General features: G+C 40.0%; 1 protein-coding gene across 1 annotated transcript; it reads right to left on the bottom strand.

Annotated features, from left to right (window-relative positions):
• Positions 1-48,799: 48,799 nt before the first annotated feature.
• Positions 48,800-61,776, bottom strand: PABPC1 (poly(A) binding protein cytoplasmic 1). Its single transcript, XM_077748238.1, has 14 exons — positions 61,557-61,776; positions 61,235-61,350; positions 58,794-58,933; positions 57,142-57,236; positions 56,682-56,819; positions 56,388-56,483; positions 53,099-53,371; positions 52,791-52,881; positions 52,067-52,177; positions 51,828-51,982; positions 51,247-51,331; positions 50,664-50,794; positions 50,065-50,158; positions 48,800-49,248 (listed from the first exon to the last, which is right to left on the bottom strand). The coding sequence occupies exons 1-13, from the start codon at positions 61,764-61,766 to the stop codon at positions 50,066-50,068; spliced, it is 1,734 nt and encodes a 577-aa protein (XP_077604364.1). The 5' UTR covers positions 61,767-61,776; the 3' UTR covers positions 48,800-49,248; position 50,065.
• Positions 61,777-72,089: the final 10,313 nt, after the last annotated feature.

Here is a 72,089-nt window from a genome sequence, read left to right as displayed (position 1 = left end):
GTGACGGTGTCCTGAAGACGGTCACAAGACCGTCTGACCCTCGTGCTGTGCTCACACGGGCCAGCCTGTGCTCACATGTACAAACTCCTTGAGCCCTTGTAACAACTGTATGAGCTCAATGCCATGTCATCCCCGTTTATGGGAGATGAAAGTGAGGTAGATGGAGCTTAATACTTGTCCAGAGTCCCAGAGCTTATATAATGGGAGTCAGGATTCAAACTCTGAGTCTGGATTCTTAATCACTTCCTCAAACAAAAGTAACATTTTGGTTCATTACTGTTAATGGGAGGAACTCTCAAAAATCAAGGGCCCCAGGGCTGGGCACGGACATCTGGCGGAAATGACCCTGTGGAAGTGACATGGCTGGGAATCGGCTGTTAGAGAAGCAACCCCTTCAGGGGGGACATAAATATGCTGCTTGGAGGCTCCCTTCTGTGCAGGCAGTGCATTAGGGCTGGGAATTGAAAGATGGGTGGACTTTCTGCCTACCGGGGCCACGCAGACACAAAAACAGCTAGACACTAGCACTGTGGAGAGTTCTGGGACACTGTGCCAGCCCGCATTGCAACCACAGAACAGAGGGAATTAGCACAGAGCGGGGAAGCCAGCCAGTGTGGAGAGTGGGGTGGGGGGAAGGCAGAGACACTTTCTGCAGAAGATGAACATTGACAGGGATTTTTTAGAGGAGTAGAGGTAAACTGGAAAGAGCATTCCAGGAAGCTAGGCCAATGAAGGCTTACAATGACTTAAAAAAAAAAAAAAATAATTCAAGCAAAACCCAAATGAGTTTGTTAAAGGGAAATAAAAGTGAGGCCCGAAGAAGTACATGCTGGGGCTGCAGAGGGGTGGGGGGCTGAGATTCTGAAGGCTGCAGCCATGGGGCTGCAGGAGCTTGGGGTTCACTGATGTGACAGACCCTGCTCTGTCCTGGGCTGGCAGCGAGGTGTATGGGAAAACATGAACTAGGGCTTAAATTTTGAAGAACTAAAGGAACAAGGGCAAACATTTCAACAGTTGCTTTTCTCCCTAACAAAGCTCATGCAGACAGAAGGATGACCAGTCCCTGCATATCCTACCTTACAACAAATATTCTGTTAAATTGTCCAAAAAATTCTAGGAGGCAAAGTTATGCAGGATTCTGATTAGGCCTGGGAGTGAAGAAAAGAAGGTAAGAGACCCGAGGCTGCCTCAGGGTTTGGGCTGGGAAGTCTTGATGGACAATGGGGCCACCATGTGGGGAAGTAGCACGTAGGGGATGGGGGAAACCCAAATGGAGTTTGGGTGTCCTAAGCTGGATATAGTAGAGAGAGAGATAGCCAGTTGGAGGGTTCAGATACCGGGCTGGGGTGGAAGATGAAACCATGCTCGGAATCCCTGGGATACGGGTGGGGGTCACTGTTACAGGAGCGGATGTAGTTACCTGGCAATGGCACAAGAAGGTAAGAAGTGTGCTCATACTATGGAACTTTAGCAAAAACCTGTCTGGTGTGGTCAAGTTGACTTAAAAGACGTCTCTGGAATGAATGAAAGCAGAGCTGTAACCTAGCCAGTGTTACTGGACACTGACCGTCTGAGAACGGATGTGGAACCCTCACAGACCTCTCTGGGTGGAACACCTGGGAGAGAGCTGTCAAGGAGCCCAGGCTTCTCCTGCCCCTCCTCCGAGCTCTGTCCAGGGAGGAAGTCAAGAATACATCTAGCTCTGGAGATCCTAATCACTAGAGATGTAGGGCAGGGAACGTTCATTTTGCTTTCATACGGCTGGCGTGAGCTCCCACTCGTGACCATCTAATTTCCTCTGCATTGATTTGAGGTTCATCAATAGCCTTCTGATTAGTAATTTGGGTTTTGGGGGATGCCAGTAAGGGAATGGTACTCTAGAGAGCTCAGATGGCGTGTCTTGTCACCAAGAAGTACCCTCCTCCTGGTATTTTAATAACTCAGAGCCTGGCCAGTATCGTGGTGTCCTGTGAGTCTGATTCTTCTGTCCTTTCTGAGCCTGACCACTTCTGGGTACCCTGGCAGGCCCGTGGTGGCCCCAAGAGGTACTTGCTATGATTGTGTGAGGCACAGAAGGGGGAGGTCACAAGTGCAACTTAGGCAACTATCCCTAAGGGCGGCACAACTTTTTTTTTTTTTTTTTTTTTTTTTTTTTTTGAGGAAAGCTAGCTGGTTTTAAGGAGAAGGACAAATGACTTTCTTAGAGAAATGGGATATAAAGTGGAAACACGCTGTTGTAACAGACCTTGAACATCAGAGCTGAAAGAACACCCAAAGTATTACCCAAAAGCTACAATGGGAATTGTACCTTGCCTCTCGAAGGTGATGGGAATATGATCAAGGAAAATTTCCTTCAGATTCTGGAAGAGTCTGAATAATCATGGCTGCCCAGAATGTGGGCAGCGATACGAAGGAGCACAGCTAAGGGTTTTCTTTGTGCCAAGTATTACCTACTTGTTCTAACTCCATCTTCACAGTGACTCTGAAGTAGGTACTATTGTCCGCATTTGACATTTGAAGAATCAGAAGCACGGTGTAGTTAAGGGTCTTCCCCAAGGATGTCCCTGTGGTCTTTTCCTAGTGGCCTCGCTGGGCTGCCTCCAGCCTCTTCAGAAACTCTCCAGAGTCCCCTTCTCTGTGCTTCAAGGTACAGCTTCCCGTCACCCCTTCCACACGAGCGCCGCTGAGAGCCTGAATGCCTCCAGGACAGGGCCACGTCCACGCTGTGGGGCTCAGGTTTGCCTTTGCCCAGCCCTGCCTCTGGACCCCCCCAGGGAGTTCGGAATGCAGACTTGGTACACTCACAAAAAGAACTCTTCCCCTACAACTCTAAATAATGAGACCTAAGCAGTACTACTTGAAGGTCCCTCAAACTAAGTCTTTCAAAAAGGTGAGTAAATACCATGGAACTTTGACATCATAAGGACCCTGTTCCTGGGCTCCAAATCTTGTCAGTTCATTGGCATCTGCTTTTACTTTTTTTAAGTTTTTCTTTTTTGAGAGAGCGAGAGAGTGAGCGCACACAAGCTGGGGAGGAGCAGAGAGGAGAGACCATCTCAAGCAGAATCTACGCCCTCAACACTGACCTCAACACAGGGCTTGAATTCACAAACTGAGACCATGACCTGAGCCAAGATCAAGAGTTGGACGCTTGACCAACTAGGCCACCCTCGTGTCCCCATCTGCTTGTATCTTTAGATGTGACCCTCTGTCACCTGTGATCCATTACTCCTGTGACAGCACATCTCAGCTTTGACTACATATTGGCATCCTCTGGGGAGCTTGTAAAGCCGGACCAGTGCCTGGGTCATCCTCTTCAGAGATCTCAATTTAGTGGGTTTAGGCTTTAGCTTGGGCATGAGGCTTTGACAACTCCCCATGTGTGAAAGCTACTAGAGAGGGAACAACCTGGTCTGAGCCCCTCCCAGCTCTTAGGAGTCTGAAGGCTGACTTTGGCTCCAGCTCGCTCTATGAGTAGAGGAGATCTAGCCTTGGAAAAATGCCTCCCTGGGAAGCTACATTAAGAACTTCATCCAAGAAGCTCGCTGGGATGAAACTGAAGGCTGGGTTTCATTCAAAGTCTTTTTCATCCATTTGTAGAATGAAGAGTCTTTCACGTGCTGCCAGGAACCTACAGAAAGAGTGAGTGGGTGCTCGAAAGCTGCAGAGGTGTCGGCCAATAGAGCCATACTAGGTAACAAGTAGCGAGTACTCCCTGTGTGCCAGCCACAACTCCGGGCACTCTGCAATAGTCCTGTAATCCTGACAAAAGCCCTATAAAATAGGTGCTTCCATGTCCATTTGACCGAAATGGAAACTGAGATGCAGAGAAGTAGTTCATCCAAGGTCACATCGCTGATCGTCCTTAGGGCAGGATTTGCAATCCAAGTGTTTGGGGTCTACATAGAGAAATGTACAAAAGGACACCGCAGACTCCATGAGGGAGACCACAGGACAAGGGTGGCCAGAGTGAACTTTGTGTGAGCACGCTTGAGCTGCCTCTGGGGATCCTATACTCCTGAAAAGGCTTGTGGTGGTGGGTCCAGGTCTTGGTTGACCATGAAGGCCATGAACCAGTGATCATCATCACGTTACCCTTGGTGGGACCTGCTCTAACCTCACTGGTTGGCTGGTAGGCCTGGGGGAATTTAGGGTACAATACACTTAACTTCAAGCCGAGTTCTATAGGCAGAAAACATGTTCGATTCAAGAGCTTAGATTTCCGTATAGACCACAGAGTAAGCTCTAACAATAAAGGACATAAGGAGGCTTGGGAGAACCTCACTGTCCTTTTCATTTGGGTGTCTTCAAGGCACAGCAGGATTTTCCCGAAAGTACCATGTGGCCCAGTTCCCAGGCTCAGGTGTGCGAGCTGGCCAGAACGTGCATAGGCTTGAGGCATTTAAAAATTATTTTTGTTTGTGTATGGCTGATGGCTATCTTTATTGATTAGAGGTAACCAGAATATTTCTTGCCTCTCTGAACAAAGGTAGCAATTCCATACCAGAAATACTTTGTGACTTTTTTTTTCCCCATTTGGTTTTCTTCTCGCCAAAGTGATAGCCACCCATTGCAGAAAACGCAGATAAGAAAGTAGACTCCCCTGACCCCAAGACTGAAAGTAGCTACTGTTCATGTTTTGATTTGTACCTCTTGGCATGCATTTGGTACCATTTTAGTTTGTATCTTTCCAGTCTTTTTCACTCTGGGTTCATAAGTTCCTTTCCATCCTCCCAAAGGAGGTCTCTCAACATTTGCTGTTTCCTGCAAACACCCTGTAGGCTCTTTAGAGTGATGTAAACAATTGTTTTTACACAAGAGATCAAGCCAGGCACAGTTATATCAATCAGCACCAGGCTTCAACTCATCAAAGGGCAGAGGCTCCTTGCTAGAAGGACGAATCTTCAAAGGGCAGCCAACTATCAGTCTGGGACATTCTATACACTGACGGCTGGCTAAGCCTCTCCAAGAGGCCTGGCCAGAGTCCCTCAGACTGTGATATCTCTGAATCCCTCTTCTCCACAGTTCCTTCTCCACAGAACCATAAAAACATGCTGTTCATAAATCCAAATAATATGTGCTAAAGGGCTGCTTTGAAAGGTACATCACATTCTTTTGGCGGACTAAGTCCTGGCAAACGCATGAAGTATTCGAATGAATACAGCATGTATCATCCTCTCACGTTGGCCTAACCCTGTGCAGTGTTTGGAGTTCTCATAAGCATTTCTCCACTCAGCCTTCGCAACAATCCAGAAAGGTGGGTAAATATTATAGTTTCCATATTACTGATGAAAAACGCTGAGGTCCAGTGACTTAGGTCAAAAGATTAGGAAGTCCTGATTCTAGAACTCTTAGGATTCTCTCATAAATGGAAAAGAATTAAAAAGTTCATCTAAACCAGGCATAGCCAATAAGACTAGAAGGGAGTGTTGGCTCTGATCCAGTAGTGACCACCCGGGGCAATGTGTTAACAGGATGGGGTAAGTGGGAAATAGTAATGGCTAATATTTTTCCTTAAACAGCTTTATCAAGACAGAATTGACCTACAACTAATCACATACATTTAAAGTGTACAATTTTGGGGCACTGGGATGGCTCAGTCGGTTGAGTATCCAACTTGTGACTTCTGCTCAGGTCATAATCCCAGAGTTGTGGGATGGGGCCCTGCGTCGAGCTCTACGCTGAGCATGGAGCCTCTGTGAGATCCTCACTCCCTCCACCCCTCCCCTGCTTATGCTCTTTAAAATTAAAAAGAAATTGTACAATTTGACTTCTGGCCTATGACTTTGGACATTTATGAAACCATCACCACAATCCACATAGTGAATGTAACCATCACCCACAACAGTTTCCCCCGACCCATTGTAGTCCTTCCCACCCACCTTTCCCTGCCTTGCCCATTCCCAGGCAACCACTGATCTGCCTTCTGCCACTAGAGATCGGTTTGCATTTTCAAGAGTTGTGTGTAAATGGAATCATATGCTATATATCTTTTTGGTCTACTTTTGCTTGGCATAATAATTTTGAGATCCAACCAGGTTGTTGTGAATGTTCATAGTTTTTTGTTTTACACTTTACATTGTTGAGTAGTATTCCGTTGTGTGTATATGCCATAATTTATCTATTTGCTTGTTGATGGGCACTTGGGTTATGTATGGGTTTTGGCTTCAGAACTTATTATTTCTTGAGTGCTTGCTTTGGGCAACTCTTCTAAGTGCTTTAAATTTATAAAATCATTTAGTCCTTCTGTCAACTCCATGACATGAGATAGGTTCTCTTCTGCTCCCCTTTTATCAATGAGCTAACTGAATCACTGAATGGCTGAGTAACTTGCCCAAGGTCATGCAGCTGTTAAATGGATTCAAATCCAGTGTGATTACAGAGCCTACATTCTTAACTGTCAGGCTAAACTGCCACCATCACTTAGCAATGCTTGTCATCGGTAGGGGTGGGGAGATGGTGGTTGTAACTTGTTTTGTTTTGTTTTAAAGTTTATTTTGAGAGCACTTGTGCATGAGCAGGGGGCCGTGAGCAGAAACAGAGAGGGAGAATCCCAAGCAGCCACCGTGCTGTCGGTGCAGAACCTGACATGGGGCTCAATCTCCTGACCCTGGGATCATGACCTGAGCTGAAATCAAAAGTCAATCACTTAACTGACTGAGCCACCCAAGTGTCCCTATGGTGGTTGTACCTTGTATTTGCAGTATCCAAGCTCTTAATAAGTGCCATCATGCCCCATCTAAACTGTCCCACCACATGCTTAAGTCCCCTTAGAACATCTATCTCAGCTGTTCATCGAATGGAGAACATTTCTAGGTATGAATTTGTTCAACACTAGACCTCTCTGTTCCAACAGTGAAGTATCATAACACTTCATTGGCCCAGATTTTTAAAGAATTTGCTTTTAAAAACAAGTGAAAATCATAAACCTATGATAGTCATGCGGTAGTAGCCTTCTAGTTGAGAGTTAAAGAGAAATAGCTCTTTTCTCGACAGCACAACTGGAAATGACCCAACCAGCCCTTTACTTTGTGCATGGGGCTTTTGCGGAATGCCCTTTCAGAACAGTGGTTTTGTTCTTGCTTTTGATTCTTTCTGGCTCTTCTTCCTCAGTTGCAAGGATACCGTGTGAATTACAGCGATGCCCCACAGCTCTGAAACAGAACGAGGTTCTCTCTGGCATTCGCAACCCTATTGTCTAATGGTTCATATAAAGAAGATTTTGTTCCTTCAACAGAAATGAGAGGCATGGCTCCATGGCTGGTGATAAAGGAAGGCCATTACCGGCCATACCAGGACACCTTGCCTGGGTGTGTCCCCACCTGCCGAGGCTGTCTTCCTATTGAGCTATCAGACTTTGATTTCAATGAAATAAACTTGAACTTGAGGACAACCAGTTTTTCTGCATCTCTACTCAGGGAGTTGTAGGAACAAGGTTGAGCTGGTGGTTCCAGCAGTGAGATGGTCAAGCTAGGCGGACTGGTTTTCAGTCAAAAGAGGAGAGAAGGTTGCGTGGATATTTACTGTGTGTCTGGCCCAGTGCCTGGGCTATGGCTAATTCGGTGAACATAACAGATGTCCCTGTGCTCCTACGGCCTCATGGGAAAGCCAAACATTCAGCAAGAAGAACACAACTAGAATATACTCCAGTGTGATCCAGTCTATAAGCATGCATGGGGCTGGGGGTGCAGCACTGAATCAGAGGCACACAGAAGGCTTATCCGAGACCTGAAATGTGTGTGACTTGGGTTAGTCTGGTGAAGAGCCTGCATAGAGGGTTAGAAAGACGATTGTTTAAGGCAGAAAAACAGCAAATGTGAGAAAACCTCTGGTTTTCTTGGAGAAAAACAAGGCCATTGAGCTGGAGTGGGGGTGGGTGGGGGACACGGGGCCATGGGCCCCCTTTGCTAACCAGGATGATGAGGCTCTGGGGAGCTGAGCTAATGTGTCTGAGGTTTTGTACCTGGAACTGACCATTGGACTCCTCTTCATGAGCATTCAACCGTGGCATCCTGCTTTGTTCCCATAAGCCCTTAAAAACAGGCCCATCTTAGACATAAACTGAAGTTCAGAAAGTGACCCCCCCCCCCAACATGAAGGTCAGAGCCAGGGTTTGAATACAAAAGCCTATGGTTGTTTCTGGTATTGACCTTTGAATAAAGCTGACGAAAACCTATTACCTCCCCACCTCCACTCCAACCCCCCCCGCCAAGGTGGTTCTGTAGGGGATGACCTGCCACCCACCCTCACCAAACCATACAGCTTCCAGGTGATCTGGTTTGAAGTAAGGAGGGAATTTAGAATACCTAAGGGAATAAAGTATTAGCTTAGAATTCTTTAAAGGCAGGTAAAGAAGCACCCTGGGGATATAACCAAAAAGGAGTTTTCTTAAAGATACAGGGATTCTTGAAATACCCAAGGGCAGGATACAATTGGATCTTGGGAAGGGATGGAGCTTGGGACAGAAACTTTTCTGAAATTGTTTTTGCTGTTTCCCTAAGTCACCAGGTAGAATTTTGCTGCCTTCCAGCTTTTCCCACCTTGATGTTTATGTTACCTGTAACTGCTCCAGCAAGGCAGAAGGGAGAGAGATTCAGTCCCCTGAGACCTAGGTTGAAATTCCGGTGAAAGGGAATTGGATAGGTTCATCTCTGAATCAATCAGCATGCCCGAGAGTGTGGTCGCAGCATTCAAATATACCTGCCAGGGCTGTGTGTGTGTGTGTGTGTGTGTGTGTGTGTGTAGATCAGTTCCACAATAAAAGGAAAAGATAGTCATTGGCTCAAGACCTTACTAAATCTGACCTACTGGGCCATAGTACTCTGGAGTTTGCTTGCCTTTTCTATTTATACTCGAAGAAGAAGAAAGTTAATAATGATAAAGTATTGTTGAACAAGCAACAACAACAACAAGATAATTATATCTACAACTGTCTTTCATTTTGAACTGTGTCTTAAACTGAATATTGGGGCAGGGGTGCATGTGTCAGAAACCAAACTTAACGTAATACAAAAAGGAAATGCAATGCTCCTGTAAGCTGGAAAATACACATTTTCTGACTTCAGGCACACCTGGATCCAGGAGTGCAAACAAGATCTTCAGGACTTTTCTCTCTTGCCACCTCTCAGTTCTCTCTTCCTCTTGACATTGGCTTCATTAGTGTGTTCTCCCCGTGGCTGTTTCCAGGAAGCTGGGAGAGGTGACTGCAAGCAGCTCTAGCTTTGAACGTAGGTCAGCACAGCGCCTCTCAATGGAGGGAGTGGGATGGTAGCTGCGCCTCCTAGAGGGTGTCCTGGAAATCTGTGGGAAAGATGTGGATTGTCACAGAGATGGTGAGGCGCTACTGTTTGAATTCAATGCTTAGATACTCTGCAAAGCAAGGGACACTCCTACACAGGAGGAATTACCTCCCGTGCCGCACAAATTTCTAATGTCCCGATGGGCATTCATGTAGGTGCAGACAACTATTTGTAATTGAGCCTAGATTTAACCTTATTTTATACACAAAGTTTTTCTTGCAGGTTTTTTTTTTTCTTACACTAAGATAAAATTTACAGAAAACATTACTAGTTTCAAGGCGCTTGGGTGGCTCAGTAGATTAAGCATCTGACTTCAGCTCAGGTCCATGATCTCATAGTTCTTGAGTTTGAGCCCCCTGTCGGGCTTTCTGCTGTCAGCTAGGAGCCCAGAACCTGCTTTGGATTCTGTGTCTCCTGCTCTCTCTGCCCCTCCCCTGCTTGTATGCACGCTCTCTCTCTTTCTCAAAAATAAACATTAAAAATTTTTTAAAAACTTTACTGTCAGGGGTACAACATAATGATAAATGCTTGCATATACTATGAAATTATCAACCACAATAAGTCTAGTTAACATCCATCACAACACACTTAATATTTTTCTTATGAGTGCTTTTAAGATATACACACTTATTATCTTTCAAATACACAATACAGTATTATTAACTATAGTCACCGTGCTGTATGTTACATCCAAGGACTTATTTATTTTATAACTGGAAGACTGTATGTTTTGAGGACCTTCACCATTTCACCCACCCCTTTCATCCCCTGCCTCTGGCGACCACTCTCCTCTTCCTTATATCTAGGAGTTTAGGTTTTTTAAATTTGTTTAGATATTACATATAAGCGATATCCCATAGTGTTTACTTTTCTCTGACTTATTTCACTTGGCATGATGTACTAAGGTCCATTCATTATTGTTGCCAGAAATGGCAAGATTTCTTTTTTATGGCTGAACTTTATTCCAGTGTGTGTCTGTGTGTGTGTGCGCGCGCGCGCGCATATATACCAGATCTTCTTTATCAATTTATCCATCAATAACACTTAGGTTACTTCAGTGGCTATTGTAAGTAATGTTGCAACATGAAGGTGAACATATCTTTCTGAGTTAGTGTTCTTCCTGTGGATAAATACTCAGAAACGGAGTTGCTGGATCATAACATAGTTCTATTTTTAGTTTTTTAGAAATCTCCATATTGTTTTCCATAGTGGCTGCACCAACTTACATTCCCATCAAGAGTGCACAGGGATCCCTTTTTCTCTACATTCTTTCCAGCCTTGTTATTTCTTGCCTTTTGATAATAACAATTCTAACAGGTGTGAGGCAGTATCTCATTGTGGTTTTGATTTCCTTGATGATTAGTGATGTTGAGAATGTTTCATATACTATCAATTGGCCCTCTGTATGTCTTCTTTGGAAAAAAAATTCTCTGCCCATTTTCTAATCAGATGGTTTGCTTTTTGGCTGTTGGGTTATATGAATCATTCATATATTTTAGGTATTAGCCCCTTATCAGATATATGATTTGCAAGTTTTTTCTCTCATTCAGTAAGGTTGTCTTTTCATTTTGTTGATGATTTCCTTTGCTGTGCAGAGCTTTTTGGTTTGGTGTACTCCCATTCACTTTTGCTTTTTTTGCCTTTGCTGTGGTACCCAACCCAAAAAATTATCACCAAGACCAATGAGCTTACTGCCTATGTTTTTTTCTAAGAGTTTCATGATTTCCAGTTTTGTATTCAAGTCTTTAATCCATTCTGAGTTGATTTTTGTGTGGTGTAAGATAGGGGGCCCACATGATCGTTTTGCATGTGGCTGTCCAATTTTCCCAGCACCATTTTTTGAAGAAACCATCATTTCCCCATAGTATATCTTTGACTCCTTTTGCCATAAGTTAATAGACCATGTATGTGTGGATATATTTCTAGGCTCTCTGTTCTGTTCTACTGATCTCTGTTTTCATACCAATGCCATTCTGTTTTAATTGCTGTAGCTTTGTAATACAGTTTGAAATCTGGGCATATGATCCTTCCAGCTCTGTTCCTCATTCTCAGGATTGTTTTGGTTATCCATCATCTTTGTAGCTCGATATAAATTTTGGGTTTTTTTTTTTTTCTGTTTCTATGAAAAATGCCATTGGGGTTTTGAAACGGATTGCACTGAATCTGTAGAATGCTTTGGGCACTGTGGACTTTTGAACACTATTTTTCCAGTCCATGAGCACAGAATATCTTTCCATTTATTTGTATTTTTTCAATTTCTTTCATCAATGTCTGGTAGTTTTTGGTATACAGATTTTTCACTTCCTTAGTGAAATTTATTCATAAGTATTTTATTCTTTATGATGCAATTGTAAATAGGAGTGTTTCCTTAATCTCTAATAGTTTGCTCTTAAGGTATAGAAACACAAGATTTTTGTATGTTGAGTTTTGTATTCTGCAACTTTACTGAATTTGTTTATTCTAACAACGTGTGGAGTCTTTAGGATTTTCTATATATAATATGTCATCTGCATATAATGACAGGTTTACTTCTTCCTTTCTGATTTGGATGCCTTTTATTTCTTTTTCTTGCCTAATTGCTTTGACAAGGACTTCCAATGTTACCTTAAACAGAAGTGGGGAGAATGGGCGTCCTTGTGTGTTCCTGATCTTAGAGGAAAGCTTTTAGCTTTTCACTATCGGTATGATGTTAGCTGTGGGCTTTCTATATATGGCTCTTATTTTGTTGAGGTATGTTTCCCCTATATCCACTTTTTTTTAAAGGTTTTAAAAATCATAAATGGATCTTATATTTTTCAAGTGTGTTTTCTGTATCTATTGGGAAAATCATATGATTTTTATTCCTTAGTTTGTTAATGTGATATTAATCACATTAATTAATTAACTAATTAATTAACTAATTAATGTGATTGTGTGGATATTAAAGAATGCTTGTATCCCTGGAATACATCCCACTTAGCCACAGTATATGATCCTTTTAATGTATTATTGAATTTGTTTGCTAATATTTTGTTGAGTGTTTTTACGTGTATGGTCAGCAGGGTTATTGACCTGTAAGTTTCTTTTCTTATGGCATCCTCATCTGGTTTTGGTATCAGAGTAAGGCTGACTTCATAAAATGAATTTAGAAGAGTTCCTTCCTTCTCTGTTTTTGGAAGAGTTTGAGAAGCCTTGGTATTAGTTCTTCTTTAAAAGTTTTGTAGACTTCACTAGTGAAGCCATCTGGTTCTAGACTTTTATTTGTTGGGTGGATTTTGATTACTGATTTAGTATTCTTACTGCTGTTTGTCTTTTCAGATTTACTATTGAATGATTTTTGTCTTGGTAGGTTTTATGTTTCTAGGAATTTATCCATTTTTTCTACATTGTCCAGTTGGTTGGCATGTAATTGTTCATAGTAGTCTCTTATGAGTCTTTATATTTCTGTGGTATCGGTGCCATCTTTTCTGAAGAGAATCAGAAACCATCATTTCTGATTTTACTTACCTGAGTCCTTTTCCTTTTGTTTATTTTTTAAATGTTTATTTTTGAGAGACAGAGCACAGTCAGGGAGAGAGGGAGACACAGAATCCAGGCTCTAAGCTATCAGCACAGAGCCCTATGTGGGGCTCAAACTCGTGAATGAGAAGGTCATGACATGAGCCAAAGTTGGACACGTAACCAACTGAGCCACCCAGATGACCCTTTTTTTTTTTTTTGCTTGTTTGTTTTGTTTTTTGATGGGTCTAGCTAAGATTTTGTTTTGTTTTTCTTTCAAAAAACCAGTTCTTAGTTTCATTGATTTTTCTGTTGTCCTTTTTGTCTCATTTCTGCTCTGATCTTTGTTGTTTCCCTCTTTCTACTGACTTTGGACTTTGTTCTTTTCCTGGTTCCTTGAGGTGTTAAGTTTAGGTTGTTTGAGATTTTCCTTGTTTCTAGATGTAGATATTTATCATTATGGATGTCCAGCTTAGAACTGCTTTTGCTGAAGCCCATATGTTTTGGTATGCTGTATGTCCATTTTCATTTGTGTCCAAGTATTTTTTATTTCTTCTTTGACCTACTGATTTTTCGGTGACCTATTGCTTACCTTTCAGATATTTGTGGACTTTCTAATTTTCTTGTAATTAATTTTGAGTTTTAATACCATTGTGGTTGGAAAAGACAGTTGATATGATTTCAGTCTTAAATTTATTAACACTTGTTTTGTGGCCTAATATATGAGCTATCCTGGAGGATATTCCATGTGCACTTGAAAATAACGTGTATTCTGTTTTGGGGGGGAAGGAATGTTATATATAGGTCTGTTAAGTCTATCTGGTTTAACATGTCTTTTATGGCCATTTTTATATTCTGTCTGGATGATCTTTCCATTGATGAAAGTGAGGTATTAAAGTCTCTTACTGTTACTTTATTTTTTTTCCAGGTCACTTAAGATTTCTGTATTTCAGTGCTTCTATGTTGGGTGAATAAATATTTACAACTATTATAGCTTCTTGTGGGATTGACCCTTTTATCATCATGTAAACACTTTGTCTTAAAGTCTATTTTGTCTGATATGGAATATCTTAATCCCTTCATTTTCAGTCTGTGTATACTTACATCTGAAGTCTCTTGTTTTCAGCATATAGTGAGTCTTTTTTTTTTTTAATCTATTCAACATTCTAGAGACTAAGTGAAGAATTCAGTCCGTTTTTATTTAAAGTACATATTGATAGGTAGGCGCTATTCATCTATTGTTAATTGTTTGCCAACGGTCTCTTAAGACTTGTGTTCCTTTCTTCTCTTGCTTTCTTCCTTTGTGATTTCATGACTTTTCTGTAGTGGTATGCTTAGACTCCTTTCTCCTTATCTTTTGTGTATTTAGGTTTTTGCTTTGTGGATACCATGAGACATACATAAAACAACTTATAAAAAGTCTACTTTAAGTTGATAGCAACATAAGTATGAACACCTTCTAAGCTCCGTGTTTTTACTCACAACAATGTTTTATGTTTTGATGTCACAATTTAAATCTCTTTATCTTGTATATCCCTTAACAAATTATTGGAGTTATATAACAGATTTTTACTACTTCCCTCTTTTAACCTTCATAGTAGCTGTTTTTAAAAGTTTATTTATTTTCAAAGAGATAGTGCACCCATGTGTAGGGGGTGGGGAGGGGAGCAGAGAGAGAGAGAGGGACAGAGAGAGAGAGGGAGAGAGAGAATCCCAAGCAGGCTCCACACCATCAGTGCAGGGCCTGATGCAGGGCTCAGTCCCACTCACCATGAGGTCATGACCTGAGCTGAAACCAAGAATCTGATACTTAACTGACTGAGCCACCCAGGCGCCCCTTCATACTAGCTTTTTAAGTGGTTAATCCACTACCTTTACATTAGATTTTTCTGAATTTTATTATACACTTACCTTTACCAGGGAGATTTATGTTTCGTATGTTTTCTTTTACTAATTAGCATCTTTAGTTTTAGCTCAAAGAAATCTCTTTAACAGGGTGCCTGGGTGGCTCAGTTGGTTGAGCATCTGATTCTTGGTTTTGGCTCAGGTCGTGATCTTTTGGTTTGTGGGTTCAAGCTCCATGTCAGGCTTGGTGCTGACAGTGCAGGGACTGCTTGGAGTTCTCTTTCCCTCTCTCTCTGCCCCTCCCCTGCTCACTCAACGTTCTCTCTCTCCCTCTCTCCCTGTCTCTCAAAATAAATAAACATAAACAATGATTAAACATAAGTCTCTTTAACATCTATTTTAAGACAGGTCTAGTGATGATGAACTTTAATTTCTGCTTTTCTGGAGAACTCTTTCTATCTCCTTCAATTCTGAATGACAACTCTGCCAAGTAGAGTATTTTTGGTTGGTGGGTTTTTTTTTCTTTCAGCATTATGAATGTATGGTACCACTCCCTTTAGCCCACAAAGTTTCTGCTAAAAGATCTGCTTTTAGTCTGATGAGGGTTGCCTTGTATGTAACAGGTTGTTTTTCTCTTCCTGATTTTAAGATTCTCTCTTGCCTTTATCTTTTGACACTTCAATTATAATGTATCTTGATGCTGGACTCTTTGAGTTCATCTTCTTGGGAACTATGAGCTTCCTGGATCTGAATGTCTGTTTTGTTCCCTAGGTGTGACATGTTTTCAGTCATTATTTCTTGAAATAAATTTTCTGCCCTTTTATCTTTCTTCTTCTTTGGAACCCCCTATAATATGAATATTGGTCTGATTGATATTGTCCTACAAGTTCCCTGAACTACCTTAATGTTTTCTCATTCTTTATTCTTTCTGCTGCTCTTGTTGAATGAATCCTACTGCCCTGTCTTTGAGTTTACTGATCCTTTCTTCTGTTTTATATACTCTACTGTCAAATCCCTCTAGTGTAGTTTTCAGTTCATCTCTTGTATTCTTCAGCTTTATGCATTCTCTTTGGTACTTTCTTACATTTTCTTTTTGTTGAAATTCTCACTGATGATGCAATACTAACAAAGCTTCCCCCCTAAAATCGGCAGGAATGCCAGCAGTGTTGTGCACACACACAATGGGAAGTGGCAACACCCAAGAGCAGGGTTTGGCGGCCAGGCTCATCAGTTGAATGTTACATCAGTCCCTAGGAAACACTATTGGGTACCAAAACACTATTTTGGTAACCCTTGACTGCATATAAGCAGTTATATGTAATAATGGCCCCCTAGGGAATTGTATCCACTCCCTTGTAAGAACCAAGGACTTACATTGTTCTTATCAACTGGTGGTCCATCTGATGTTCCTTCTCATGGGCCGCTGACTATATTTCTTATAAAGCAAAGCCTTAAATCACCATAAATGTCACATCTCCCAGTTGGGTTTTGCATGGAACTAGGGAGTGAAAATAGAGCCTAGAAATCCCGATATTATAATTTGCTGGTGGAAGGCAATACATGGGTTGATAATTAATGTCTTTATTCAGTAAATATTTATAGAACATATTCTGTGGCCTGGCACAGTACAATAATGCAAAGACTTGCAACTCCTGATCTAGTGAGAGATCACGGTCCCTAAACAGGAGAGACACAGTGGATTGTTCCGCCTCCCCCCCACCCCCCTCGTCCATGCATGCATGCCAGCCCTTTTATTCTTCCCAGACCTACAGCAGTCTTCTGCCACAAGACCTTGTTTTATGCCATTCTCTCAAACCCAGATATTTGGCAAATCTGTCTCTTTCTTCATTCAGGTCCTACACCAATGTCCCCTTCTTGGAGAGGCCTTTCCTGACTACCTCAACTAAAATAACAATCATCTCTTTTCCTTCCCAGCCCTTTATTCTCTCACTCCCACCTCTTCTATCCTTTAACCTAGTTGGATTTGTCTTCATAATAATATCAGTATCTGATGTTAAATAATTGCTAATTCTTACTGAATAGTTTCTGTTCATCTGAAATTGGTCAAAGCATTTTACATTGATTAACTCTTTTTATTCTAACAACCTATGATCTGGTATTGAATTTGCTGTTATCATCCTTTTTTTTTTATGTGGGAGTAAACTGAGGGAAGAGAGGTCAAGTAACTTGCCCAAAGTCACACAGAGCTAGGATTTAGATTCTAATCAGCTCAAGACCACATTAACCACTATGTTATATGGCTGCTCTCCACATTGTTGTGGATCTATTTTCTTTGACTATCAACTGTCTCTTTTTTGGAATGTAAGCTCCAAAAGGGCAGAGCCACCACTGACCACCACTGTACCTCCAGGGCCTAGAGGAATGATTTGCATAAGGTAAGAGTGCCAACTAACAGTGGAGGAATGAAATGACGAGGCTGAGTATTCCCACCCTGGTCCCTGAGCACCGCAAGATTAGAAGGACTTGGGAAGTTGTGACCAACACCACCCACATTTGATAAGCATCGCACCTTCCAGCAACAGATCTCAATGCTGGCTGCACAGTGCTGTCACCTGGGAGCTATTAGAACTTGGATGCCCAGGTCTCATGCCAGAGCAGTTAAATCAGGGTCTCTGCCTCAGACGCTGGCCTCAGGGCTGATAAAGCTCTACAGTTGATTGGGCTGTGCAGCCAGGTTTGAGGACCACACCCATAGTTGAATCTGATCAAGTGGTGAAGCAACCAGGGTGGAGGTTCTAAGATACTGTCTCATCATTCTGGAGATAAAGTAGAGGAGATTGCAAAGGAATTTGGAATGAGTAACGTGAGTCTACGGGATACCGGATATGGGGCATTAGACTCCCACCCTACCACAACCTACTGGGGGTCCTTCCATGTAAGCTCAGCTTGCTCTTCCTTATTCTTAAACACATACACACACAACTCTCCCTGGATGTCTGCATCTTCAGAACTTGTGTCCTGGCCAACACTATCTAATTGATTAGCAGTCTCAGCCCAGTTAGTGAAAAGGTATCCTGTCCCCAGTTCACTTTGGGTGATCATTGTTGCCTTACTGAGTGTGCGACTGTATTCTGGGAAAGTCTTGGGCTTAATTTTGGAGATGATGAAGTGTTAAATACATTGTATTAATATTTTTGTGTTAAATTTAGAAATGGCTTATGTAATATTTATCAACTGGGACCTACACTATCTGTAATGTCTGAAAGGATTTGATGTTGTAAGGTATCCAACATATTAGTCTTGTGAATTCTAACATAAAATGTTAGAATTGAATAATCAATTGTAGACTTTAGAAAAGCATAATAGAATGTACCCAAGCTTATAAACAATACTGCAGTGTTTAAGATAAGTCGCAAACCACTGCCACAACTCATATAATTAGATTTTCTATAGTTGTTTGCGTGTTATGGAAGGTTATGCTCATTACCAGCTTTTGAAGTAGTTAGAATTGATTATTTGAAATGTCTATACAAAGCTTAAGGCATTTACAGGAAATAGAACTAGGTTGTAGAAGGGGCTGGTGTTTACTTTGGAGATAGCCTTCATTCTCCTCTCGCTCACATCCCATTTCTATTCCATTGACAAAGCCAGTGGGCTCTTCCTTTAAAATCTATCTAGAATCCTACCCCTTCTCACCTTCTCTACTACTTCCACCCTGGTCTAACCACTGTCCTCTCTCACCTGGTTTTAAAAATGTGGTCTCCAAACTGGTCCCTGTGCGTCCACCTGCTTCTCTCCTGTAAGCCAGGCCCTGTCCTCCCATCTTCATTCAGCAGCTTCCTTTCTCAGGATCCTGACTCCCACCCACGACTCCTCCTCTTCTGACTCCTTTCCCACTGCTCTCTCCTTTGCTTACTCTGCATTTGTGACTAAGCCAAGTACCCCCTTTCTTCACACGTGGCCTTCACACGTGGCTGTTCTTCTCCCGGAAGTAGTCTTTTCCCAGATGGCCACCTGGCTCGTCCCTTGCTTTCTTCTGCTAAGGTGTCACCTTCTCAGAGATGTCTTCCCTGACCATCCTGTGCAAAACTCTCCATGCCTGCCTCCCACCCTTTCACTCACTGTTCTCCTTGCCCTGCTTCATTTTCCTTCATTGTGTTTACCACCATCTGACAAATTTGAAACTGAATATTACATTAAATATATATATGTGTATATATATATATTTTTTTAATTTGAGACACAAAAAGTACCTTCAAGGGCAGAGGAAAAAAAAAAAACCAAAAAACCCTCACATGTCAAAGGGAGATTATTTACATTTAGAATGGTTTCAGCTGTTGATTATTTTACATTTTTAACATTGATTATCCTTATGTTTAAAAATAGCAGCACTATGTAAATAATAAACACTAAGTGCCTACTATCCACTAGGCATATTATGCTAAGCTCTTTAACCATTTAATTCTGACCATGTGACTTCGTAACTATTACTACCTTCATTTTTCAGATGAGACGGTGAAGCACCAAAAGGTTGAGTGTCTTCCCTAAGATCTTACAACCCAACGTGGTGAGCCAGAAATCCAGGCGAGGCTACCTGGCTCCAAGGCCCAGACTCTTAACCACTTTGCTAGATTATTTTATAAAAGCTTCTTTTCCCTGGGAGGCACAGAGAGAGGAAAGGTCTAGGCTTGACAGTGACCTCGAACAAATAGCTTACCCTCCATCTTATCTGCACAGGAGATCTCTAATCTTTGATTAACTGACATTAGATAACAGAATTTTCTGCCTAGGAGGTATTGCCACACAGAACTAAATAGGAGGAAATTGGTTTAGAAGACATTAAGGTCTGGCCCATTGACCCACTTAGAATTGCAACCCTGTCTCCAGATAAATTAACCTGTGCACAACAATTTTGTAGATCAAGTAGTCTGCACGAATCCCCCACAGCCCCAGATCCCAGGTTAAGCTCCCCGGGTGTAAACCAGAAATCTCAGACCATTTTGAAGGAACATGAATCCTCTTTCTTTTGAGGGATTTTTAAAAATAAAGCTGGGTTTTTAGAAGTTTGACATTGTCCAGGTGTGGTTCAACTGGAAGAAAGAGGGAGAATCCTCAGTGCTTCCCAGACTTCCTGGCTGTTCTTATCAGTTACCTCAGGCAGGGAGTTCTCAAGCTGGTCACTGTTGACTTTTCAATGGGATGATTCTTCATCGTGCGGCTGCCCTGTACATTGTAGGATGTTCAGTAGCACCCCTGGCCTCTATCTAGGTGATGCCAGGAGCACCCATCCTCCAGATGTGACCACCAAAACGGTCTCCCCACATTGCTAAATTTCCTCTGGGGTGAGGGGCAAAATAACCCTTGTTTGAGAACCACTAACCTGATTCAGTTTAAAAATAAGTCTTGTCCACACAAACACATGAGTGTGCACAGCACTATTCATAACAGCACAACACTGGAAACAAACCAAACATCCATCAAATGATGAATTGATAAAGAAAATATGGTATATCCATATGATGGAATGTTATTTGGCCATGAAAACTAGTAGAATAATTGATACATACTCCAATGTAGATGAACCCTGAAGAGACTATACTAAGTGAAAGAAACCAGTTGTAAAGAATGTAAATTCTATGATTTCGTTTTTATAAAATGTCCAGAATAAGTAAATCCATAGAGACAGAAAGTAGATTAGTGGTTGCCTAGGGCTAGGGTGATAGGAAGATGAGGGAGTGATGGCTATTGAGCACAGGTTTGTTTGGGGAGGGGGGGTGAGTGATGAAAATATTCTAAAATTAATTGCGGATATTGTTGCATAACTGAATAGACTAAAAACCATTGGATTGTATACTTTATTTTTTTTTTATAGTTTAATGTCAAGTTGGTTTACATATAACACCCAGTGCTCATCCCAACAAGTGCCCTCCTCCATCCCCATTACCCCCCTTCCCCTCTCCCCCACCCTCCCTTAGCCTTCAGTTCTTAGCATTCAAGAGTCTCTCATGGTTTGCCTCCCTCCCTCTCCCCAACTATTTTTCCCCTTCTTCTCCTACTTCATTTGATTTTATACTTTAAATGGGTGAATAGTATGTGAATTCTATCTTGATAAAGCTGTGATCAAAAAGAAAGGAAGTCTCTAACACCCTCTTTCTCTTTCCTTCTACCCCAGAGCAATTGATTGCATCAGGTTCTCCAAGGGGCAGAGAACTGGGAGTGTGTCAAAAGCTCCCCAGGTGGGGTGCCTGGGTGGCTCAGTTATGCGTCTGACTCTTGATTTTGGCTCAATTCCTGATGTCATGGTTTGTGGGATTGAGCCCTATGTTGGCCTCTGCTCCAGTAGCTTGAGCCTGTTTGGGATTCTCTCTCTGCCCCTCCCCCACTTGTGTGTGTGAGCACATGTGTGTGCACACACGTGCGCTCTCTTTTTTAAAATAAATGTTAAAGAAAAAAAAAAAGAGAAAGAAAGCTCCCCAGGTGATCCTGATGCATCTGGCTGGCTGTCCAGCATTTGGGAATCTCCACCAACCTCATGGTTCTCTCCAAACCTCAGTTTGAGTGGCTTTTTTGAAAGTTAATAATATTTTATTGAGATACAGTTGGCGTATGTTTTGTATTCGTTTCACTTGTACAACATAATGATTCTATATTAGTATATATTGTGAAGTGATCACCACAGAAAGTCTAGTTAATAGCCATCACCTGACGTAGCTACATTTTTTTCCCTATGAGAGAACTTTTAAGATGTACACTCTTGGCAACTTTGAAATATACAATACAGTAGTATTAACTATAGTCACCATGCTGTATATTATATCCCCAGGACTTATTTTATAGCTGGAAGTCTGCACCTTTTAACCCCCTTCACCCGTTTTGCCCAATCCCCCAAACCTCCACCTTTGGCAACCACCAGCCTGTTCTCTGTATCCATGGGCTCAGCTTTTTGTTTTATTTTGTCTTTTAGAGTCCACAAAATCTAGGTTGTGATTGCCCATTGTGAATGTGATTGTAACTGGGACCTCACTGAGGATTTGCTTTGCATTTCCCTGATGATTTGTGATGTTGAGCACCTTTTCATGTATCTTGTCTTCTTTGGAAAAAGGTCTATTCAGATCCTCTGCCCATTTTTTTTTAATTCAAAATGTTTTGTTTGTTTTGCTATTGAGTTGTCTAAGTTTTTTATATGTCTTAGATATTAACCCCCTATCAGATATGATTTCAAATATCTTTTTCCCATTTGGTAGGTTGCCTTTTCATTTTGTTTGGTTTCCTTTGTTGTGCAGAAACTTTTTAGTTTGGTGGAGTCCCACTTGTTTTTGCTTTTGTTGCCTTCGACCCTTTTTAAAAAAATCAACCCTTGCATTCCAGTCAGAAGAAGAGTGTGAATCATAAGGACCAGAAAGGATCCCCATTGAGATAATAACAAAATTGTCATTTGTCTGTGTGTAGGAGTTGTTTGTCTTCAAGTGTCTAGTGGTGGAACAGGGAATCCCACAAATTATGAATTGACATGCAGGGGCCCCAGAGGACTATTGCAACAAAAAGTCTTCATGTTGACAGTGCGTTTATACCTTTATCCAAATACCTGTCCATTCTTGCCTGTCTGTCATTTTCTTGTCCATTCACCTGTCTTAGAATATTAAATTAATCTTAGGCCTTGGAAAGTACAAGAGAGAAAACACCTTAAAAGTCGATATTTGCAAATTGGTAGAAGTTTAGGAAAGGACTTCCTCGGGGTGAGTGAGCTCTGGTCACTCTTTTGCTTTTGGGTTTCCACCGTGAAAGGACCCAGCTCCATCACTATTTCATTGAGGTGGTGAGAACCTAGGTTGGTGAAGATGTGGAGAAAAGGGAATCCTTACACACTCTTGATAGAAGTGTAAACTGGTGCAGCCATTATGGAAAACTAGATGGATGTTCCTCAAAAAATTAAAAATGGAACTACTATATGAACTAATCATGTCACTCTTGCTGATATAGCCAAAGGAAATGGAACGATACAGCATGGTGATGTTACAGCATCCTTAACCACTCCTGGTGACAGATAAACCTGAATACCTCCTTCTTTTGCTGCCCCCCACCCTTCCTTACTAGATGGTCTGTAGCTCTAAGTGGTTTCTAACCACTTTCTCCTCACTCAGGCCCATGCCCTAATTATAGCTTGTCCACACTCTGGGGCTTGCGTTTTTCCTGCATTAGCATAATTATGAGAACAATCCTATGACAGTGGTACTGCTGTTATTAGGGTCTTCAGATGAGGAAACTGAGCACCGAAGGCTTCGGTCAGTTGTCTGAGATCAGGTGAGCATGAAGTGCACGTGTCTGACGTATAGCTACATTGTATTATCATTTGCCTTATTCTCCATGGCCTGTTCTGTCTTTGATCAATTTAATTTCTCCTTGCTAAGGGTTCACATCCTCTGACGACTCCCCATGTTGGCATTTTCAAGTAACATGTTTGCATTTTAACAGTGACCTTCTAGCAATAACCCATAAGCCATACCAAACCCGATACCAAACCCAAATCCCTAAAGCCAGGAATTCAAGTGCTCTAGCTGATAGGTGAAGGGATAATTCAGAGCAGAGGCACTTTGCAGGTGGCTCTCAATGTACCATCTGGGCACATGAAAATATTAACTCCAAGTTTCTGGAAGCCTTTCTGCTTTGCACGTCATATATTTCATCTGTTTTAATTTTCTTCATAACCCGCAAGGGCGTCATCAGGCCCGGGAACAGCAGAGGAAACTACCTAAGTCTCCATGTCAGTGGGCAGAAGAACCAACATTCACCGCCAGGTCTCTCTGGCTCATAATGGCATGCCGCCCTTTCTCTTCCGCAGCCTTCAGAAGTGAGCTACCTGCGAGTCATTCTGAGCACTTCCTATCTGGTTATTTATGCTTATGCCACACCCCCTAACAAGCTGGACAGTAAACCCTCCTGAGGGGACTGGATCTTTATTCACTCTGTGTTCCCTGTGGTGCACATAGTAGGTGTACAGCACGTTTATTGCAGGAACAGATAGCTAGTTAGCATGGTTGCTGCTTGTGTGCTGCAGAGATGAACTTAGCCTTGAAATACTTGAACTTCTACCCCAATGTTTGCCAGTGGGTTAGAGCCACTATTTGTGTGACAGATGGGGATGGGGACCCACATACTCTCATTGTAGTGGGGCAAAATGTGCCGTAGCAAATGCGATTCTAAGTTGCCTTTTGTGTTGGTAAAGCCCCTACCCAAAGTCTCTCCAGTCCTGGGTCTTGTGGCTCACACCTCCCGCTTAACCTGCCTTAGCCGAGGATCTGTCTGTTGCAGGTGACCACACCACAGCTCAGACCAGCTTACATAAACTGGGCATCTGTTGACTTCTGCCACTGGGGATGGCTTGGGGAGCACAGGAGACCTGAGGGAAGAGCTCCTGAGCTCAGGGACGTGGGGGATGGAAAAAGGGATGCCACTCTGGCAGGACCTTCTCTTCTTTCCACCTGCCAAGTGTCATTTTTGTAGACAGGTGAGCACCTTTAAGGCAAGGAAGATGGTCATCTGCAATCCAGAGCCTGACCCTGGTGGTTAATGAGTCCAAAGGAAAAGAGAGCAACTTTCCACCTTTAGTTTGGGAAATTCTGAGGAAAACCTCCAGTGGGCCTGGCCTATTGGGTGCCCACCACTTGGATCAGTCCTTTCATTGTCAGTCATTCGGCAAATATTATGAGCAAAATGACATTGTACTTGGGCTAATGAAACTCATAAGCCATGGAGGAGACCAACATAAATCAACTGGCCAACAGGTACAAAATTGTGCGGTGGCAAGTGCATAGAGGAAAAAAAGATAGATGATGTTAAGAGAGTGCGCATGAGGATTTGATCTTGGAGGTCAGGGAAAGCATTCCTAAGTACAAGATGTTTGAGCTGAGATCAAAAGGATGAGTAATGTAGGGAGAAGAGTTAGGGCAAGGGGAGGCAGGCAGGGTGGAGAGCGCTGTGTGTAGAGAGCAGCGTGTTAACATCAGAGCCTGGGGCTACCAGAAGGCCCATGTAGTTAGAATGAAAACACCCAGCAGAAAGCACTGCAAGTGAGACCAGAGAAATGGGAAGGCAACTGTCCGTTCAGTGCCTTGTGGGTCCATTAAGGAATTTCGTCTTTGTCCTATGCCTACAGGAAGCCAGGAGAGACCTGGGGAAGGTGTAGGGTGACTCGATCATATCTGTCCTCTGAAAGAATGCCTTCAGCCGCAGTAGGCAAGCCGGAAGCAGCCGGCGCGGGCTCGAGAACATCATTCAGGAGGCTGTGCAGTTGTTCAGGTGAAAGGTGCTCACACGGCTGGGACTGGGGTCATAGGAGAGGCGGACGGGAAAGAAAGCTAGAAGGTATAAGTGGCAGGCCTTGACAGCCTGAGTGTGCCAGGTAGAAGAGACGTTGGTGTTGAGGATGCCCTCCAGTTCCTAGTTTGCTCCACAATGTCAAGAGGGGTGCGGGACGAAGCCTGGCCTGGTTTGATCATAATCTCACCCCTAGACAGGCTCAGGTGCTGTGGCTCATCAAACCCATTAGATTCACCTGGAGTGGGGGAGACATTTCCTGAAGGAAAGGGGGTACTATTACCAGGAAAAGAGTAATGGGAAAGCTGCCCTACAGACCCCAGCCGTAGCTACCACAGCCCCCGGCCGAGATCACATGGAGGGGCCAGTCTCTGGCTTCCGTGAGCTACTGGCAGTAAGTGCCACACTTACAGTCACCATTCATCACCACGTGCCATCAGGCCAGATGCCAAGGAACACAATCTTGCGTCTTCAGGAGGACCCCGAGTGAGAATTCTGACGGTCAAGTTCACTGTCCTAGTCACACACCTGTAGGGGGTACTATTACTCTTCTCACTTACTTTCCTGGTCCCAGAGGTGGCCAACCAGGTGTCCTTTTGGTTTCAGTTCAAGTCAGAGGTTAAAAGAGCAGAGGGATTAGTTTCAACAGTTTCAGCCAAACTGGGAAGTGGCAACAGGAGCTGAAGCATGCTACCCGGGAACGCTTAGTGCCGGCTTTACATAAACACAAACAACTCACACGTACCCGGGTGTCCCTTAAACCTTTTCCCATCATGTTATGGAAACACGAATCCCTAAATGAAGGTAAAGAAAGAGCATTTTTTTCTTAGGTATTTCTCTCACAGGTACCTGGAAGCCATCGGCAAATATGTTAGAATTATAAACCAAAGCGATAAGCCAATGAGGAGGTTAAAATAACCTGAACTGGTCCTTCAAGGTCCCCTAAGGTACTCCGCAAAACCGGTTGTGTTAATGACAAAGTAAAAGGAGCCAAATTGCCCAGGATGTTTGTCTAAGAAAATGATAGGGTTGCTTTTTGTGTATCCAGTGAGGGATGTGGCTCGGCCAGAGTTGGCTCAGGCCTTGTAGAAGGGCCAGTGGGCGCTGCAGGCTTTATTGTGGAAGGGCCGTGTGCAAAGTCGAATGCTGTATCTAGTATGTTAGGTTTTCTGGGTGGGTTTCTTTCTTTTCTTTCTTTTCTTCCTTTTCTTTCTTTCTTCCACTCTCTCTTTTTCTTTTTTATTGTTAAAAAATGTGTTGGAAGTAATCAAGAAGGGACAACTAAACTCAAGGAAAGAAAAGATGCTGTACCATGAAATGACAACAAACAGGAAAGTCCTGGATGTTTGTCACAAAGATGTTAAATAGTAAACAGAGCTCGTTGCAGTCTTCTCTAAACAGGCAGGCATATTGGGCTGAAACTATTGGTTTTTTTAATATTTATTTTTTTTTAATTTTTTAATGTTTTATTTATTTCTAGGAGAGAGAGAGAGAGACAGCGTGAGCAGGGGAGGGTCAGAGAGAGAGAGGGAGTCACAGACTGAAACAGGCTCCAGGCTCTGAGCTGGCAGTCAGCACAGAGCCCGACGCGGGGCTCGAACCCACGAACCGCGAGATCATGACCTAAGCGAAAGTCGGACGCTTAACCGACTAAGCCACCCAGGCGCCCCAATATTTATTTATTTTTAAGAGATGGAGAGGCAGAGTGTGAGCAGGGAAGGGGCAGAAACACATGCATGCGCGTGCACACACACGCGCGCGCGCGCGCACACACACACACGCTCCGAAGCAGGCTCCAGGCTCACAGCTGTCAGCAAAGAGCCCGATGCAGGGCTTGAACCCACCATCTGTGAGATCATGACTGAGCCGAAGTCAAATGCTTAATTAACTGAGCCACCCAGGCACCCCTGGGCTGAAACTATTGAGTAACGTCCAGGTTGGTGGTTTCTGTACTTCTCATGAGACAGGTCTCTGCATGCAAGCTGTCTGGGCTGGTAAAACTGTTTCCAGGTTTTCTACATTGAAAATCTGTTTAGTGTAGCTACCTCAGTAAAGCATCTTAGATCTTCTGGAGAACTTGCTGGCTTCTACATCAACACTTGCTGCTTCATCTTGCACTTTTATTCTGTGGAGATGTCTTCTTTCCTTAAATCTCCTGAATCAGGCTCTGCTAGCTCCACACATTTCTTCAGTTTCCTCACCTCTATCGGCCTTCATAGAATTGAAGACAGTTAGAGCCTTGCTTAGATTAAGCTTAAACTAGTTTCACTTGACATAATGCCCTCAAGGTCCATCAATGTTGTTGCAAATGACAAGATTTCCTACCTTTTTATGGCTGAATAGTATTCCTGTGTGTGTGTGTGTGTGTGTGTGTGTGTGTGTGTGTGTGTGTGTGTGTGACATTTCCTTTCTCTATTCATCTACCGTTGGACGCTTAGGTTGTTTCCATATCTTGGCTATTATAAATAATGCTGCAGTGAACACTGAGACACAAATATCTCTTTGAGATATTTCATTTCCTTAGACTGAGAAGTGGTTGTGCTGGCTTATATGGTAGGTCTATTTTTAGTTTTTTGAGGAAATTCCATGCTGTTTTCCAGAGTGGCTGCACCAATTTATACCCCCACCAACAGTGTACAAGATTTCCATTTCCTCCACATCCTCACCAGCATTTCCTAGTCATTTCTTATCTTTTTGATAATAGCCATTCTAACAGGTGTGAGGTGCAAGCTCACTGTGGTTTTGACTTGCATTTCCCTGGTGGTGAGTGATGTTGAGCATCTGGTCACTTACCTGTTGGTCATCTATATGCCAGCTTTGGGAAAGCGTCTATTCAGATAGTCTGCCCATTTTTGAGTTTGATTATTTGTGGGGACTTGGGTTTTTTTGTTTTTTTTTTTTGCCACTGAGTTATTTATATATTTTGGATATTAAGCCCTTATCAGACACATGATTTGTAAATATTTTCTCCCATTTCATAGATTGTCTTTTCATTTCATTGATGATTTCCTTTGCTGAAAGAAGCTTTAGTTGGATGTAGTCCCAGCTCTTTGTTTTTGCTTCACTGTTGGTGTCAAATCCAAAAAATAATTGCCAAGACTGATGTCAAGGAGCCTACTGCCTAGGTTTTCTTTTAAGAGTTGTTTGGTTTCAAGCCTTGCATTCAAAGCTTTAATCTATTTTGAGTTCATTTTAGTTTAGTTTATGATGTAAGATTCCTTTATTAAAGAAACTCTCCTTTCTCTACTATATATTCTTAATTCCTTTGTCATAAATTAATCGATCATGTATGACTGGGTTTGTTTCTATTTATTCTCTTTCATTGACCTATGAGTCTTTGTTATTGTTTATTTTTGAGAGAGAGAGACAGAGCATGAGCAGGGGAGGGACAGAGTGAGAGGGAGGCACAGAATCTGAAAGCAGGCTCCAGGTCTGAGCTGTCAGCACAGAGCCTGACATGGGGCTCAAACTCATGAACTGCAAGGTCATGACCAGAGCCGAAGGTGGATGCTTAACTGACTAAGCCACCCAGGTGCCCCAATTGTGGATTTAAAAAATATATAGTATTTAAAAACATTTTCTCTTTTTTATGATTTTCCTAACATTTTTTAGCTCACTTTATTATAAGAATACAGTATATAGTACACATAACATTCAAAATGTGGGTGAATCAACTATTTATGTTATTGGAATAAGACTTCCAGTTGATAGTAGACTATTCATAATTAAGTTTAGGAGGGTCAAAGTTATATGCAGATTTTTTACTACATGGATGACTCAGAGCCCCTAACTCCCATGCTGTTCAGGGTCAACTGTGGTTTGATATCAGTGTGATGCCTCTGGCTTTTTTCTTCTTTCTCAAGATTGCCTTGGCTATTTGAGGTCATTTCTGGTTCCATACAAATTTTAGAACTGTTTGTTCTGTTGCTGTGAAAAATGCCATTGGAATTGTGATATAGGGATTGCTTTGAATTTGCAGATGGCTTTGCGTAGTATGAATATTTTAATTACATAAACTCTTGCAATACAGGAGTATGGGATATCTTCTATTTATTGTGTCTTCATTTTCTTCTATCAATGTCTTATAATTTTCAGTGTACAGGTCTTTTGCTTCCTTGGTTAAATTTACTCCTAAGTATTTTTTTTATTAATTTTTTTCAATTCTAGTATATTTTACAGTGTTATATTAGTTTCAGGTGTATGATATAGTATTTCAACAGTTCTATACATTAGTCTGTGCTCATCATGATAAGTGCACTCTTTAATCGCATAACCTATTTCACCCATCCCCCCACCCACCTCCCCTCTGATACCCATTGATTTGTTACAGTTAAGAGTCTGTTTCTTGGTTTCTCTTTCTCTCTCTCTCTCTTCCTGCTTCCCCCCATCCCTCCCTCCCTCCCTCCCTCCCTCTCTCTCTCTGTCTCTTCCCACCCTGACTTTCTCTCCCTTTTCCTTTGCTAGTTTGTTTTGTTTCTTAAGTTCCACATATAAGTAAAATCATATAGTATTTGTCATTCTTCTTTGCTTAGCATTATACTCTTTAGCTCCAGACATGTTGTTGCAAATGGCAGGATTTCATTCTTTTTTATGGCTGAATAATATCCCATGGAATGTATGCTGCTGCTTTACCCATTCATCTATCAGTGGACACTTGGGTTGCTTCCATAGTCTGGCTATTGTAAATAATGCTGAAATGAACGTAGAGGGGCATGTATCCCCTTGAATTAATGTTTTCGTACTTTTTGGGTAAACACCCAATAATGCAATTACTAGATCATAGGGTACTTCCATTTTTTGAGTAAGCTCCATACTATTTTTGTTCACAGTGGCTACACTAGTTTGCACTCCCACCAACAGTGCCGGGGGGGTTCTTAATTCTCCACATCCTCTCCAACATTTGTTGCTTCTTGTGTTGTTGATTTTAGCCATTCTCATAAGTGTGAAGGAAATCTTGTTTTGACTTGCATTTCCCTGATGATCACTGATTTTGAGCATCTTTTCATGGGTCTATTGACCATCTGGCTGTCTTCTTTGGAGAGAGGGCTTCTGCTCATTTTTTAATTGGATTATTTGGTTTTTGGGTGTTGAGTTGTATCACTTCTTTTTCTTTCTTTCTTTTTTTTTTTAAATAGTTTATTGTCAAATTAGTTTCCACATAACACCCAGTGCTCATCCCCACAAGTGCCCTCCTCCATCTCCCCTCCCCCCCACATCCATCAGTCCTCAGTTTTTGTCAGCATTCAAGAGTCTCTCATGGTTTGCCTCTCTCCCTTTCCCCCACCATTTCCCCCCTTCTTCTCCCCCTTGTTCCTCAGTTAAGTTCCTCCTAATCCTCCTATACGTGCAAACATATGATATTTGTCCTTCTCTGCCTGACTTATTTCGCTCAGCATAACACCCTCAAGGTCCATCCATGTTGCTACACATGGCCAGATTTCATTGTTTCTCATTGCCATGTAGTATTCCATGGTATAGATAAACCACATCTTCTTGATCCATTCATCTGTTGATGGACACTTAGGCTCTTTCCATGTTTTAGCTATTGTGGAGAGTGCTGCTATGAACATTGGGGTACATGTGCTCCTATGCATCAGCATTTCTGTATCCCTTGGGTAAATTCCTAGCAGTGCTATTGCTGGGTCATAGGGGAGTTCTATTGTTAGTTTCCTGAGGAACCTCCACACTGTTTTCCAGAGGGGCTGTACCAGTTTACATTCCCACCAACAGTGTAGGAGGGTGCCCGTTTCTCCACATCCTCGCCAGCATCTAGAGTTCTCTGATTTGCTCATTTTAGCCACTCTGACTGGCGTGAGGTGGTATCTCAGTGTGGTTTTGATTTGTATTTCCCTGATGAGGAGGGATGCTGAGCATCGTTTCATGTGTCTGTTGGCCATCTGGATGTCCTCTTTGGAGAAGTGTCTGTTCATATCTTCTGCCCATTTCTTCACTGGGTTGTTTGTTTTTCGGGTATGGAGTTTGGTGAGTTCCTTATAGATTCTGGATGAGTTGTATCACTTCTTTATGTATTTTGGGTACTAACCCAAATGGATATGGCATTTGCAAATATCTTTTCCCATGCAGAAGGTTGCATTTTACTTTTATTGATTATTTTCTTCACTGTGTAGGATTTTATTCTGATGTAGTCCCAGGTTTTTTTTCCCTTGCCTTAGGAGATATATCTGGAAAAAAAGTTGCTACAGCTGATGTCAGAGAAATTACTACCTGTGTTTTCTTCTAGGATTTTTATGTCACTTTTAGGTCTTTAATCAATTTTGAGAATATCTTTGTGTATGATAGCATAGTATCATCCTTTTGCATGTGGCTGTCCAGTTTTCCCAACAACATTTGAAGAGATTGTCTTTTCCCCATTGCATATGCTTTCCTCCTTTGTCAAAGGGTAATTGACCATATAAACATGGCTTTATTTCTGGGCTTTCTATTCTGTCCCATTGATCTGTATGCCTGTTTTTGTGCCAAAATCATACTGTTTTCATCGCTACAGCTTTGTAGTATAACTTGAAATCTGGAATTGTGATGTCTCCAGTTTTGCTCTTTTTCGAGATTGCTTTGGCTATTTGGGGTCTTCTGTGGTTCCATACAAATTGTACGATTGTTTGTTCTAGTTCTATGAAAAAACGTTATTGGCATTTTGATAGGGATTGCCTCAAGTCTGTAGATTGCTTCAGGTAGTATGGATATTTTAACAGCATATTTTCTTCCAGTCCATGAGCATGGAATATCCTTGTACCTGTTTGTGTCGTCTTCAGTATCTTTCATCAGTGTTTTATAGTTTTCAGAGCACAAGTCTTTCACCTCCTTAGTTAAGTTTGTTCCTGTGTATTTTATTATTTTTTGGTGCAGTTGTAAATGGGACTGCTTTCTTAATTTCTCTTCTGTTGATTCATTGTTAGTATATAAAAATGCAACAGATTTCTGTACATTAATTTTATATCCTGCAACCTTACTAAATTCATTTATCAGTTCTAAATGATAGACAGTTTGGTGTCTTTAGGGTTTTCTCTCTTTTTTTTAATGTTTTTTATTTATTTCTGAGAGAGAGAGAGAGAGAGAGAGAGAGAACATGAGCAGGGAAGGGTCAGAGAGAGAGAGAGAGATACAGAATCTGAAGCAGGATCCAGGCTCTGAGCTAGCTGTCAGCACAGAGCCTGATGCAGGGTTCGATCCCACGAGCCATGAGATCATGACCTGAGCTGAAGTCAGCTGCTTAACCGACTGAGCCACCCAGGAGCCCCTAGCATTTTCTATATACAGTATCATGCCATCTGTAAATAGTGAAAGTCTCCCTTCTTCCTTACCAATTTGGATGCCTTTTATTCCTTCTTCTTGTCTGATTGTTGAGGTTAGGACTTCTGGTACTATGTTAAATAATAGTGGTGAAAATAGATATCCCTGTATTGTTCCTGACCTTAGGGGAAACCCTCTCATTTTTTCACCATTGAGTATGTTAGCTGTGGGTTTTTCATAGAACACCTTCATTATGTTTAGGTATGTTTCCTCTAATCTTACTTCCTTGAGAGTTTTTATCATGAATGGATGTTATACCTTGTCAAATGCTTTATCTGCATCTGTTGAAATGATCCTATGGTTCTTATTCTTTCTCTTCTTGATGTGATATATCACATTGATTGACTTGTGAATACCAAACCATCCTTGTATCTCAGGGATAAATCCCACTTGATCATGGTGAATGATCTTTTTAATGTATTGTTGGATTCAGTGTGCTATTTTGTTGACGGTCTTTGCATCTTTGTTTCTCAGAGATATTGGCCTGTAATTCTTTTTTGTAGTGATTTTATCTGATTTTGGCATCAGGGTACTGCTGGCTTCATAGAATGAATTAGGAAATCTTCCTAACTCTTCCATTTTTTTTTTAAGAGTTTGAGAAAATAAGTATTGACTTTCCTTTAAATGTTAGGTAGACTTCGCCTGTGAAGCCGTATGGCCTTGGATTTTTGTTTGCTGGGAGATTTTTTTTGATTACTGATTCAATTTCATTGCTGATAATCAGTCTGTTCAAATTTTATATTTCTTCCGGGTTCAGTTTTGGGAGGTTCTAGGCTTCCAGAAATGTATCTAGTTTTTCTAGGTCATCTAATTTGTTGGCATGTAATATTTGATAACATTCCCTTACAATCTTTTGTATCTCTGGTGTCCATTGTTATTTCTTCCCTTTCATTTCTGATTTTAAGTTTCTATTTTGTTTATTCCTGTCCTAATCTTTATTATTTCCTTATTTCTGCTACTTTGGGGTTTTGTTTCTTTGCTAGTTGCTTTAGATTTAAGGTTAGGTTGTCTATTTGAGATTTTTCTTCTTAAGGTAGGCTTGTATTGCTATAAATGTCCCTCACAGAACAGCTTTGCTGTATCCCAAAGATTTTGGACCACTGGGTTTTCATTTTCATTTGTCTCCATGTATTTTTCAAAACTTTGATTTCTTGGTTGACCCATTCATTGTTTAGTAGCATGTCATTTAACCTCAATGTATTTATGTGCTTTTCAGGTTTTTTTCTTGAAGTTCATTTCTAGTTTCACAGCATGTGTCAGAAAAGATACATAGTATAATTTCAATCTTTTTGAATTTGTGGAGACTTGTTTTGTGGCCTAATACATGATCTATTGTGGAGAATGTTCCATGTGCACTTGAAAAAGTATATTCTGCTGTTTTAGGATGGAATGCTCTGAATATATCTGTTAGATCCATCTGGTCCAATGTGTTATTCCAAGCCATGTTATCCTTGTTGATTTTCTGTTTAGATGATCTGTCCATTGATACCAGTGGGATGTTTAGTCTCCTACTACTATTATAGGTTATTTTCTTTATGTTTGTTATTGACTGCTTTGTGTACTTGGATACTACCATATTGAGTGCATAAATATTTACAACTGTTTTATCTTCTTGTTGGATTGCCCCCTTTATTATTACATAGTGTACTTTGTATCTTATTAGAGCCTTTGTTTCAATGTCTCTTTTGTCCAATATAAGTATTACTACTCTCTCTTTTCATTTCAGTTTGCATGATAAATGTATCTCCATCCCTTCACTTTTGGTCTGCACGTGTCTTTCAGTCTGTTGTAGGCAGCATATAGATGGATATTGTTTTTTAATCCATGCCATCACCCTATGTCTTTTGATTTGAGTGTTTAGTCCATTTACACTCAAAGTAATTATTGTTAGGTATGTCCTTACTGCCATTTTGTTACCTGTTTCATGGTTTTTGTAATTCCTCTCTGTTCTTTCTTCTCTTACTCTCTTTTCTCCTGTTTAGTTGGCTTCTTTAGCAAAATACTTAGATTCCTTATTTTTTTTGCATATCTATTACTGATTTATAGTTACCCTTTGGTTTATACATAACACCTTCTGCATATAGCTGTGCATATTAAGTGGATGGTTTCTTAAATTCAAACCTATTCTTTACTCCTCTCCTCTCTATGTTTCAGATATTTGGTATCCTATTTTGCATTCTCTTATTTTGTGCTTCTCTTGACTGATTTTTACAGATATACATAATTTTTTTTTGTTTTGTTTTTTTTGTTTTTGTTTTTGTCCATCCTATTTTTCTTACTCTTACTCCTGGTTTTTGTTTTCCACTCAGTTCCCCTTAACATTTCTTGTAGGGCTATTTTAGTGGTTATGAATTCTTTTAACTTTTGTTTGTCTGGGAAACTGTTTAGATGTCCATTTATTCTGAATGATAACATTGCTGGATAGAATATTCTTGGATGTAAAATTTTCCCTTTCAGAACTTTGAGTATTTCATGCCACTTCTTTCTGGCCTGAAAAGTTCCTGCTGAAAAAAAAACAGCTGATAATCTTATGGGGTTTCCTTTTATATGTAACTGTTTTCTTCTCTGTTGCAAAGTTTTGCCATTTTAATTACTGTATGTCTTGGTGCGGACCTCCTTGGGTTGAATTTGTTGCCGGTTTCTGTGCCTCCTGAACCTGGGTCTCCTGTTTCCCTCCCCAGATTTGGTAAATGTTGAGCTATTATTTCTTCAAATACATTTGCTGCCCCCCTTTCCCTCTCTTCTCTTTCTGGAATCCATATAATACAATTGTTGTTATACTTGATGGAATCACTGAGTTTTCCTAAGTCTGTTCACATTATACAATATTTGTTTGTCTCTCACCTGCTCAGCGTGATTGTTTTCCATTACTCTATCATCCACGTTACTGATACATTCCTCTGCTTCTTCTAGCCTATTATTTATTCCATCTATTGTGTTTTTAATTTCATTCTCTGAATTCTTCATCTCTGATGTTACTTATCTCTTTGTTAAAGTTCTCACTGAGGCCTTCCACTCTTTTCTCAAGTCCAGTGAGTATCTTTATGATCATTACTTTAAATTCCCTCTCAGACATATTATTTATTTCTGTTTCATTTAGATCTTTCACAGTGTGACTGCATTCCTCAGGCTGCTGACTCTTGTTGTGTCCTGGGGTGGAAGCCTGTTAAGAACACTTTCTCCATTATTTACAGTCATGTAGTACCCAGAAACGTAAGTGTCACCAGCCAACAAAACCAGATGACTTCAACACGTCGCCTGATAGCAGCCACAAAACTCAGGGCATTAAAGGAAGGCACAACAATTTTCCTAAAAATATCAGCAAGCTGAAGCAAGGCAGAGGAATAGTGCAAAGATAGCATGCACCAGCCTCCATCCCTGAAGAGTACCTCAGCAAGGCCCTGAATGTGTGTTAAATTAGATGCCTACCTCTTAGGCTAATGCTTTCAGATAAGCACATATGCCTCATTCATAGGAAATATGGGTACTTCTCAATTGGCTGCATCCTGGGAGAAATGAGTCCTGGGTGAGCCCATTAGGAATCCTTTCACACTTTGCCATATCCTTATGGTGTTGCGGACACAGCCCTCTTGGTTTCCACAGTTAGATGTTTTGGAGGTTGTCTCTCAGTCGTAGGTCTTAAAAGTTGGAGTGCCAGAAGTGAAGTTCAAACCCTTGACTCAGAGAGAAGCTCTGAATTTTGGTCTCCCTCCTGATTCAGGATCTCTGAAGCAGGTCTGGGGTTTGTGGTGAGATTGTTTCAGCCTCTCCTACCTGCTTTGATGTGGGTTAGTTTTCTTCATTTGCCTGATAGGTAGGTGTCACTCAGATTTGTGCTTTTTTTCCAGAGGAAATTGATCCATATGTATCTGTAGATTTGGTATCATAGGAAGAGATGAGAGTTTAGGGTCTTCCTACATCACCATCTTGAACTGGGACCTCATGAATTTGTCTTTCGTAGATTCCACATATAAGTTATATAGTATTTCTCTTTCTCTGTCTGACTTCTCTCACTTAGCATACTGTCCTCAAGGTCCATACATGTTGTCACTTATGGCAAGATGTCCTTCTTTCTCATGTCTAAATAATATTCCATTATTATATAATATTATATATACCCCACCTTTTCTTTATCCATTCATCTGTTGATGGGTACTTAGGTTGTTTCCAAATCTTAGCTATTATGAATACTGAAATGAATGTGGAACTGCATATATCTTTTTGATACCCAATTTTTCAATTGGCATCAAAAAATTCAAATCTTTTACCCAATAAAAAAATTACACTTCTGTATACCCAGAAGTGTAATTGCTGAATCAGGTAGATCTATTTTTATCTTTTGAGGAAACCCCATATTGTTTTCTGTGGCTAAAGTAATCTCAGTGCCACCAACAGGGCATAATGGTTCCCATTTCTCCATATCCTCACCAACATTTGTAATCTCTTGTCTTCTTGATAATAGCCATTCTGTAAAGTGTGAGATGATAATCTCATTGTGGTTTGTGTTTGCATTTCCCTGATAACTAGTGATGTTGAACATCTTTTCATGTACCTGTTGGTCATTTGGACATTTTCTTTGGAAAAATGTCTGTTTAGTTCCTCTGCCCATTTTTAACTGGATTGTTTTGTTCTTATGAGTTCCTTATATAGTTTGGATATTAATTTTTTATAGTTTGCAAATATTTTCTCATATTTTGTTGCCTTTTCATTTTGTTGATTGTTTCTTTCACTGTGAAGAAGACTTTAAGATTCATGTAGTCACGTTGGTTGATTTTTGCTTTTGGGGTCCTATAAAAAAAACCATTGCCAAGACCAATGTTGAAGAGTTCTTCCTTATATTTTCTTCGACGGGTTTTATGTTATCAAGACTTGTTTGGGGCACCTGGGTGGCTCAGTCCGTTAAGCTTCCAAATTCAGTTCAGGTCATGATCTCGCAGTTCATGATTTCAAGCCCCACATGTAATCATTGGGCTCTGTGCTGACAGCTCAGAGCCTGGAGCCTGCTTCAAATTCTGTGTCTCCCTCTCTCTCTGTCCCTCCCATGCTCATGCTCTGTCTCTCTCTCTCCCTCTCTCTCTCAAAATACATCTCTTTTTAAAGTTTTTAAATGTTTGTTTAGTTTGATCCATTTCAAATTAGTTTTTGTGTATGGTGTAAGATAAGCCCAATTTCATTTTTCTTCATATATTATCCAGTTTTCCCAGCACCATTTGTTGAAGAGACCGTCCTTTCTCTATTGGGTGCTCTTGGCTCCCTTACCAAACATTAGTTGATTGTTTATGCAAGAGTTCATTCTAGGCTTGCTATTTTGTTCCATTGGCCTGTATATCTAGTTTTATACCAATACCATTTGATAGTTCAAAATCAGGATGTATTGGCTATAGCTTTCTCTTCTTTCTCAAGTCTACTTTGGCTAGTTAAGGTTTTTTGTGGTTCCATATAAATTTTAGGGTTGTTTGTTCTACTTTTGTCAAAAATGTCATTGGAATGTTGATACAAATTGTGCTGAATCTATAGATGGCTTTGGGTAGTATGGACATTTTAACAATGTTAATTCTTCTGATCCATAAACACAGATGTCTGTGTCTTTCTGGTTTCTTTGAAAAAGTCTGGTAGTTGTTGTACAGATAGATCTTTCACTTCCTTGGTTAAATTTATTCCTAGGTATTTTGTTGTTTTTGATTCTATTATGAATGGGACAATTACTTTTCCTCAAATATTTCATTATTAGTATATAGAAATATTTCATTATTAGTGTATAGAAGTGCAACTGATTCCTGTAGGTTGATTTTATATTTGCAACTTTACTGAATTCATTGATTCGTTCCACCAATTTTTTGTTTGAGCCTTTTGCATTTTCTATACATAAAATTGTATCATCTGAAAACAATGACCATTTTACCTCTTCCTTTCTTTTTAAAAAATTTATTTATTGAAAAGTAATCTCTACATCCAACATGGGGCTCTAACCCCTGACCCCAAGATCAAGAGTCACATGCTCTTCCAACTGAGCCAGCCAGGCCCTCCTTACCTCTTTTTTTTCCAATTTGGATGTCTTTTGTTTGTGCCTAATTGCTCCAGCTAGGACTTCCAGTATTACATTGAATCAGAGTGGTAAAGTGGGCATATTTGCCTTATTTCTGATCTTAGAGGAAGTTTTCAATTGTTCACTATTGAATATGATATTAGCTGTGGGCTTTTCATATATGGCCTTTATTATGTTGAGATCTGCTCCTTCTATACTCAGTCTGTTGAGGGTTTTTATCATGAAGTGATATTGTATTTTGTTAAGTGGTTTTTCTGCATCTATTTTGATAACCATGTGGTTTTTATCCTTTATTCTATTAATGTAATATATTGCATTTATTGATTTGCATATGTTGAACCATCCTTTCATCTTAGTGATTAAACCCACTTGTTCATCTTGTTTTTTATTTAAATTCAAGCATAAGTAACATATAGTGTTATTAGTTTTATATGTACAATATAGTGCTTAAGAAATTCTATATTCACCTTCTCGGTGCTCATGATGTATACTCTTAATCCCCTTTCTGTATTTCATCCATGCCCCTACCCACCTCCCTTCTGGTAACCACCAGTTCTCTATCTAAGGGCCTGGGGTGGGTTTTGTTTGTTTGTTTGTTTTGGTCTGTCTTCTTTGTTCATTTGTTTTGTTTCTTAAATTCCACATATGAGTAAAATCATAATCTGATTTGTCTTTCCCTGACTGACTTATTTCACCTAACATTATAGCTTCTAGGTGCCTCCATTAGCTGCAGATGGCGCTGTATCTTTATATAGATATATCTTTATATATGTTTATATATATACTTATGTCTTCTCTAGTGGACACGTGTTGTTTCTATATCTTGGCTATTACAAATAATGTAATAAACACAAGGGTGCATATATCTCTTCAAATTAGTGTTTTCATTTTCTTGGGTAAATACATAGTAATGGAATTATTGGATTATATGGTAATTGTATCTTTAATTTTTTGTGGAACTTCTATATTCTTTTCCACAGTGGCTGCATCAATCTGTATTCCTACTAACAGTGCCCAAGGATTCTTTTTTCTCCGACATCCATGCCAACACTTGTTATTTCTTGTGTTTTTTATTTTAGCCATTCTGACAGGTGATATCTGATATCTCACTGTGGTTTTAATTTGCATTTCCCTGATGATAAGTGATGCTGAACCATTTTTTCATGTGTCTGTTGGCCATCTGGATGTCATCTTTGGATAAATGTCTATTCATGTCTTCTGCCCATTTTTAATTGGATTATTTGGGTTTTTTGGCTTTGTGTTGTTATAGATTTTTTATATATTTTGGGTATATAAAGACCATTTTGAATTATCCTTTTAACATGCTATTGAATTTGGTTTGCTAATATTTTTTTGAGAATTTTTACATCTCTATTCCTCAGGGATATTTGACTGATATTTTTGTTTTGTTTTCTTTGTAATGCCCTTAACTGGCTTTGGTATGAGGATAATGATAGCAGCATATAATGAGTTTGAAAGTATCTCCTCCTCTTGAATATTTTGGAAGAATCTGAAAAGGAATGGCATTCATTCTTCTTTAAATGTTTGATACAATTTGCCGGGGAAGCTGTTTCTGAGGTTTTCTGTGTTGGGAGGTTTTTTATTATGGATTCAATCTCTTTAGTTGTTATTAGTTCAGATTTTCCAGTTCTTCCTGATTCAGTCTTGGTAGGTTATGTGTTTCTAGGAATTTCTCCATTTCTTCTAGGTAATTTAACTTGTTGGCATAGAATTGTTTATAGTAGCCTTTTGTGACCCTATGTATTTCTCTAGTATCAGTTGTAATGCTTCCTCTTTCATTTTTATTTGTCTTTTTTTTTCTTGGTCTAGCCTAAGGTTTGTTAATTTTGTTTACCATTTTGAAAACCCAGCTCTTAGTTTTGTTGATCCATTCTATTTTTTCTCTTGTCTCTGTTTTACTTATTTCCGTTCTAATCTTTCTTATTTTTTTCCTTCTGCTGTGGGTTTAATTTGTTCTTTTTCTACTTCCTTGAGGAATAAAGTCGGGTTGCTTCTTAAAGATCTAATTTCTTAAAATATTCACTGCTTTAAACTTCTCCAAGTACCATTCTATGGAATTTTATTATATTGGATTTCACTTTTCATTTGTTTTAAAATAATTTATTTCCAGGGGTGCCTGGGTAGCTCAGTTGGTTAAGTGTCCAGACTCTTGGTTTTGGCTCAGGTCATGATCTCATGGTTCGTGGCTTCAAGCCCTGTATCAGGCTCTGTGCTGATGGTGTGGCACTTGCTTGGGATTCTCTCTCTTCCTCTCTCTCTGCCCCTCTCCTGCTCCTGCTCTCTCTCAAGATAAATAAACAAACTTAAAAAAATTATTTATTTCCCTTTTGATTTTATCTTTGACCCATTGGTTGTTGAGAAATGTGTTGTTTAGTTTCCAAGTTTGTTCATTTTCCAGCTTTGTTCCTATTTATCTCTAGTTTCATACCATTGTGGTCCCAAAAGATAGGTGGTATGATTTCCATCTTCTTAAATTTGCTAAGACTTGTTTCGTGTCCTATCATATGATCTATCCTGGAGAATGTACCATGTGTACTTGAGAAGAATGTATATTCTGCTGCTGTTGGATGGAATGTCCCACATGTCTGTTAAGTCAACTTGGTCTAAAGTATGGTTAAATTCCATTATTTCCCTGTTAATTTTTTGTCTGGATGATCTATCAATTGCTAAGGCCCCAACATAAAAGTCCCCTGTTATTATATGTCTGTTTCTCCCTTCAGATGTTAGTATTTGCTTCATATATTTGGGTACCCCAATGTTGAGTACATATATACTTATGATTGTTATGTCTTCTTATTGTATTGACCTCTTTATCATTATATGACCTTCTTCGTTTTGTTACCATTTTGGGCTTAAAATCTCCTTGTCTGATATAAACATGGCTGTCCTGCTTTCTTTTGGTTTCCACTTGCCTGGAATGTTTTCTTCCATTGCTTCAGTTTGAACCTATGTGTGTTTTTAGGGCTGAGAGGACTCTCCCTAGGCAGCTTGAGGCTTGTTGTTTTATCTGTCCGACACTGTGCCTTCTGATGGGTGAATTCAACCCTTTCACATTCAGAGTGATTACTGACATGTAAAGATTATCAAGGCCAACTTACTCTGACTTCTGGTGGTTTAGTATCTCCGCTGTTTCTTTTTCCTTCTGTTTCTGTTTCTTTGTAAATTGGTGGTTTTCCATGGTGGTATGCTGTTTCCCCTCCTTTTTTTTTGGTTTCATAAATCTCTCGACTTGTGCTTTGTGGTTACCATGAAGCCTACATATAACATCTCATAGATAAAATGGCTTATTTTATGCTCATAGCAACTTATTCGTTTGCCTCTAAGGCTCCTCACTTTTACATTTTTGGGGTCACAATTTGCTTCATTAAAAAAAAATTTTTTTTTATGTCTTTATTTTGAGAGACAGATACAGAGAGCAAGCAGGGGAGGGGCAGAGAGAGAGGGAGACACAGAATCCAAAGCAGGCTCCAGGATCTGAGCTGTCAGCACAGAGCCTGACATGGGGCTCGAACCCATGGACTGTGAAATCATGACCTGAGCCAAAGTCGGACACCCAACCAACTGAGCCACCCAGGCGCCCCACATTTACTTCATTTTAAGCTTTGTATTCATTAACAAATCATATTAGCTATACTTATTTTTAATACTTTTTTCCTTTAATTTATATACCTAAAGTTAAGTGGTTAACACACCATTCTAATCTAGAGTTACATTTTTCTAATTCTATTTTTCCCCTTTACCAGACTGTTACATACTTTCAGAGGATTTCAGATCTTTGATTATTAGCCTAGTTTCCTCTCACCTTAAAGACTTTCAGCATTTCTTACAAGGCAGGTCTACTGGTGGTGAACTCCCTCAACTTTTGTGGGGGAAAACTGTTATTTCTTCATTAGGCAAAATTATTCTTCAGATATAAAGTACTCTTGGATTGCATTTTTTTATCTTTTAACCCTTGGAATATGACTTTCCACTCTCCCCTGCCTTGTAGAGTTTCTGCTGAGAAGTCTGATAGCCTAATGTGGTTGCTTTCTGGTTCCTTTCTTTCTCTCCCTACCTGCATTTAAGATTCATCATTGATTTTTGAGTTTCATTATAATGTGTCTTGGGGAAAGTGTTTTTGCATTGAAATAACAGGGTGTTACTGGCTTTGCAGATATTTATGTACAAGCCCTTCTCTGGATTTGGGAAGTTCTCAGTTGTTCTTTCTTCTCTCCCTCTCTCTCTCTCTATCTCTTTCTGTCTCTCTCCCCCTCCCTCCCTTCTTCTCTTCCAAGTTGGTTAAGCTTAAGCGCCAGACTTCGGCTCAGGTCATGATCTCATGGTCTGTGAGTTCGAGCCCCGTGTTGGGCTCTGTGCTGACAGCTTGGAGCCACAAGCCTGCTTTGGATTCTGTGTCTTTTCTTTCTCTTTTCTCTTCTTTTCCTTCCTTCCTCCCTCCTTCTCTTCTTTCTTGTTTATTTTGAGAGAGAGAGCAAGCAAGCAGGGAAGGGTGAGAGAGAAAGAGAGAGAGAATCCATGCTGTAAGTGCAGAGCCTGATGTGGGGCTTGATCCCACAAACGGTGAGATCATTACCTGAGCCAAAATCAGAAGTTAGACTCTTAACTAAGCCACCCAGGTGCCCCCTCAGCTGTTATTTCCTTGAATAATCTCTTTGCCCTCTTTTCCCCTCTTCTTCTGGTACACGAGTTTTTCTGATATTTGCCTTCCTGATTGAATCCAATAGCTGTTGCAGTGTTTCTTCACTCCTTTTAGATCCTAGCTTTCCTCTTGAATCGAATTATGTCTATATTCCTGTTCAAGCCACATATTCTCTTTTTCATTTGGTCTGCCTTGTTGCTGATGCTAATGCGTTCTTCCACTCATACATTGAATTCTTTAGCTCTATTTGGTGTTTTTTAAATTTTAATCTCTTTGGAAAAGAACTTCTGTTCATTAATTTTATTCCTGAGCTCATTGAATTGTCTGAGTTTTTTGGTAGCTTGTTGATTTCCTCATAAGAGCTATTGTGAATTCTTTCTCAGTTAAATCACACTAGTCTGTGCCTTGGCATTCAGCTGGTGAATTCTTTTCGTGCTACTGTAGTTCCTCGATAGTATTTGTAGGTATGCTTTTCTGCTTTTGCACTTGAAGCCAAGAACTTTCTTACCTACAGTATTATCTCCTCTTTGGTTCTTACACTTCAACAGGCTGGCTATTAGAAACCTTTGTCTTCCAGGGGTGCCTGGGTGGCTCAGTCGGTTAGGCGTCTGACTTCGGCTCGGGTCACGATCTCACCGCTGGTGGGTTCGAGCCCCGCGTCAGGCTCTGTGCTGACAGCTCAGAGCCTGGAGCCTGCTTCAAAGTCTGTGTCTCCCTCTCTCTCTGCCCGTCCTCCACTTTCTCTCTCTCTCTCTCAAAAATGAGTAAATATTTTAAAAATTAAAAAAAAAAAAGAAACCTTTGTCTTCCAGATTGTGGTGCCATAGCTCAAGTTTGTGGTTTTCCCTTGCCCTCTGAGCTTGGCCTATCTGGGCACCCTCTGTGTTTGCTGGAGCTGGTTCTTGGGATGCACTTGGGAGTGCACACAAGGGGCTGACAGCAAACTTGGAGAAGGTATGGGTTTGGTATTTAGGGTATGGAAGGTGCCCTGTCTGGTGGAGGAGAAGGACCCGGGAGCAGAGTATTCAGGGTATTCCCAGAGGTTTGTGGGCAGACTTCCTGCTTGAGTCCTGACAAACACACCTGATAATGCTAATGTCCGTTGACACTCTTATCTGCCTCCTTCCCTTTCTCTTTCCTCCCTGCGACCCACCAAGTCCTGGAAGTCCTTCCTCAGAAGTCTCGGTGCTGCTGGGAGAGAAACCGGTTTTTCTCACACAACTGTGGTAGCCAGGCAGTCACCGCTGACTTTTCCTCTGCCGTAGAGGCTGCTGAAAGCCCAGCCCTTTGCAGTGTCACCCTGTGGAGGTGGGGCTGCCCTGAGCTCCTCCCCCTTCTCTGTATCCAAACTTTTTTCTACCCACCTGTGCCGGTTCGGATGGCATGCTCAGTTCCCCTAAGGCAGCCTGGACTCCCACAAATTCTGTCGGTTGGTATCTGCTCAGTGTTGCATTCTCCGGGCTTTTTATTCCCCATGGTGGGGGATGGAGAAGGTGCACCAAATCCCTGGCATCTGTAGCCCTTACTAAGGACCCGTTTATTTTGGGGTGCACAGGTGGGCTTGTGTGTCTCTTAGGGAAACCTGCAGAGGCACTTTTGCTAAGTTATGGATGTCTAGTTGTCTGTCCTAAAAGGGGAGAGAAAAGAGGAATGACTTAACATTGCTGTGATTCTGAGGTCACTTTGGTCACCTCTGAGACAAGACAAAAGCTAAGTTTAAATGATAAGAGGAAGAATATTTGGTCTTTAAAAAGTTATTGTCTATTAACATATTGATAAAGAAAATACACAGAATTCCTATCTGTTGAATTTTTTCAGGATAAAGGATTAGCAAGACAAATAAAAGCCAAATTAAAATAAAAGCTAATAGCACAGACTCAGAGCCTGGAGTTTGAGATTTGGCTTTGCCACTTACTAGCATATTTGTTACTTAAAACATACCTAATTTGCTGGAAATTTCTTCTTTAGCAGCAGCACTTGGCATTATAGCAAATGCATTTCCTAGTAACTGTTGAAATAATGTTGATACCTTCCTAACTGGCACAGAAACACGATACAGGAGTCAGAAGGTTAATTTCACACATCTTACAAAAACTCATAATGAAAAGGTGTTGATTAAATCATTTTGTCAATTCCAAGAGAACCCAGAATGGAAATATGAACAAGCTCAGAAAAATGATCACAGAGTTGCTAAAGGAAATGTTTGATATTCCCAGGCAGTCCAACATGCTCAGAAGGAAAATACCCCGAATTAGATTTTTAAGCTCAGCCTTGTTTTAAAGACCTTTTTCTTCTAAATAATTACTTTTTTTTTTTTTTTTTTGATGGCTCTAAAACGTCAGGACAAAAGCAGTGTTTATAGGTTTTGGCTTACTATCATGTGCTTTGATATACCCATGTCATCCCACCTCTCACCCACCACCTGATTTTTTAGAACTCTACTTTTTTTGTAGTTTATAGGCAGCATGAAATAAGGCAGAGCCTGTGGGTCTGGATTCAAATTCCAGCTTCATCACCACTTCCTATGTGCTTCTGGGCAAGTCATTAAACTTGCTGAAGCTTCAGTTTCCTCTATCCTTCACTGGATAAGTAAACATGCCGCACATGTTCAGTATTAGCAGTTATCATTATTGATTCAAAAGCAGGCATCTTTCATTGTTAAAAAAAAAAAAAAAGACTACCTGATTTTTCATGCCCCTGGCCTTTAAGAATCACACTACTATATGGGCCCATATGCCTCTTAGTGCACGAGCTCTATTCTCATTATTAGTTCACCATTTTCATTGTCAGCCAATTATGGCGCCACCAAATGATCAGTGCAACACAGCTGGTAATGTAAGTAATAGTCACCAACTTTAATTACTTATATAAAAAATATGATTCTCAAGTTTAAAAATTGAAAGGACATGTGTTTTAGCATACAATTTATCTTTAACTCATTCTGTTATAAATTTATACAATTACTTTTTACTTGGGGGGGTACATTGGGGAAAAAAAACCATTATCAACTATAAATCCATCTGCTCATATATACCTCATCAACAGTCATTGCATAATTGTGGAACCATCCCCCAAAATACAAATATTCTTGCCTTCTAATGTGAAGAGCTTTTTCTCTACCAAAAAAAAAAAAATGTTTTGGCTAATATTCCATGTTCTTTCAAGTTTTCTGCGAATAATGTCTGTAACAAAGTACGTAATTGTGTTTTTCTACCTTTGTGGATAGGACAATCTCCCCACCCTGCAAATTTGCTGAGATGATGATAGATAATAAGCTAAGAGAACACCTAAAATTTGAAATTGGGCTACATTCTAATTCTGCCAGGTATATACTTAACACTTGCAACTAGGTGGTTGAGAAGACTCAGCAACATCTGAAAGTCATCAAAATGGTTAACGAAGAATCCTTAAATCTGATTGTCCAAAGGTGTGGCTGTCCTGAACAGGAAACTCCAGGCTCTTGTGACCTTTTAGTCTCCTACAAGAACATAGTGCCCCAGATTATTGTGGCTTGATGGTACTGGCCAGGGTATCAATCTAGCTCCACCCATTTCACTTCAATTTGACCCAAACTTCTGACTGATTCACTTTGTTCCCACGAGAACTGTTCTATAGGGAGAATGTATTCATTAAACCCAAGTACCTAGGTCCTCTTCAGAATCATTGACTCACTGCAAATAAATAATCTGGGACCATGGTTTTATATCAAAAGACAAAGAAAACTTCAAAGTACTCTTCACAATGTCACTCACTTGGGCTCCACTAGTTTGATGGGAAGGAAAGGTAGAATCAAAGATGATTGTAAAAGATACTGTAGAACAAGTATACAATTTATCTTTAACTGTAGCTTATTTACCCCTGCAAGTCTTACCATACAATTTATCTTTAACTTCTATATTATAAATTCATAATTCATGGTGAAATGGAGAAAAGGAGAGGATCGCAGGCTAAAAAATTTTCAAATAGCATAGATTATACATCATAGTATCCACAGAAAAATGTCACTTATCAATTTCTTAAAATTTCCAAAGCATGTTTTTAGAAAGCTGTACAGTAGTAGTCAGCCATCGTCTTCTGTTTCGCTTCGAATCCTGTATCAAGTAGGTCCTTTAAAATAATCTATTGGGAGATTATGAGCTAGATCTTTTGTCAGACGCAGCTAACCTTCATTAACTGTGGCAGTTAGGAGGTTCTATAAAATGTCACTAACAGTATATTAGCAAATACTGAATCAGTGCTCCTCAGGAAATAGGTACCTGTAAGCCAGCCACGTTTTCATCAATAGATCCTTGTCTTGTGTTCCTGTTTAAAGACACTTTTATAGTTAAGCTTGAACTCACAACGAATAGCTCCATAACTTCTGCCTCGATAAAGCTTATCTACCTTCCTGTATTTAAGGACACCAGACACCGCCTCAGCTCCATGCCTAGGGGCCATTTAAACAGCAAAATCAACAAGCACACAAATGTAACTGGGCACTAAACAGACTTCAAAAGACTTCGTCATGGTTAGAAAGCTTAGAAAGCTTATTAGGCGTATTCAGCTCAGTTGGGAACATTTCTGATAACTCAAAAAATTTTCATGGCCATGTTGGCAAACGACTATGAGAGTCCATGAATTGAGTTTTTGGGTTTTAAGTAACTGTTAAGATGAATTTGCAAATAAATACATAACGGAATAAGGACAACTATGATTTTTCCCGAATTCCTACAAGGTCAAAAATGTCTGTATTTTTGCTGGTTCCTCTCTCCAGTCATGACCTCTAAGACCTTTCAAGAACAAATGGGGATGATCTTCTCACACAAGAAATTTCATCTATGCAATATATAAAGAAATCTATTTATGCAAATATCTGCTACTTCAGATTTTGGAATGGTTAAGTGTGGGATTTTATAGATACAACTTCTAAGGTGTCTCAAACTAAAGTCTGCTCTTTTAAATCTCAAAACTTGACAGTTTTGTATTTAAATTTAAAAATGGCATATATTTGTCTTCCTAAAGCATTTTGAAAAAAGCCTGCATGGTGACTCAAATGGTGTTCATCTCCATGAACTATGTGCCTCCTAGAGGTAAGTGTATGGTCAAGCAAAATAATCAGAATGCCTACTGGGTGTATTTAAGCCATGCGAGTAGGCAGGGGTTAATGTGTGTATCTTGAGCAGCTGAGGTGAAAAGCCTTCAAAACTCCATCATGCAGGGAAGGACACTGTCATAGCCGTGGATTTTACTTGAATTCATTTATTTGCTCCTAAAGAGCTGGCGTTGAGATTTAGAGTATCAGATGTGCAACTCAAAGTGAACTCTGGCAGTAGTAGATGTAGATAACGGAACAGAGATTAAAACTAGACCATTCTCAAAAGTGTATTCAAATTGCCATTTTTTTTTTTTTTTTAATGCAGGTGACTGGGCCCTGGCCCCCATCTTCTAAACAGCATCCCCTGGAAGAACCCCCAAATACTTTTCAGAAGTACTTTAGGTGACAAGAGTTTAAGACATGAAGTCACAGTCAGCAACTATCAAATTAAAGGTCTTTTCAAGACTAAGGCTTAAAACTTATCCTTCGTCACTGCTGCTATTGTTTTATACCATATAAATGAGGGTGTAAACTATCTTTCCAGCTTAGAAACCTTAATATAATCATAAAATGGCATCTCAAAAAATGTTAGTCATTTAATGATACATATATACTTTGGGTTCAAGAATGCACATGGAAATCTAAATTCATAAAAACACATTAGAGAAATTCTTCTGCCTCTTTCCTGTAAAACTGATACCCTTTCAACTTAAGAGCACCTTTTTCAAGAAAGAGGTGGTTCTGCCAAATCTAGCTTATCACCTATTTGCACAAGCCAATTACAAAGAGAAATAAAGTAGCGTAACACCACCGTGCACTGTTTAAGGAATTTTTATTAAAGCAAGAATTTTATAATCCAAATTACGTTTCCTTGCTCAGTTATCAATTCTGTTATTTAAAACAGAAGTGACATTCTGAGCTATTCCACAGTAAAGAATTACAAAATTAAAGAAAGGAATGCTTTAAATTTTTGTACTTTGCTGAAAATTCTTTTTCCCAGGGTCTATAAAACATTAATTTGTTTTTATATTTTACTATTTTTTTGTGTTTTTTTTTGTTGTTTTTAAATCAATAAGTAATCTAGGACTAGCATTACGTTTGCTAGACCTGGCATTTGCTCGGTACATAAGGTTCAAAGTTTCCTTTCCTTTTTTTATTTATTTTATATTTTGCAATGTTTTTTTTCCATAATGTTTAAGTTTTTCGATGTTTAGATATTTTTCTTCGGTGAAGCACAAGTTTCTTTTCGTGGTCCCTGATCAATCTGTGAATGCAGGGAGAAAAAATAATTATAATCATAAAACTTGCTAAGAAGCTAGTATTTCATGATTCCAACTGCTAAAAATAAACAATCCTTAAAGTGACAGTAGCTGCTAGTTATTGCTATACTGGCAATTGTATTCCATTACAGAAATGTGTCAAATGGAGCACTGTGCAAATTTAAAGCGCACCGCATGCTAATGGCAAATACCAGCAACAAAATAAGAGAACCAACACTGGCACTTGTCAACAGAAAATTAAAGCGGATGGCCACATTTAGTCTGCAGCCTGTTTCTGTAGTCTTAGTGGAACACAGAGCAACTACCTGTTTACATAATGTCTACGAGGTCTTTCACATTAACACTGTAGCAGAGTAACTGCAACATAGACAACACGGCCCACGGAGCCTAAAATATTTCCTTTCTGGTCCTTTACAGAAAAACTGTGTAAATCTCCCGTCTGAGCTACACAGCTATACTACCCTGTTTCCTGGAAGTAATGACGGGCAATAGCAGAGGCCCTGGGCAACTGTCTTTGCTGCAACTCAAGTGATAAGCTATGCAAAGTCCTCTGAGAGTAAGTACCCAGAAAGCCAAGCCCATTTAATTAATAATTAAAATATAAAATGTTTGGATTTAAAACTTCAAGTCAATACCAGGCTAACACGTAAAATCTCCTTTAGTTTCTATTTCTGTCTTTAAAAAGTTAGCAATGCTTTTGGATTAATGGTAAAAAGAAATTTTGGTGAGGTTTCAAAATATACTCAAACTGGGAAGTGGTAAGAAAGAAAGTTTAAAACTCCGCAGGGAGTACTGCTCACTTTAAACAGTTGGAACGCCAGTGGCACTGTTAACTGCTTTCTGGGCGGCCTCTTTAGCTTGGTGGGCTTGTAGTACAGCAACAGCTTCATCAACCTAAAGAACAAATTGGCTCTGTAGAGGAGGAGCTAGAAGAATTTCAAACTCACAACATATCAGTGTCCAAAGGTGAAGCAAACTCTTTTCCTCAGATGAAAGTGGAAAGAACTGCTTTCAAGAGCACATTTCCACTGTATCCATAGCCTTTTGGGCTATAATCCACCACTCTCCTAGAATCCTGAACCCCCCCTCATGCTTTTTATGCTCTCCACCCCTAATACTGGCAAACATCTCTTTCTTCACTGAAGCAGCAGCACTACTAAGAGGGCATGGAGGGTGGATGTGAAACCAAGCTCTGCTGTGGACTAGCTGTGTGAACAAAGGGCCAAGTTTCTAAACTCTGTTTCCCCTAGTATAAAATGGGGATAACAGAAACACAGGTGGTTACTAGGATTTACAATTATTACTTATAAAACTTAGAACTGTGCATGGCATGTATAAAGCACTTACTAACGTTCATGGTTCCATAGAAAGCCCTGGAATCACAGTGTAAGAGGCTTACTTTAGAACGGAGGGACTCTGGAGACTCCAGCATATGAAGAAGTTCTGAATTATCAATCTCCAACAACATGCCAGTGATTTTCCCAGCAAGAGTAGGGTGCATGGCTTGAATTAGAGGAAAGAGCCGCTCACCTAGGAACAAAATCAAATTCCTTTATTAGAAGAGTTTTAAAGGCATATGCCAATAATAAAACTGGGCTGAAGAACCCTACTTTTGTATACAACAAATAGATGCTAATCCCAAATCCACCATTTTGATCCTGTTATCAAACAGATCAAGATCTACCCCAAGGCAATTAAGTTGTTAAATGTGTGCTTAGTTGTTCTTTTTTCCATTTAGCTCAAATTCCCTCTCCCAAAAATGTCATGAGATCCATGGCAAATAATGCTCTATTATCCTATTCATCAAAAGCAAAATATTTAATTAAGAGCTTGGAAAGCTATCAAGAAGTCTAGCAGACAAGCCAATTTAGACCAATCCCATCGCCTTAACTGTCATTTTTAGGTGCAAAGCAGGTCAGAGTATCTTCCTCCTGTTTCTAGTCAGTCTCTTGTCATTGACCAGGAGGGACAAAGGCACTTACCCAACATTTGCTTTTGCTCTTGAGGAGGAGCAGATGCCAACATGGAAGCAGTCAAAGGCTCCTGACCTTGTACATGAACAGCAGGCTAGAAAAACAGGAAAATTCCGAACTTGAAATAACAAGAAGTGACAGCACATACAAACATTCATCACCAGAAAATCCCTAGATGAAGACTGCATTCTAAACATTAATAGGAAAGACTGGGTGAATCCAGCCCAAGTATTATAACCACATAGAATACATCATTTTCTTTTTTACCTGGAACAATGACAGTTGACAGTTTTCGTCTCAGGGTTGAAAAAAGGGGGTGAGCCACATCTCACAAATCAATCTTTATTTCACCCTTTCTTCCTGACGACTTTGCCTAGCAAAGCTCTCAAACCACAAAAGTAATGCAGGATAAGGGATGCTGGTCTAATTCCCACAGTTTAAGGCAAAGACGACATTTTTACGTGTGGTCAATTACTGGGACATCAAATATCAAAGCATCCTGGACACCTTAAGCTCTCATGACCTAGCCGTCCTCAATTTCTTTAACTGCAGCCAAGGCCCGTTCTCTCCCGAGGACCTCGAAGACCTACCTGCTGCATGGTAACCTGTGGCTGTGCGTTCAGATGCTGCTGTGGATTGCGGACCCCGGCGGCGTACTTATACTGGGGAACGGTGCGGACCGCAGGGGTGGCTGCGGCAGCAGCGGCTGCGGGGCGTGGACCCATCGTCTGTGTTGACGTGTTAGCTAAAAAAAAATCAACATGCGGGTTTGTACTTTTGCTGTGCTTTCTATCAGGACTCCATTTTTACAGCAAGCGTTCCGACTTACCAACACGCTGTGTGGACATGACTCGTGGAACCTGTGAAGAAGCTGGTCTCATAGTACTGAATGGTGGTCTGGGAGCGGCTGGGCGGATAGCACCGGGCATATTTTGGAATGCTACATTTGAAGATACAGACACATGTTAACTGGGAAAAATTCATCAAAACCATTACAAAACTCTAGAGATGACGTTTGAACAAAAGGATACAAATGACTAAATATAACTATGGTGTTTTAAAGCAGTCTCTCATCTGCCGCTTGCCTAGACTTACCAAATCTGGTAAAGAAAATGAGTCCATAAAAACCTTAATTCACATAAGAACAAGTGCTTATTACTTATTACCTGAACGTGATACACAAACCTGGTTCCAAGTGCCTGCAATACTGCCCTGGTCCACAGGGCAGGGCTCAAAATGCCAGGACTCTAATCCTCACACATGAAACAAGAGCTTTTAAAATAACTGCCTAACCAACTATGAAATTAAGAGTTGGATTCATTCCCAAACTTGTCATAAAGGAAAATCAAATCAGCACAGAATCTACTGCCTCAGTAAGACAGGAAAGGGAGGCATTTTAGAATTCTGCTTAAAAAAGTACTAGGATCCCCAAAATAAACACCCATACCCCTAAATTATGGGAGGGGAGTCAATACACTGTGGAAATAGAACAGTAATTTGTCTCATATTTAGTCCAAACAATTCACAACCACACTTAAAAACAAAAAGCTTACGATGAGGTCTGGCACCCTGAGCAGTCCAGCGAGGACTTGGTCTGAGTTGAGCAATCTGGCTAGGAGGGTAGTACGCAGCACGGTTCTGAGTCTGCAGAAAGCAAACACACGCATCCGGTAAAGACGAAAGCAAGTGATACAGCAAGCTCTATGCTCTACAGTCAGCAGGTCCTTACACTCTAAGCAGTTTTTTCAAATATAATCATAATTCACATGCTTCAGTTGTAAGCCTCTATTTAAGAGAAAAGCACTGTAAGTGACCAATTATGAAAACCTGCACAAGGTTCTTGTTCTCTTCTGAAACTCACCTGTGGGATAGCTGCCATGAAGTAACCTGAAGGAGGTGCTGGCTGGTAGGGGTTGATTACAGGATTGGGCACAGCTCTGACACTTGCCATTCTCTGCATATACTGGTTAGTGAGGTGAGCCTGGCGCTCTTCTTTGCGCTGAGCTAAAGCTACATACAATGGCTTGGTGGCCACAATTCTACCATTCATTTCTGTAACTGCTTTTGTGGCTTCTTCTGGAGAGGAGAAACATACAAAACCAAACCCTTTGCTGCGACCACCCTCCATCATAACCTATTAAGAGACAAAAAGATTGAAGAAAAGATTAATTCAAGGATAGAATGGGACACTAAGAAAAAAGCATTACTACTCAATTACAGCTATGGACTCAAATGAGTAAACACGTTAATGCTTTCATGGTTTTCCACAATTCTCCTTAATACCGAAGTATCAGCGCAAGCTACACACATGTGGTATCTTTGCGAAGTAAAGAGGTGGCGGTACAACAGCAAACGTGCAAAAATTTTAGATAGTCAATTAGGTATTAGATATTCAATATTAAGGTTAAATACCCAAGTAATACATTCAGGGCCTGCTAAATTTGACTCTTTACCATCATTAAAATTGGACTTAGCAATTCAAATTGACGAGATGCTTTACTATTCTTTGGGTGGGATGGAGAAGCAGCTGAATCTTAAAATATCCAAAATTTAAAATAAGTTCACATTCAAGACCAAAAGGGCCATAAATACTGGCTAGAAGGAAGCTTCCAAACACTGCAAATATCTTTCAAAGGAGCACCAAGGAGATGCAAAGAACTCCTCACTAGCCTTATATATAAGCTCGCTCTACAGCTATATTAAACGGTATGCAGTACCATAAGAACACCGTCCAAGGCTCTCACGTAGAAGTGGACGAAAAGCAAAACACACGCAAACCAACCAACCAAAAACCTGAGCTGATGGTTGCTAGAGGTCGAGAGGTGGGGGTAGAAGAAACAAACAGGTTTTAAAAAAAAGTAGAAACTCCCAGCTACAAAATCAGTCCGGGGAAGCAATTCATGTAGAGCATGGGGACTACAGTCAATAGTTCTATATTACACACTGGAAGGTTCCTGAAAGTAGATGTCAAAAGTTTTTACCACAAAAGAAAAAAATTTTTTAACTATTTATAGTGACAAATGTTAACTGGATTTATTATGACCATTTCACAACGTATAAAAACATCATCACTATGTTGTATACCTAGTATATGTCAACTATACCTAAAACGACCCTGAAACCCAAAACCCGTGCAATTATGGGAATTGAGTGTGTTAACATTTTAAAAATAATGAAAAAATGGACTTTGCATTCTATACATGGGACTATACTGAGACAAATGAGAAGAATTAAGTCACAACTCTTACTCCTATTACACTGAAAAATTAAATTACCAGATTCTGAATCTGAACATAAAAATGCAAAAATATGGGGAAAGATGATAAAAGAATCCAAAGTCTTAAGTGAAAGCCTGAAGAGAATATTTGCAACATAAAACAAAGGGCTGACATAAAAAAATTCTCTCTAAATCAAAAAAAGACCACCAATCCAGTATCAAAATATGCAAATAGGCAAAACTAGTCCTCACGTGAAAGGCATGTCCCCAGTGGAAAAGATGTATATACCACTTCCTACTAAAGTGATAAAAGCCTAGTACAATTTGTCAAGCCTTTTGGGACAATTTGGCTTATTAACTTAAAATATATATATACTGATTAGTAATTTTAATTCTAGAACTTTAGAAATACTAGTATTTCTTTCCAAGAAGAATGTTTATTGGAATGGTGAGTCTAACAGTGGAAACCTGCAAAGCAACCCAAATGTTCAAAAATATAGATACGTTATATCAATACAATGAATATTCAGCCCTTAGTAAAAAAAAACCAAAATGAGGATAAAACTATATATCTAGACCTACTGTTTAGTAAAAATGCAAGTCACAGACTACGTATAGTACAATTGTGGGCTTCTAAAAAAGTTGCTTATACAGCTACAAAACAGTATTTGAACATGGAAGACTATCTGGGAAGGCCACCCAAACGGGATAGAAGGTGTGGAGTTCACCACCTTTCATGTTTTGCCTTCCTGGTTTGATAAACTTATCATCAGGACTTCCTCCTCCAGAATAAACTCTCGCCTCCTTTTTCACCTCCTGGCCACAAGTGGTGATATGATCCATAAAAGACTTTAAAAACTGAGGTACAATATTCAATTTAAACCACTTTCAAGGAGCATACCATCTTTATTTGTATTCATCTTGTGTGCCCCTCACATCTCCTGTCACAGAAGCTCCCTTGACCAATGAAGTCGCCAGGAGAAGACTAGGAAGATCAGCCATGAGGTCATTCCCTGGCCCTCAGTTTTAATTTCTCCATTTCTCCCGTATTCCTGAGAATCTAAGTTTTTGACACTCCTCCTATACCCCAAAATAGATATGCACAGAACTTTACACACAGAGGAATTCTTGGATCATTGACATCAGAAAAAATACCCAGAACAGAGATTCTTAAAAATCCCAGAACTTAGATTAGAACCACATATTTCAAATAATTTTTAATTTCTGAGTTCAAGTAAATCTATCTTTACTGCTAAGGGGCTTGAAGTTTGACTCCCCAGAATGCATTGTTAGTGAATATAAATTTCCCCTGTAACAATTATAGTTTAACAGACTGCCTTTTCTTTTAAAAAAGAAAAATATTTAGAGACTGAGAGGGCATGCATGTGGAAGAAGGGCAGAGAGAGCGGGACAGAGAATCCCAGGCAGGCTCAGAGCTGTCAGTGTGGAGCGCTGATGTGGGGCTCAACCCCACAAACTGTGAAATCATAACCTGAGCCAAAATCAAGAGTCAGACACTTAACTGACTGAGCCACCCAGGTGTCCCATAAACTTCCTTCTTTAACCAGGAAAATAACAAGTTGAACAGAGTATACAGAACAAGGCATATTATGTGAGGATCAATCATGAACTATGGTCAACAAATGAAGCCTTCCCAAGAATTCAGAACTCACCACCTGCAAAAAATAAACCATCAAGGCTACATCTACTTCAAATTTGACTATATTTTTGAAGCAATGAAAACAGAAACCCAACCTCCAAAAAAATGAAAGCCTGTTTTTTTTTGGAAGGAAACCCCCCCAAAACCCTATTTGTCTCTTCATTTACAAAGTAAGACAAAGACCCCAGTAGGTTTATTAATGTGAAATTTATGTACGCATTACCCACATGCATTCATTTTCCCTAAATCTTAAAAAAGTATCATATGCTTTACCTTTGCACTAGTGATTGTACCAAAAGGAGAAAACTCTTTCCGGAGACGTTCATCATCAATACCATCATCAAGATTTTTCACATAAAGGTTGACACCCTAAAAAAGAAAAAAGAAAACTGAAGACGAAGGAAAAAGAAAGCCACAGTGGTACTTAAGCACACTTCCTAGTATTTTATCCCATGTTTCTTCTCCTTTCCCCCTCTCAAACCCTCCAGTTACCTGGCAGTAACTGAAACGACCGTAAAATAGGTTTCCTCATCCCTGTCTTATTTTGCTTGTCAATTAAAAATGAACCTGGTATCTGGTGATCCTATCTTGCTTCATCTGTTCAAATTTGCGCTTAAGTTCCGTCTGCCGTTCCACTTTTTTCTGAGCTCGACCAACGTAAATTTGTTTTCCATTGAGCTCCTTCCCATTCATCTCATCCACAGCCTTACAAAAATCACAAAAACTTTCATTACTAACTTGCAATGGAGAAAGAAGTTCATTTCTTTAACAATACGTAAAATGTTAGGTTATGAGAGCTAAAGGTGACCTCTCACAAAAACTAAGCTTTATTGTTTTGGGAAAATATAGGTTTCCAATTTATACCCTTAAAACTAATAAAGTACAAGTAAATGAAAACAATACATGTAAAATAGCCATTGGAATGCATGTAGATTTCAGCAGAAGAGAAAGGAAACCTGTCATCTCCCTTTTTACTACACAATATGGGAAACCCACACTGACTTTAGTTAGTATATTTGAGTCTTACTTTCTGTGCATCTTCATGCCTTTCGAAGCTTACAAATCCAAAACCTTTGGATTTTCCACTTTCATCAGTCATTACTTTCACACTTAAGGCAGGTCCTAAAAAAATTTTTTAGATGATTCAAAGGTATTTCACACATTTAGTTTATACATTTCAAAATTTAACACACAAAAACAAAGCCATGAAAAAAATAAAAATTAAAAGTCTCTTCAAAGACCTTTTATTTCTACTAAGAAGCTAAGTACTCTATTCCCTGAAACACTCATTTCTCCTTCCATTTAAGGAGGTAATGTTTTAGACAACTGTAAAAGATGAGAGAGGAGATTTTATTCTTCGTTTGAAACAGATTTGCTTTTTTACTTTTTTTTTTTTTGGCCAACAATTTGTTTTTCTTAACCCTTAGCCCACTTGACTTTCAACTGAGAGTGGAGGGAATACATGAACCTTTGGAAAGACAGAAATCACCTGGGAGAAGGTGGCACGTTTTTGACGACATATGGCCCCCGTCCTTCCAAGTGAAAAAGACACTTAACTGAGGTGTTATCTCAGCCTAGCAGATGGGGCCAAAAAAGATTTAAAATCATATCTGAATTCAAGGACTATGGAAGAGGCATGGGCACAGGCAGACTGTTTCTTTTAAGGTACCTCTGGTCCTAATGCTGTACTTCCAATCTCTGCTTTAAGAAATAGGCAAGAAAACATTCGACAAATTTACATATTGGTGGTCACCTCACATTAACTTGGGATAACTGGTTAACAATAATCAACTCTTTAACAGCTTCTAATTAAAAAAGACAATGAAACATACAAAAGCATTCACTAAAGAGAATTTGAAGATGCAAGATACAATTTACCTTTGTGCAAAAAGACAAGTTTTTGCTCAAAGGAGCGAAGGGTTCAATGTGGCATGCTAGATCAGCAATAAAAAATTAGATTTCCTAATTCTGTGTCATTTGAGGTGCTCAAAAAAAAAAAAGCCACCTATTTACTAAGTTCAACAAATAAGGGAAAGCAAATCACCTGCAAAAGCATTCAATTTAAAATTCATCCTCTGATCAGTTACACAACTATCTAAAGTGAGGCTGATTACACTTCACGGACTTAAAATTTAATGAAGTTAATTTTGAAATGCAAAGGAACAAATAGTTTAAGATCCCATGGATTCAGAAGGCCATCCCAAGGTGATATCACGGGAAAATCAGGATCTCTGGCTTTATCTTTGAATGTCATGGTTTCAAATTGCTCAAACACGAGGCTTTTAAGACTGGCCAAATATCCTAAAGCTGGCCAGCTTTCCTGTCCCCTAATGACTGCATTCTGACCTAAGTTGGCTGTGTCGTGTGCATGCCTCTGAGGAGATGGGATCTGTTAAGCGCATAAATCCAGCACAATTTCTGACTGTAACATAACCTTTTAAACTCTGTTCCAATTATGCAGTCACACCTTACTGTGCTAATACAACACTATTAACCTTTATTTATATACTACTTTGTAGTGTAATGGACTATCAGTAGTTTGATCCACATAATGACAGTTATTTTTAAGTACCATATTAAGTTTCATTTCATTTACTTTAGTATAAAGTATTAGCCAAAACTAATGTTGAGCAATTACTCAGAACTTTTGAGTGTAAAAATTTAATTCAGACACATTACCAAACTTGCCAAAGAGATCCTTAAGGCGCTCATCATCCATATCTTCTCCAAAATTCTTGATGTAAACATTGGTGAACTCTTTTGCCCTAGCTCCGAGTTCTGCTTCTCGTTCTTTACGAGACTTAAATCGTCCAACAAATCTAATAAAATATGTAAGGACTATAAAATTAGGTTCTATTTTATTAAGTTCAGATTAATTAAGCCTGATGGTTGATTTTGTAATTGTTACTGTTAATTTCAGAATCTCTAATAAAGAGCACACGATAAAACAAGTGCCTTTAAGTGAAAAAATTGGCAGCATAAAAGAACAAACCTCTTAACTACAATAAAAAAGGAAGCATTTTTCTTCACACTCCTCTCCCTTCCTTCTAGCAAACCCAGGTTAAAGAGATCATGCCTAGCAATATAAGGGAGTGGGAGTAACACATGCACCACACCAAGGAAAAGACAAAACTTTCATCAATGCTATTACAAAGTGGCCCCTGAACATTTTTTGTGATCTCCTAAAATGGAAAATTTATACTTATGAATCTATACTTTTAACACATAACACTCTGGCAAATTTTCTCTGCAGCATTATCGACTAAATGTTTTAAAATTTTAGTTTTCCCTAAAAGTAGTGCATGTCATTAAAGACTACTATAATAGGCATCAAAGTAAAAAGCCATCTCCCATTAATACCACCCAAATCATGCCGGTCTTTCCCCTAAGTCCTTTTGTTTTAATGGGCATACCTGTGATTCTGTCCCTTAACCTTCCCCACCCCACTCATTCCGTGCTTCTCCATGCTATCAGCTTTACAATCATTCTCAACAGGAGCCTAATACTCCACTGTGGACATCCAACTTTCTGCTTTTGTAGAATGCTGGAACTCAATGAGCCTTTTTGTTATTTCTTAGAATAGATTTGCAGCAATCACAGTAGTTCAAAAGGCCTATATCGGGGAGACTGGGTGGCTCAGTCGGTTAAGCATCCAACTTTGGCTCAGGTCATAATCTCACGGTTCGTGGATTTGAGCCCCGCATCGGACTCTGTGCTGACTGCTAGCTCAGAGCCTGGAGCCTGTCTTCAGATTCTGTAACTCCCTCTTTCTCTGACCGTCCCCTATTTACGTGGTCTCTCTCGCTCTCTCAAAAGCAAGACATTAAAAAAAAAAAAAGCCTATAAAGGATCTTAACTTTATATACACAAACAGTTTTCCAAAAGGATTACTTTATACTCAAAAGAGCAATAAGGTCTCTATTTAATCTAGACCCCCACCGATGCTGGACATTCTTCTTCTTGTCCCCCAAGAATGTGGACAGGCAAACTTAAAATTTTTATCTTCTAATACTAATGATGCTAAATACTTCTCTCATTTAAAAATTTACTACTTCCAAAAAATAAAGATGTACTGCTAAGAATTAGCCTTTGTAAATTGTTCGTATCAAGGAACTGGTTTCTTACTTATATGGGTTCTTTACACATTACAAAGTCTTTCCCTAATCATGCAGGGACACACAAATTCGAATAGGTAACACCATGTGCATAATGATCCCTTCACGTACAGACTGAGCATACCACTTGATGAGGCGACCACACTGTAAGTGATGCAGTTTAAGGAGTTGTTAAGAACCACCAAACCCAACATGCATGCCATCATTGCAGTTTACACAGCAACATGAACTCAGATCATTTAAAATATGACCTTACAATTGAATCTGCCCGGTTAAGTTAACAAAATTGACTGGCAGTGAGGATAAAAAACTGAAGATGTTATTTCTTTGGGCTCATAAAACCTGTGATTTTACAACCTGCAGCAGAAATAGTCGCAGAGATTTTTATCTCTGCCACTATATAAAAAGTTAGCAACTTTCAAAAACAAGTTTATTTCAGGAAAGATTAGTTATGAAGATTTCTGGTGTAATTCCACTTTATCTTTAAATGGGGGGGGTGGGTCACAAGATTAAAAAACAAACTCAAACCTTTAAACTCCATCAATAAATTGTAGTAGTATGGCCAAGTAAAGAGCCAACTTAAGCTCTGAATTTAGACCACGAGCTCATATGTCAAGCCAGCATGTTAATAATACACGCAAATTATTTCAGCCTCAGTTTCCTCAAATGTAACATGGGTCAATGACCACCTCAGGAACTATAATTAAGTTTCTGTCTGGATTCTTAGTATTTTTAACTATGCACTTATTCTGAAAAAGCTTCAGATCTCAGTAAACCTATCTTTGTTTTCTTTTTGGTTTGAATGCTGACCAATTACATTAATTCACTGTTATTTATTTGTATGTTACAAATGAGAAGAGACAATTACAAAACCTACCAAGACGTGGTTTATTAATTTTCACTGCAGCTATAGCTCTTTAAAAACACAAACATATTAACTTGTAAAATGAATTGATTTGAACTACTAAAAACAGATTTGAAATATGATTAACTATTTATACTTACACTTTGCGATCATTTAGAAGCATCCCATTCATTTTTTCAATAGCTCTTTCAGCTGCTTCCTGTGTCTCAAAATGTACAAATCCATAACCTTTGGAACCATTTTCATCACAAACCACCTAGGGAAAAACGGATACCAATTTTTCATTACTTGCTATTGATTTGGCATTTTTTCCCAGTGTTCAGAGAGAACTTGTCAGGCTCCTAGCCTGGGTATTTGGGAAATAAAAGCCACCCATTAACAGACAGCATGGTTGCTCTTTTAAGGAATAAACTACCAGAAGCTCAAGTGCTGTAAATGTTCACCTGTCACATTTTTGCTTACCTTACATGAAAGGATGTTACCAAAAGCAGAAAATGTATCATACAGTGCTTTGTTATCAATGGATTTGTCCAAATTTTTAATGAATATGTTGCCCACTCCACTTTTGCGAAGTGATGGATCACGCTGAGACCACATGATGCGTACTGGCTTGCCCTTTATAACATCAAAATTCATGGTGTCCAATGCACGCTCCGCTGCAAAGAAACACATGTTCAGAGTGAATTATACCTCGAAACATTTTTTGGGGTACTAAAAATTATATTAAATCATTGTGGAGTAAAGTGCTTGGGCACACAGTCCCTCTACTTCTTTAAACTTCAAGATGGTTGGACCATACCTCACACTACTCTAGATTTAAATTGTACAATGTAAAATAAGACAATTATCAGAAATGTCAAATTTCCCATGTTAATAGATGACCTATCACTAATAAGGTATTTCTAAAACAATCATTAACTGCCATCATCTAAAATCACCTTTTTGTTCCTACTCAACATAAAACCAAGATATCTCTTCGGATACAATCTACTTAATGAGCAATATAAGGTTAGGCAATTATGAATTATCCACAGACTTCATAGGTTTTAAATTTTCAAGCATTTTAACTTCTTTGTCAAAATCAAACTTTTCATTGCTTACCACAGCCAGCATTGTACAAAAACTAGTCCATTAAAAAAAAAAAAAAGTCCCTGGATGGGGGATGGGTGTGATTTCAGGGGGTGGGGTGTGATTTCAGGGACTCATGGCACAACCTCCTATTGCCATATTAAAAACAAACGGGGTTGGGGGGTGGGGGGAGGGAACGCCTGGGTGGCTCAGCCGGTTAAGCGTCGGACTTTGGCTTGGGTCACGATCTCACAGTTCATGATTTTGAGCTCCACGTCGGGCTCTGTGCTGACAGCTCACAGCCTGGAGCCAGTTTCAGATTCTGTGTCTCCCTCTCTCTGACCCTCCCCTGCTCATGCTGTCTTCTCTCTCAGAAATAAATAAAACATTAAAAATATATATTTTTTAAAAAGACTATATTCATTCAGATCAAGACTTGAATCCAGCCTTCAAAAACTAATCCAATGTTGGGCATACTTAGCTCTATAATGAATACAGAATTTTTGGGATACCAGGTCTACAATATTCACAATTTGCTCACTAATACTTTGACACTTAAAACCAATTCTTTTGGTCACTTATTTATTTAACAACTGGTCATTTAATCAATCATTTCTAGATAGTGTTAGAAAATTTCAAAATCTACTCTTATGATTTCAGGGTCTTTGAAGGATTGAATTATGTCCACCTCTACCATGAAGCACTTACTGAGACTTTCCAGGAAAAAGTATTCTTTAAAAAAAAAAAAATAGTCCTAAATAAGGAAAAAACATAGTCCATTTGAAGTCCTGAAACACCCATTTCTACAAATTCTATGCCAATATAACTGTAAAGTTATTGAGAGGACAAATTTTCCGGCCACTTATTTTTATAAATGAAGCTCCAGTTTCCAGAAGATAGTGACAATCAGCTGTCAGCTCATTATCAATTGACCACACCTACTCAGCTCCCCTAGTTTTTTAGCTGACTTTGCTTGAGCGTCTTTTGAATGAGTCACCTCTTCCTGTTAAATTGGAAACTGGTCACTTTTGAAAGCTATTCTACAAGTTCATCAATGTTGCAGTAAATAGTAAAAGAAAGAGAAAACCACTGGAAAAACTAGAAACATGGTACTCTGTACTGACAGAAACCAAATAAATGGAAGATGAAAAAATGCTATCTTCTTTTGAGCAGTTACAGTACTGGTCTATGGAATAGACAGAGAATACAGACAGTGTACTGTAACCATGGTAACCTGAAGTTCAACTTTTCAAATCACAAGAAATTCTAAAAAGTGGGGTTTTTTTCACTTTAAAATTGTTAAACTGAGACAGAATAACAGCCATTTCTAAAACTTACATTTTATGGTCTTTAGGGTTTGTTCAACTTTTCTCTGTCAACTCTAGATTGTGATTACCTGCTCCAAAGTTACTTTCCCCTAATTTTTATCTTTCATTCAGTGGCAAATTGTGTCCAGGGCTGGGAAGAATTGTTATAGAGGGACATTTAGAGCTACTGCTTACAGGACAAAAGGGGAGGCAACCTGCAGCGCAGTTTTACAACTTCTGGCTCTGGGTCACTGGATAATACTCTCGGTATTACCTTCACTTAGTGAAAAGCTGAGTAACTTCAGTTCTGAGTGAACTTAGTAAAATAAAAAATTAAAAGTGAATTCCTTGTACTTTGTGTTACTTACTGTGTAGTCAAACTGCTTGGATTAAAAAAAAAAAAAAAAAGCAAACTGGGCCATAAAGTCAACTGAAGCTGACTTGGGAAGACAACTGATCCAAATAGAAAATCCTCGCAACTCATCACGCCACATTATCTTATCTGTTTGCCAATTTTTTGTGAATGGTTTAACTTCAAAATAAAAATCCAAGGTCAGTCACATTTTTCTCCATAAATTTCAACCCTAAAATTCTAATCTCTTGCTATTTTGTCCAATTCCCCATGATGTATGGATATTCTGAACCACTTTAAAAAATAAACCTTTACTACCTGAATGCCATTAAGTATAATGGTCCAGTCCACAAGACACTTGTAAGTAACAGTTCAAAGCCAAATTTGGTGCATACATTTTAAGGAAAACCTCTCAAAAGGACAGGAACTACTTCAGAAGAGAAAAACATTCTGAACAAATTACCAGTATTACGAAACTAATTTGGATAAAACATTTAAAGTGATCCGCACTGCTTGAGAAAATAGTTCATCTGAGAAGGGCCATACTCCACATCCCCTGCTTCTACCATTCTGCAGTTCATGAGCGAGACACGCCTGAACTCGGGGAAAACCCCAAATGCGTGTCTCATTTGGGAATTTACACATCTCTAGAGCCACCGGTCGCTGACAAGTTATTAAGAAAGGAATCAGAAACCCAAGGATCACCACATCCCCAAATTAACTTTATTCTAAGGCCCTGTGGCTCCCCCAGGCGATTGGGCCAGTAGCAGAAACAGGCCTCGGGCCTGTGAGGTTACAGGGTTCAACACGTGGTATTTTTCGAGCACCGAATCGCACTTCCTGCGGGTCCTGGGGCGCCGGCAAGAGCCCGGGTGGTGGGAGCGCCTTCACCTATTACCGGAGAAGGGGGCTCGACTCCCGACGCCCAAGAATCCCGCGGCTACTGGCGGCAGCGCGGTGGAAGAGCCCAATCTCACCCAACCTCCCGGCGCGTCATCACCCTAAAGTTTGAGAGCGGCTGAGGCCGAGAAAATGGTCGCAAAGGAGGAAGTGGCNGGAGTCGGGTTGGGACGGCCTCTCTTTCCACACAACCCGCCCCCACCTCCACCCCGGAGAAGCGTTAACCCGTCACTGCGGCGGTGGGCGGCGCGCGGGGCTTCCGGGTTCCAAGGCGCTAACCACCCCCCACGTGCGCGGCAGTCCCGGCCTCTTCCCGCCGTGGCCAGCCCTCCTCCGCTCGTCCCCGCCCCGGAGGCACGTCGGGCACAGGTGGGCCGGCGTGGTCCCTTCCAGGCCCAGTTTCTGAAACGTGCGTGAAAGGAGCCGGGGCTGGCTCCCCTTTCTCCTACCCGGACCGCACTACGAGTCCCGGCGGGCAGCGCCGCCCCGCGCGTCGGCCGCAGAAGCGGTGCCTGCTGGGAGCTGCAGTCCCCAACGGCCGCGGTGCTCGCCGACTCCCAGCCGGCCGCGGCGTCCTGGCTGCCGGCTCGGGGACCCCCCCACCGTCCTGGCGCAGGATCCCGGTCGCCGCCCCGCGGTGCTTCCAGTAGAGGAGGGGGGAGGGGAGAGGTCCTTGGGCTTCTCAAGTCTCCTGACTTCCGAGTCCTGGACTCACCTCGGTCTCCACCGGGCGCTGCCGTTAGTCAAAGTGGCTTTAATTTGGGAAAACTGTTTCGGTGTCCTTGTCCGCTTACTTTTTTAAAGAATCGTGATCACTATTGAGTCGCTAGGTTGGAATCGTTGATTCGTGCTATTTCTAGTTGAAATTTCTTTGAGGCAGAATACAGGACTCAAGAAAAATTGTTTTTCCGTAAAGTAGGAGTCTCACAGGCGTACGTAGCGCAGAGCCTCACGCAGGCAACATTGGGAATGGTTTCAACGCAGTATTACAAATGTTTAAAACAATTTTCTACATTAGTTGTGGACTTTAATAGAGATGCTAAATTTAATAAATTGATGGCCATAAAAAAGTACCAGTTTATAGGAATGACATTAAGTCAATATACAAATTCCCACTTTAAAGTAGTAACGCACTTCGGCACTTGCAGAAGCATCCTATCATTTGTTCCCTACAGCAACGGCATGGGTGGTGGGGCACGTAGTAATAATTTTATTTTACTGTTAAGGGAACAGTCTCAAGTTAAATGATTGCCCAATTCATTCTTTAATTCAATAAACTCTAATGCATGCCAGATACGTTGTCCGGTGTGGACTGGGTGCTTTATTCTCATTTAATTAAAATTTAAACCAGCAGAAGCCCACATAAGTGGTATTTTCCCCCATCTTGGTAGGAAGAAGATAATATTTTTGAAAAACCTGCTGCCTCATGTGCTTTATTAGGCAAAAAGAGCAAACCTTTGGATTGTGCATTAGGGAGACACATCTTTTACCATTCAATCTATTAGAACTCTGTGGTTAAATCAATCCATCAATATATTTATTGAATGCCTACTAAGTGGAGAGTACTGTATCTGTAAATAAGGAAGATAAATGACAGATAAAGACAAATGCCTGTCCTCAAGAGGCTTATGAAGAACTCTCCAGTAATTGTAACTATCCAGTGTAAAATATCAGTACAATAAACTTCCAATCCCAGCATTTTATCTGGCTGTGACAGGTTTCTATTAGAGTCTAAATTTTTTTTTAAATAAGAGAGCGGAAATTCCATTATTGTACTTTGAAAGAAAACATGACTTCATTTTAATATTTTTATTAAATTACTAAAATAGATAATATGAGAAAAAAACAGGGATAAAAAAAGAGGTGTGGTCAATAAAGGAGGGTGAAGGAAGGTCACCTCCAAAAAGTTGGAATTTAGTCTACAGCAAGAATTAAAACTGTCCCAAACCATATATAATTACTAAGATTATCTGGGGGCTTTTACATATATTTCTGGTAGAGAAAGATGAGGATACAGTTTAGTGGACCTCAACTAAAACATGATTGTAAATAATATAAAAAAAAAGGGTCTGCTTGGAGTCTAGAAAATTTTTTCAGAGAGCAGGAGTTTGACAAGAGTGAAGTCTGTCTAGGTTAGATTTGAGTATTTCAGTTATTGGAAAGAACTCACTCTCAGGTTTCACTAGAGCCTGGATTAAATAATTTGGAAAAGATGGTCCCTTGGGTGGCTACATTGGTTAAGTGAGTAAGCGTCCGACTCTTGATTTTGGCTCAGGTCATGATCTTTTATGGTTTGTGAGAGCAATGCCCACGATGGGCTCTGCACTGACAACATGGAGCCTGCTTGGGATTCTCTCTCTCCCTCTCCCTCTCCCTCTGCTTCTCCCTCTCTTTCTGTTGCTTGCATGCTCTCTCTCTCTCTCTCAAAATAAATAAACTTAAAAGAAATAACCCTCAAAAGACTTTTCTTTGTTATAAAGCCATTTTGAATAAGCAACTTTCTAATTGGTAAGTCCAATTCATAGTTGGGCCTCCACGGCACCTTGACACAGGAGGTGGATGCCATATATCAATTCTTTGTGAATTAATAAACACTTTGGAAAGGAAGCTGGTCAGTCAGGACTTCCGGGCAGCTGTGGTTCTTGACATCCAGTGGATGTCGTTGTCCTATTTTAGAGCAGTAGAGTTGAATGTTTGCAAGGGAGGCTGCAAGCAAAGTCCTGAGGGGAGGGGAGCCAGTAGAATCAGAAGAGGGAATCAGATCCTATATCAAGAGGAACCAGGAACCTGTTCCCTTCAATCCATCAATCACCTATGTCTCTTTATTTCCAACTAGCTCCTATCTCTCAGATTAGAAACCTGTCTTTAAAAAAAAATTTTTTTTTTAATGTTTAGTTTTGAGAGAAAGAAGAGAGAGCATGAGCAGAGGAAGGGCAGAGAAAGAAGGAGACACCGAATCCAAAGCAGCCTCCAGACTCTGAGCTGTCAGCACAGAGCTGGAAGCGAGGCTTATACTCCCGAATCATGAGATCATGACCTGAGCCGAAGTCGGCTGCTTAGCCGACTGAGCCACCCAGGTGCCCCCAGAAACCTGTCTTTCTGATAAAAAAAAAATCAACTTTCCCTTAATGATATATTCCTCTCTAAGAAGCCAAGCTTCTTATTTCCACTTCTTGTTTCTCCCTAATTCCTCAGCCAACTATGATATGTCTCTCCCCTCCATGTCCACGTCCACCCAAACTGCTCTGCCAACGATCCCTCCACTATTCGACAAATCCAGTGGATTCTCTTCAGGTCCATTTGCTCGACGTCTGTAGGATCTGACCCCATTTTGCTCCCTTTTATAAAACATACTCTCTTGGCTTCTGAGCTACAACTCTCCTGGTTCTGCCCAGCTCTCAGACCATCCCTAATCTCCTCATCATCCTTCCCTGACCACCAGATTGGGCTGGGTACCTTTCCTTTGGGCTTTAGCCTGCCCCCCGCCACTACATTTATGTTAAGAGAGTCTATTTATGAGCTATCTCCCCAAATAGTTGTAAACTCCAAAATAAAGTTTTAAGGTCTAAAAGAGAGCCTATGTCCTATTTATCTATATTCCCACCAGGGAGAATGAAGCCAGGCACATTGGAGGTGCCTTTTTTTTTTTCGTATCCTAACTTCAGGGAGAAGGCCAGCCAGGCTTCTGGACGAAGCACATAGAGGTGACTAGGAAGATCTCAACCTGAAGTTCACATGGCATGGGCACCTAGGGCTTGTTCAACTCCAGATCATTTGGGCTGCTGCAATGTACCACTTTTAAACTCCATAGGCTACTGAAGGGAGTATTTCCTAACATACTGGCTAAGCACTCATTTTCAGGGCTGAGCTTCAAGTTAGTAGACTTTGAGTATCCAGAGTCAAGCAAGCAGGGACAAACAATGACTGCAGGGTGAAAGAACTTTCTGGACCTCCAAAGCTGAGGACATTATACACTATGACCGACTTTTAACAATATGATCACTTTGGTTAGGGGATATCAAGGGTACGAATAAAAAGCAAAAAACAGAATATCTGTCAATTCCCTTCGACTTTTTGATTCACTACTCTAATTTTTCTCTCCCATCATTTCTTTTTGGTCTTAAAAAAATGTGCTATGTTTATCTGGCTTGCCTGTGTATATCTAATTTTAGATTGCAAGCTGTGGGGCAGAATAATGTCTTTATATGTGCAGCAGCTCACAGTGGATGCCTGAGAATGTCTAATGACATTCAACATCATTCAATTAACCTATAAAAATAAAATAAAATGGATAGTACTCCAGAGAACTTGTTCATTTGAACTTCACCAGAGATTTATAATTTTCTATAATATCTGGGATATATTCAGAATATATCTAGGATAATTTATAGTATTTCATGTAATGTATGACAAATAAAAGTTGACTGGCCTTATAAGACCTTTGGGTATTACTGAGAGATTAGTTGATAGGAATAATAAGGAGATATAGCAGCCCTCTCCCACCTGAAGGGAGACTCTTTCTGTAGATCTTTGAAATAGAATAATATTAAACACTGTCCGTAATAAATACTCAAGCTATATAATGTTTAAGGAGATTAGCTATCTGCTTAATTGGTTTGCTGGGTTGGTGAGGAACACATCTACTCAACTTTGTAAATTGTTACGCCCACAATCAGGATTCCTATGACAAGAGTCCTGTTCAGATTTTATCTTTTCTTCCATATGCATCACATATTTTCCTCATACCAAGAACAAAGAAAAAGATTTATAAAGGACTTTGAAATTGATTCTGACATTGTGTGTCAGATGACGTCACGTGACATTAGTTGTGAGGAAACGGCTGGCCGCCAAGTAAGGAGATCCTGAAACAGAGACCCGCTAAGGGTCATAAACACAGGCTCATAAACACAAACAGTATTGGGAGAAAAAGTCAATTAATGGCTCTGTTGTAGAAAAGAATAAGAAACTCAGAGAAATCTCAGAATATTTAGGTTTCTTTACAAAGCACTCTTCTAACGGCATTGCCATTTCTGTTAAGCCAGTGTGTTTGTTACAGTGCTAACAACCGGGTTACTAGTACAACAGCAATACCACTACCTACCCAGCAGGACTGTGGTGAGACCTGAGTAAGATATTATTTATAAATCTAAATTACATAATGTTCAGTGCTGCCATTTTTAACCAACTCCTATTTCTATAAATATAACTTTTCAAAATGTTTATTTTGAGGGAGAGAGAGAGAGAGAGAAATCACAAGTGGGGGAGGATCAGCGAGTGAGGGAGAGAGAATCCCAGGCAGGCTCCGCGCTGACAGCATGGGTCATTGTAGGGCTTGATCTCATAACCCTAACCTGAGCCTAAGTCAAGAGTCTGATACTTAACTGACTGAGCCACCCAGGCACTCTTACAAATATAACTATTAAACAGAGACAGACACATGTAGACCTACAAAAGACACAATGGTCACTGTCCTAAATTAATGAAGAGAACAGAAAAATGCAATGGCTACACTGAGACCATGATAAGTATTAGATGAACAATGAAAAAATCCNGGGGAGTGTCAATGTGAGAACTCTGAAATGGATTGTACTCTGGGAATATGGTTCCTAAGGCCCAAATAACCTCATTACATAATTTCAGGTATTAAGTATGAGAAAAATACATTTCAGGAAAATATGTTAATATGAGACACTAATATTTACTGAGCAATTACATGCCTCCTCACAATAACCCTATTAGGCATGAGGCTACAGTATTGCTAATGAGGAAATTAAGGGTTCAAAAACAACTTTGGTTCAAACCAGGCAGTGGGCATTAAGTAATTCCAGTACTTGGAATAATGAGAGGAAGGGGCATTGTAAGGTGGAGGGAATAACATCAGGAACGTCATGAGGTGGAATAAGCCGGATGTGTTGAGGTCCTGACAAAATCGCATGGTTGAAACATGGCAGACAGAATGGGGTAAAGGCAAGCGAGAGCATGAGAGAGGGGAGCAAGTACACGTTAAAAAAACACTGGGGCTTAAATGAAAAGGGGGCACAGGATCTAATCTTGTGGCCTCTGGTTTGTGAGAAGGCAATCCTGGTGGTGGAGTAAAGATACTAAATTTGAAAGAGGAGAGACAAAGGAAGACCAACTAAGATATTCTTGGAAGGGTCCTGGATTAATCTTCCTGGAAGTGAAGTCAAAGAAAACACATTCTTACTGTCTAATGAAAAGAAGCATACCAATTTATTCAGGAAGACAAACTTTTTTACTGTAACAAGTCTTAAGAAGAATTTATTGTATAGCTCTTTGTATAAAAGCCATCAAATTATAGAATTTATTCATTCATTCATTCACTACAAACCAAATATTCATTTAGGCCTATCACATGTGTTGTTTAAAATACTGCATATAAAATATTAAAACCAGTGAAGTCTCTGCCTTCACAGAGCCTACTTTGTAGAAAATTGGGCAACTGTCTTAGTAATTTTACAAAACTGCAGTAACAATTTTCATGTGGATTTTTTTTGTGTCAACTCTTAATAATGGCTATTTCAATCCAGCAAAGTTATTTCTGTTGCAAGCTAAATTTGGCATAAAGCTTACCAAATCTCTAGAAATTGAGGCTTGGGTAGCCTTGAGACAACATATCACTAATGTCAGTGGGCTTTTCAGAAAGGTAGATTAAAGTCACTTTCAAACTGAGGTCTCTGGTTGGTGACTAAAGGACAAGTACCCTGGGCTGGTAATTAAAAAGGTATATATATATTTACATATGTGAACTTTACTCATTCAATGTATATTTACTGAGTGATATGTTAAGAACCTTGAAACACTATAGGTATAGAAATGGGCAAGAAAAGAGGCACCTGGGTGGCCCAGTCAGTTAAGTATCTGACTCTTGACCTCAGCTCAGGTCTTGATCTTGGTCATGAATTCAAGCCCTGTATTGGACTCCACTTTGGGCATGGAGTCTACTTTAAAAAAAGGAAAAAAAAAGAAAAGAAAAGAAAGAGAAAAAGAGAGGAAGGAAGGAAGGGAGGGAGGGAGGGAGGAAGAAATGTGCAAGACAATCTCTACCTTAAAGAGTATGATGACATTAACACCATTAACTTCATCTGTGTGTTTGGATATATTCTCAATTTTAGCGAATGGACTGTGAGTTTCTCTAGAAAACTTGACTAGCTGAACTTTCTTAGAGATTTATAAAGAAGTTCAAGGTACTGTTCTCTAGGATATACCTAGAATAACTCATATGTCATTTTATATAAGACAAATCAGAGTTCATAAAGTTTTTAAGTCTAATATTAAGAGGCCTATTTGTTGTGACTAATGAGAGACCAAAGTAACCTCCAATTGAAGAGGAATACTTTCTGGAGACCT

The sequence above is a fragment of the Crocuta crocuta genome, unplaced genomic scaffold, assembly GCF_008692635.1.
Source record: "Crocuta crocuta isolate KB4526 unplaced genomic scaffold, BGI_CrCroc_1.0 scaffold39, whole genome shotgun sequence".
NCBI lineage: Eukaryota > Metazoa > Chordata > Mammalia > Carnivora > Hyaenidae > Crocuta > Crocuta crocuta.
The sequence above is the reverse complement of the archived record's forward strand: the minus strand, read 5'-3'. Positions and strand labels throughout refer to the sequence as shown.

Coding starts and splice junctions, on each gene's coding strand:
- PABPC1 (XM_077748238.1), bottom strand. CDS start 61,766: ATGTGTTTCTTTGCAGCGGAGCGTGCATTGGACACCATGAATTTTGAT. Junction 56,484..56,681: donor ATAGGATCACCAGATACCAG/GTTCATTTTTAA, acceptor TTTCTTTTTTAG/GGTGTCAACCTTTATGTGAA. Junction 50,795..51,246: donor AGAGCAAAAGCAAATGTTGG/GTAAGTGCCTTT, acceptor TTTTGTTCCTAG/GTGAGCGGCTCTTTCCTCTA.